General features: G+C 43.5%; 1 protein-coding gene across 1 annotated transcript; it reads left to right on the top strand.

Annotated features, from left to right (window-relative positions):
• Window positions 1-21371: 21371 nt before the first annotated feature.
• On the top strand, window positions 21372-49475 carry LOC137359217 (deleted in malignant brain tumors 1 protein-like). The gene is made up of 7 exons (XM_068025277.1): window positions 21372-21505; window positions 28947-28979; window positions 29831-30136; window positions 37812-38126; window positions 42517-42831; window positions 48527-48835; window positions 49435-49475. The coding sequence occupies exons 1-7, from the start codon at window positions 21460-21462 to the stop codon at window positions 49473-49475; spliced, it is 1365 nt and encodes a 454-aa protein (XP_067881378.1). The 5' UTR covers window positions 21372-21459.
• Window positions 49476-72089: the final 22614 nt, after the last annotated feature.

The following is a 72089-nucleotide window of genomic DNA, read 5'->3' as shown; positions in this document are numbered from 1 at the left end:
GGGATTTGAGTCTGAGGATGAGAAATCTACGCACGAGCCATCAGTGGACTGGAGCTGCAGGGCGACCGTTTTTGTGACAATAAGAGACGGGTAGAATAAAACTCAGAAACTAAATGTTGAGACACTGGCGAAGATGCAAGGAATGCCGTCCTTCTGCATTGCAAAGCTTTCTATCTTTATATTAATGATTAACAAGGATGATAGTGGAACTGAAAGGTTGTAACTATCAGGAGAGAATATCAGCAAAAAGATTTGGATTTTATCCACTGGAACAGTGTCTTCTTTCCCTGGGATGAGGAAAGATGCAACCGTCTGGTACAGTGTTTATCAAGACACAATAAACAGGAGGAGGCCATTCAGCCCCTCTGGACCTGGCACACCCACACATTTCTCCTATCCTCCATGCAAATGTTTCCTGCACACTCCCATAGAGTTAGGGCTGAAACGAGCTGTCCGTTTTCTAATGCAGGGACTAGTTTTTACATTTAGTGAGGGGGAAGGGTTGCAGGAGGTAACTGCAGGACGTCATGCCTAAGAACAGACAGTTAGAGTGGCAGTGAGAGATTAGAGATGCAGGCAGTGGAGAAAGGGGAAAAGAACGATTCATAATGATGCCACCAGAACTGAGATTGTAACTATCACGAATCAATGACAATAAGATGGGTTTTTATGCACTGACCTGTGTTTTCCTTTTCCACAGGGACCGCTATAGACCAGAGAATGAAGAGTGGCTTCGGGAAGGATTTAGTGTGAAACCTGAAAGAGCAGGAGATCATGCAGACCTCCAGCTTGATACACATCAACAGTACAAGGACACCCACTTCGTCAGAGAGAGAAAGAGATTGTGTGTGTGTGTGAGAGAGAGAGAGATCTAGAGAGGGAGAGGACAGTGAGAGGAAAAATGACAGACAGAGTTAAAGAGACTGAGACAGAGAGAGAGGACAGAGATACAGGCAAAGAAAGCGAGACAGGAAGAGACACGTAATGAGAGAGAGAGAGAGAGAGAGAGAGGGACACTGAGAGAGAGAAGGAGAGAAAGAGAGACTGAGATGAAGAGCCTGAGACAGATAGGGAGACAGAGCTAGAGAGAGACTGGGACAGAGAAAGAACTGAAGAGATAGCAAGAGTAAGAGAGAGGGAGAGTCAGAGAGAAGGAGAGAGTGGGAGATATAACCCTAAATACACGAGAAAGGGAGAGTCAGAGAGAGAAAGAGAGCGAAGATAGACTGAGATAGATAGAGAGAGAGAGAGAGTCAGAGAGAGGGGGAGAGTGGGAGACATAACCCTAGATACATGAGGAGAGCGACAGAGACAGAGAGAGAGCAAGAGAGTGGAAGGTAAACTGAGGAGAGAGAGGAGAGAGAGAGAGAGAGAGAGAGAGAGAGAGAGAGAGAGAGAGAGAGAGAGAGGAGAGATAGAGAGAGAGAGAGAGAGAGAGAGAGAGAGAGAGAGAGAGAGAGAGAGAGAGAGAGAGAGAGAGAGAGAGAGAGAGAGAGAGAGAGAGAGAGAGAGAGAGAAGAGAGAGAGAGAGAGAGAGGAGAGAGAGAGAGAGAGAGAGGAGAGAGAGAGAGAGAGAGAGAAGGAGATTGGCAACCAATTCAATTCTGATTTGTTGACCGGAGGAATGAGCGTCTCCAATATTGTACCACTTCCTAATGCTCTTCATGTTCCTCCCAATGATTTGTAGAGAGTGAAGTTGGACCCTCACAAGACTCTAAGCTCCTGCTCTCACTCCGATGTCTATTAAGAGAACAAGTTGAAGTGAACGATGTATCTGCTACTGGGTCTGATAATCCTGTTTCATTGTAAGTGAGTGTGACGTACAAAAATATTGCTAATAACTTTCCTTTCCCTCTCCAATCTTCCTTTCACTCCCACAAGTTCCCTGTCAGAAACACGAGAAAGAAAGAGAGAAAGAGAGGCATTGACAATCTTCTGCATTCTGATTTGTTGACGTGGAAAATGAACGTCACCATCTCTGCCTCACTTCCTAATGTTCTTCCTGTTCATCCCAATTACTTGTAAGGAGTGGGTTTGGTTATTGACAACACTCATCGTTCCTGCTCTCTCCCCTTTGCTGATTCAGAGGGCAACTGAAAGTAAAAGATGTATCTGTTACTGACTCTGATCACCCAGGTTCATCATAAGGGGTTTGTTTCAACAATAGCTCCACTTAATTCTTCACTTGTTCCCTCTTTCTCTCATTCTTTCTTTAACTCTCTCCACTGGACTGAATGTCCCTGTTTACCAATCTCCTCCTCTCACTGTCTCTTTCCCAGATGTGAACTCACAGACGATCCACCAGACTACCACCGCTGTCTCCAAATTTCCTGCGGAGCAGGTGAAGCGGAAATGCACCGTGGATGGCACCAGTATCCCTCAGATGTACTGGTACAGGCAATACCCGGGGATAGATAGATAGATGGATGGATGGAGAGTAGTTGCGGTGTGGTTTTATGTCACTGTGCAGTGAGACAGGGGCACTAGCAGGTTGAGATAGTGAGAGGGGGACAGTAACTTCAGTGAGACAGGGCCACCAGCAGATGGACATGGTGAGAGGGGTCAGTAACTGCAGTGAGACAGGGACACCAGAAATGGAGATGGTGAGAGGGGCCAGTAACTGCAGGGAGGACAGGGACACCAGCAGATGGAGATGGTGGGAGAGGACAGTAACTGTAAAGAGATAGGGACACCAGCAGATGGAGATGGTGAGAGGGGGTCAGTAACAGCAGTGAGACAGGGACGTCAGCAGATGGAAATGGTGGGAGAGGACAGTAACTGTAAAGAGATGGGACACCAGCAGATGGCGATAGTGATGAGGAGACAGCAACTGCAGTGAGACCGGGACGTCACATTGGGGGATGACAAAAGCACTTCTCCTCTTTGACAGATATTTTATATTTCCCTCCCACTGCCCTGTCTCAGCAGCCAGACCTGGAGCCCCACACTGAGAGATGGCTCTATCGTGCCAGTCACTGCACTGTCATCGTGCAGGCAGAATTGGAGACCACACCAAAAGCTGACCATGTGGTGCCTGGCATTGCATGGTGAAGCAGCGAGTAACATGAGAAGTCTGAGAACAAGTTATTAAATGTTGGATGTATTGAAATGCTACCCATACCCTTTCCTCCCACCCCTGCACCCAGTGATCCACGAACATCATTCTTCTCTTACATTTAGCTCTGATCTCCACTGTACCTGGACAGAGAAAATCCCTGCATGAGGCATTCACATGCCCACACTGTGAAGGAACTAAAGTTATTAACAAAACAATCCGCACAAATTGACACGGATATACGTTTAACTAATATTACGTTCACAAATTGCACTCAAATTAATATTCATTCCTGTGCCACCTAATAGTGTTTTCCTGAACGCTGTGTGTTTTCTAATTCTCGAGCCGCCCCTTTGACCTCAGCGTGGTGGACGCTGACTGCAGTGATAAAAATGGCACTGCAAATATTTACAACCAGAATTTTCGGCAGTGCGACTGAGAGTGGGACTGACTTCTGGTTGGTGCATCTCGACTAACTTGGTGGTGCCTGCATGGGCATCGAACGAGGGTCTGTCAAGGGCGCAGATGCACTTCCCTCTTGAAAGAGGACACCGCCTGCAGCTCCCATAGCACGAGTCTGCTCCCATGGGGCTGTATGTTATATCTCACTGATCTGCATGAGAGAAAACTAAAGGACAGCAGGGATCCGTACAAAGCTCCTTTCCATTCGAACCACTAAATCTGTCAATGCTGCCTCTCTACTTTTCGAGGCTGGTAGGGATTGTGGAAATCAGTGCCCCAACAGCAGCAGGTTGGGCTTTAATCAAAGCTGGCCTGTGTGAGTTGGTGTATGTTTGTGTGTGTGTGTGTGTGTGTGTGTGTGTGTGTGTGTGTGTGTGTGTGTGTGTGTGTGTGTGGTGTGTGTGTTTGTATATCTGCCTGGCTCGGTGCCTGGGTTCTGATTGGTGTGTGTGTGTGGCGTGTGTCTGTATTTGTCTTTGTAGATCTGTCTGGCTTGGTGCCTGGGTTCTGATCGGTGTGCGTGTGTGTGTGTGTGTGTGAGTCTGTCTCTTTCTGTTTGTGTCTATGTGTTTGTACATCTGTCTGATTCAGTGCCTGGGGTCGGATCGGTGTGTGTATGTGTGTGTGTGTCTTTGTATATCTGTCTGGCTCACAGCCTGGGTTCTGATTGGTGTGATTGTGTGTGTGTGTGTGTCTTTGTATATCTGTCTGGCTCACAGCCTGGGTTCTGATTGGTGTGATTGTGTGTGTGTGCGTGTTTATTTGTATGTCTGCTTAGCTCGGTGCCTGAGTTCTGATTGGTGTGTGTGTGGCGTGTGTCTGTGTTCGCATATCTGTCTGGCTTGCTGCCTGGGTTCTGATTGGTGTGCGTGTGTGTGTTTGTGTGTGAGTGAGTCTGTCGTTCTTGTTTGTGTCTATGTGTTTGTATATCTGTCTGATTCAGTGCCTGGAGTCTGATTGATGTGTGTGTGTGTATGTATATGTAAATGTGTGGGTGTGTGTGTGTGTTTTTGTCTATCTATCTGGCTCTCAGCCTGGGTTCTGACTGGTGTGATTGTTTGTGTGTGTGTCTCTCTGTTTGTCTGTCTGTGTGTATGTGGTTGTATATCTGTCTGGTTCAGTGCCTGGGCTCTGATAAGTGTGTGTGTGCGATTGCGTATATGTGCGCATGTGTTCATGTGTATGTGTTTCCATATCTGTCTGGCTCAGTGCCTGTGGTTTAATTGGTGTGTGTATGGTGAGTATTTGTCTGTCTGTCTATGTTTGTGTGTGGGTGTGTGTGTGCGTTTCTATATCGGTCTGGCTTAGTGCCAGTTGCCTGATCTGTGTGTTTGTTTGTGTGTGCCTGTGTCTGTGTGTTTGAATATCTGTCTGGCTCAGTGCCTGGGGTCTGATTGGTGTGCATTTGTGTGTGTGTAGTGTGTGTCTGTGTTTGTATGTGTTTCTATATCGGTGTGGCTCAGTGCTTGGGGTCTGATGAGTGTTTGTGTGTGTGTGTGTGTGTGTGTTTATGTGTGTGTGCCTGTCTGTCTCTCTTGGTGAGTGTGTGTTTGTACATCTGTCCGTTTAAGTGCCTGTGTTCTGATCGGTGTGTGTGCGTTTGCGTATGTCTCTGTTTGTGTCTAAATGTTTGTATAACTGTCTGCCTCAGTGCCCCCGGTCTGTTTGGTGAGTGTCTGTGGGTGTGTAGTGTCTGTCTCTGTTTGTGTGCATTTGTATATCGCTCCAGCCCAGTGCCTGGGGTCTGATCAGTGCTTGTGTGTTTGTGTGTTTGCTTGCATACCTGCCTGGCTCAGTGCTTGTGGTCTGATCGGTGTGTGCCTGTGTGTGTGTGTGTTTGTTAATGTATGCGTGTGTGCTGTGTGTTTGTGCCTGTCTGTCTCTTTGTGAGTGTGGGTATGTATATCGCTCTAGCTCAGTGCCTGCAGTCTGATCAGTGCATGTGTGTGTGTGTATATCTGTCTGGCTCAGTGCGTGTGGTATGATCAGTGCATGTGTGTGTGTGTATATCTGTCTGGCTCTGTGCGTGTGGTATGATCGGTGTATGTATGTGTGCAGGAGCAGGAGTAGGCCATTCGGCCCTTCGAGCCAGCTCCGCCACTCATTATGATCATGGCTGATAACCCAACTCAGTAACCTGTTCCCGCTTTCGCCCCATATCCTCTGATCCCCTTAAACCCAAGAGCTATATCTAATGACTTCTTGAAAACATACAATGTTTTGGCCTCAACTGCTTTCTGTGGTAGCCAATTCCACAGGCTCACCACTCTCTGGGTGAAGAAATTTCTCCTCATCTCAGTCCTGAACGGTTAACCCCGTATCCTTAGACGATGACCCCTGGTTCTGGACTCCCCCACCATCGTTAACATCATTCCTACATCTACCCTGTCAAGCCCTGTTAGAATTTTATAGGTTTCTATGAGATCCCCCCTCACTCTTCTGAACTCCAGCGAATATAATCTTAACCCACTCAATCTCCCCTCATACATCAGTCCCGCCATCCCAGGAATCAGTCTGGTAAACCTTCGCTGCACGCCCTCTATGGCAAGAACATCCTTCCACAGATAAGGAGACCAAAACTGCCCCCAATATTCCAGGTGGGGCCTCACCAAGGCCCTGTATAATTGCAGCAAGACATCCCTGCTCCTGTACTCAAATCGTCTCGCTATGAAGGCCAACATACCATTTGCAGTTTTTACCACCTGTTGGACCTGCATGCTTACCTTCAGCGACTGATGTATGAGAACACACAGCACTCATTTCATATTCCCCTCTCTCAGTTCGTAGCCGTTCGGATAATAATCTGTCTTCCTTCGTTTGCTGCCAAATTGGATAACCTCACATGTATCCACATTATACTGCATCTGCCATGCATTTGCCCACTCACTCAACTTGTCTAAATCACCCTGAAGCCTTTCTGCATCCTCCTCACAACTCATCCTCCCACCCAGTTTTGCGTGATCTGAAAATTTGGAGATACGACATTTAGTTCCCTCATCTAAATCATAAATATATATTGTGAATTGCTGGGGTCTAAGCACTGGTCCCTGTTGTACCTCACTAGTCACTGCCTGCCATTCAGAATAAGACCCATTTATCCCTACTCCTTTTTTCCTGTATGCCAACCAATTTTCTATCCATCGCAATCCCATGAATTTTAATTTTAAATGCTAATCTCTTATGTGGGACTTTTTCAAATGCCTTCTGAAAGTCCAAGTAAACCACATCCTCTGGCTACCTCCCCCAACCCACCCCCCCCCCCCCACCCCCATCATCTCTGCTAGTTACATCCTCGAAGGATTCCAGTTGATTTGCGAAGCATGATTTCCCTTTCATAAATCCATGCTGATTCTGGCCGATTCTACCACTGTTCTCCAAGTGCTCTGCTATAAAATCTTTGATAATGGACTCTAGGAATTTCCCAACAACCGACGTCAGGCTGACTGGTCTATAATACCCTGCTTTCTATCTACCTCCCTTTTTAAATAGTGGGGCTACATTAGCTACCCTCCAATCTGTAGGAACTGTTCCAGCGCCTATCAAATCTTGGAAGATGACCACCAATGCATCCACCATTTCTAGGGCACTTCTTTAAGTACTCTGGGATTCAGACCATCAGGCCCTGGGAATTTATCAGCCTTCAATCCCACCAATTTCCCATCACCATTTCTCTTATGATACTGATTTCCTTCAGTTCCCATCTCTCACTAAGCCCTGTGTTCCCCAACGTTGCTTGTATGATATTTGTGTCCTCCTTTGTGAAGACAGAACCAAAGTATACAATTAGTTGGTCAGCCATCTCTGTGTTCCCCATAATAAATTCCCTGTTTCTGACTGTAAGGGACTTACATTTGTCTTCACTAATCTTTTTATCTTCACATATCTATATAAACCTTTACAGTCAGTTTTTATGTTCCCCACAAGCTTGCTCTCATTCTCTATGTTCCCCTTCTTAATCAATCCCTTGGTCCTCCTTTGCTGAATTCGAAACTGCTCCCAATCCGAAGGTTTGTTGTTTTTTTCCTAGCGAATTTATATGCATCTCCCTTGGATCGAATGCTTTCTCTAATTTCCCTTGCAAGTCATGAATTGGCTACCTTTCCCGCTTTACTTTTGCGCCAGACAGAAATAAACAATTGTTTCAGTCCATCCATGCACACTTTGAATGTTTGCCATTGCTTTTCCACCGTCGTCCCTTTAAGTAACGTTTCCCAGTCTCTCATAGACAATTCGCGCCTTATACCTTCATAGTTTCCTTTACTAAGATTCAGGGCCCTCGTCTCAGAATCAACTACGTCACTCCCCATCTTGATGAAGAATTCTATCATATTATGGTCGTTCTTCCCCATGGGGTCTCGCACAACCAGAGTGTCAATTATTCCTCTGTCATTACACAATACCCAGTCTAGGATGGCCTCTTGCCTAGTTGGTTCCTCAACGTATTGGTCCAGAAAACCATCCCGTTTATACTCCAAAAATCCTCCTCTATAGTATTGTGACTAATTTGATTTGCCCACTCTATAGTTTGATTAAAGATACCCGAAAATACAAATGTTCCCGTAATACATGCTTCTCCAATTTACTGTTTAATGCCATTCCGAACATCACTACTGCAGTTCGGGGATCTATATAGAACCCCCACTAACCATTTCTGCCCATTAGAGTTTCTCAGCGCTACCCATACATATTCCACATCGTCAGAGCTAATATCCTTCCTGATTATTGCATTAAAAAGCTCTTTAACCAGCAATGCAACTCCAACACCTTTTGCTTTTTGTCTGTCCTTCCAAAATACTGAATAGCCCTGGATGTTCATTTCCCATCCCTGATCACCTTGCAGCCATGTCTCCATAATCCCGTCTGCATTATACTCGTTTATATCTATTTGCACGATTAATTCATCCACTTTATTGTGAATGCCCCACGTGTTAAGGAACACAGCTTGTTTTTAAAACATTAGTTGGCCCCTTCCCACTATTTTTCACTGTGGCCATGTTTGATTCTGGCGCTTGATTTCTCTGCCTTTCACTTTTCCTATTCCTCTTACTGTCTTTTGTCCTTGTCTTTGATCGTCCCTCCTCTGACTCTTTGCAAAGGTTCCCATCCCACCGTGTGTTTGTGTGTGTGTGTGTGTTTGTGTGTATCTCTCTGTCTGTGTGTTTGTATATCTGTCTGGCTCAGAACTTGGGGTCTGGTCGGTGTGTGTGTGTTGCTCCCTTTGTCAGTCTGTGTATGTGGTTATATATCTGTCTCGCTCAGTGCCTGGGGTCTGATCGGTGTGTGTGTGCCTGTGTGTGTGTTTTATCAACCTCTTTGCTGGTAGATTTGCTAGTGCTGTTGGGGTTGGGGGGGGGGGGAGTTGCTGTTGGGGGTTAAACTAATTTGGCAGCGCAATGATATAAGGCTGGAGGTACAGTCGGGATGTTGCAGTCAAATAAAGAAGAAAATCTAAGTGAGTTTGGAAGGCAGAGCAAATACAGACCTGTTAAGGCACGAGCGAATAATGCAAGGATGGATTGCATCTATTTTTTTAATGCGAGGAGTCTTACTAGCAAGGCAAATGATTTGATGGCATTAATTAACACATGGGATTTTGATATTAATGCTATCACAGAAACATATTTGTGGGAATGGCAGGACTGGCAGCTCAGTATTCAAGGGTATGGAATCTTCAGGCGAGACAGACGAGGGGGTAAAAGAGGAGGTGGCATTGCACTGTTGATCAAGGAGTCAATTACTGCAGTAAGGAGGGATGATATCTTAGAGGGATCCTCAAATGAGGGCATATGGGTAGAACTTCAAAACAAAAAAAGGGGCAAACACTTGGCTGGGAGTGTACGACGGGCCTCCAAACAGTCAGGGAGAGGTAGAGGAGCAGATACGTAGGCAAATCTCAGGCAGGTATAACACTGATAGGGCTATAGTAGGGGAGTTCATGTTCCAGCAATATTAACTGGGATATTCTTTGTGGAAATGGCTGAATGGGGGCGGAGTTCTTAAAATTCATAGAGGAGAGTTTTTTGAGCCAGTACGCAGAACGTCCGACAAGACAAAGGGCAGTACTGGACCTAATCCTGGGGAATGAAGCTGGACAAGTAATAGAAGTACCAGTGGGGGAGCATTTCGGGCTTAGTGGTCATAAATCTGTAAGATTCAAGGTAGCTATGGAAAAGGACCAGGAGGGACCGGAAATAAAAGTACTGAATTGGGAGAAGGCCAATATCAATATGAAAAACAGGATCTGGCTAAAGTGGACTGGGAGCACCTAATAGAAGGAATGTCTACATCAGGCCATTGGGAGTCATTTAAGGAGGAAATAGTGAGAGTTCAGAGCCAGCACGTACCCGTAAAGATGAAGGGTAGGTCTAACAAGCCCAGGGAACTCTGCATGTCAAAGGATCTCGAGGATTGGATCAGCAAAGAAGGGGGCTTGTGGCATATTTCGAGCGCTAAAAACAGTGGAGGCCATAGAGGAGAATAGAAACATAGAAAATAGGAGCAGGAGCAGGCTATTCTGCCCCTCAAGCTCGGTAGAATGTGTAGGGAAAGGAAAGGCCCAAGGCGTTTTATAAGTATATTAAGGGCGAGAGGATAATTAGGGAAAGAGTCGGGCCCATTAGGGTCCAAAGTGTCAATCTGTGTGGAGAGCCGGAGGATATAGGTACGGTTTTAAGTGATTAGTTTTCATCTGCTTTGACGATGGAGGAGGAGGATGTAGGCATAGATATCAGGCAGGGGGATTGTGATATACTTGTACAAATTAGCATTGAAACGGAGGAAGTATTAGCTGTTTTAGTGGGATTTAACGTGGATAAATCCCCAGGCCCAGACGAGATGCATCCCAGGCTGTTATATAAGGCAAGAGAGGAGATAGCAGGGGCCCTGACACAAATTTTAAAATCCTCTCTGGAAACAGGAGAGTTTCCAGAGGACTAGAGGCCACTGAATGTGGGAAGGGGAGCAGGGATCTTAAAGATAATTACATCAGTGGTTTGGAAACTATTGGGAAAAACATTCTGAGGGTCAGGATTAATCTTCACTTGGAGAGGCAGTGATTAATCAGCGGTAATCGGCATTGCTTTGTCAGGGGAAGATCCTGTCTAACAAACTTGATTGCAATTTTTCGAGGAGGTGAATAGATGTGTCGATGAGGGTAAAGTGGATTCTGTAGTCTACATGAACTTCAGTAAGGCTTTTGCTAAGGCCACGCATGGGAGATTGGTTAAGAAGGCAAGAGCCCATGGGATCCAGGGTAATTTGGCAAATTGGATCCAAATTTGGCTGAGTGGCAGGAGGTAGAGGCTGATGGCTGAGGGTTGTTTTTGGGAGTGCAGACGTGTGACCAGTGTTGTACCGCAGGGATCAGTGCTGGGACCCTTGCTGTTTGTAGTGTACATTAAAGATTCAGATGTGAATATAGGAAGTATGATTAGTAAGCTTGCAAATGGCACTAAAATTGATGGTATTGTAAATAGAGAAGAAGGAAAGCCTTAGATTACAGGACGATATAGATGTGCTGGTGAGATGGGCGGAGCAGTGGCAAATGGAGTTTAATCCTGAAAAGGTGATGCATAGGAGGGCTAACAAGGCAAGTAAATATAAAATGGATGGTAGGACCCTAGGAAATAAAGGGTCAGAGGGACCTTGGTGTACTTGTCCATAGATCATTGAAGGCAGCAGCAAAGGTAGATAAGGTGGTTGGGAAGGCGCATGGGATACTTGCCTTTTTTAGCCAACGCATAGAATATAAGAGCAGGGAGGTTATGACGGAGCTGTATAAAATATAAGTTAGGCCACAGTTAGGGTGCTGTGTACAGTTCTAGCCTTCACCTTATATGAAGGATGTAATAGTACTGGAGCGATTGCAGAGGGGATTCACCAGGATGTTGCCTGTGCTGGAATATTTCAGATATGAAGAGAGACTGAAAAGGCTCGGGTTGTTTTCCATAGAGCAGAGAAGGCTGAGGGGGGACGTGATTGAGGTATACAATATTCTGCGGGCATTTATAGGTTAGATAGGAAGAAACGTATTCCTTCAGCTGAGGGATCAATAACCAGGGGGCATAGATTTAAAGTAAGGGGCAGGGAGTTTAGAGGGGATTTGAGGAAAAGAATTTTAACCCAGAGGGTCGTTGGTGTCTGGAACGAACTGCCTGAAGATGTGGTAGAGGCAGGAACCCTCACGACATTTAAGAATTATGTAGATGAGCATTTGAAACGCCATAGCATACAATGGTCCGGGCCAAGTACTGGAAAGTGGGATTAGAATAGTTAGGTGCTTGATGGTCAGCACAGACACGTTGGGCCAAAGGGCCTGTTTCTGTGCTGTATTACTCTATGGCTCTCTGATTGACCACCGCACAGTCCCTCTGGAGCCAAGGTCCTGTCTTTACATTGAGGTATACTCACCATTGTAGTGCGTGGCACTGCCACCTTGCTATATGGCAGAGATTGCAAACAGATCTAGCAACTCTAAGCTGGGTATCCACGAGACGCTTTGTGCCATAGGCAACAGAAGCAACAGCAGAATTATATTCAGCCACAATGTGTAACTTCATGGCACGGCATATCCCCCACTCTACCATGACCATCAAGTCGTGGGATCAACCCTGGTACAATAAGAATGTAGGAGGGCTTCCGAGGAGCAGCACTAAGCATACCTAAAAATGAGGTGTCAGCCTTGTGATGCTACAACACAGAACTACTTGCATGCCCAGCAGAGGAAGCAACATGTGATAGACAGAGTTAAACAATTCCACAACACACAGATCAGCTCCCAACCCGATGCCTTCCCCACCCGTATTGCCAACCATCCTGACTCCCAGGCCATCTCCAAAAGGATTGAAAAATCCAGCCTGTTGAATCAGGCAAGGCGTCCAGCCACAGAACACACCAGATAAATTAACTTGTAGAGAAAACAGGTAAGTCCTTTGGTCGATGAACTCCATTTTTCCCACAGTTCATATAAAACTCCTCACCACCCGCCACCCCCACCCCCCCCCCACCCCGCCCTCCCACAAGCTTTGTGGACGCTCTTCAACCTACAAGCTAACAGTTAAAAAATCATTCTTGATACTGTCCCCACTCACTTGCCTGGAGGAGTGCAGGTCCAATAACACTGAAACAGATCTGCAGTCCTGCCGCATCCAGTCACGAATGGTGGTGGACAGATGATCAACTAACAGGAGGAAGAGGTTCCACAAATATCCACATCCTCACTAATAGTGGAGCCCAGCACTTCAGTGCAAAAGACAAGGCTGCAATATTTACATCCATCTTCAGCCAGAAGTGCAGAGTGGATGATCCATCTCTGCCTCATGCTGAGGTCGCCAGCATCACAGATGTCAGTCTTCAGCCAATCTTATTTACTCCACCTGATATCAAGAAATAGCCGAAGGCACCGGATACTGCAAATGTTCTGGGCCCTGACAATATTCTGGCAATAGTACTGATAACTTGTGTTCCAGAGCTGGCCATACGCCGAACCAGGCTGTTGCATTACGGTTACAACATTGACATCTACCTGGCGATGTGGAAAGTTGCCCTGGTATGTCCTGTCCACAAAAAGCAGGACAAATCCAACCTGGCCAATTGCCGCCTTATCGGTCTACTCTTGATCATCAGCAAAGAGATGGGAGGGGTGATCAATCGTGCTTTCAAGCAGCACTTGCTCAGCAACAATATGCTCACTGACGCTCAGTTTAGTTTCCGCCAGGGCCACTCAGCTCCTAATCTCATTACAGCCTTGGTCCAAACATGGGCAAAAGAGCTGAATGCTAGATGTGAGGGGAGCGTGACTGCTCTTGACATCACGGCAACATTTGACTGAGCATGGCATTAAGAAGCCAAAGCAAAACTGGAACCAAAGGACATCAGAGGGAACGCTCTCCACTGGTTAGAGTAGTATCTAGCACAAAGGAAGTTGGTTGTGGTTGTTGGACGACAATTATCTCAGCACCAGGACATCAGTGCAGGAGTTCCTCAGGGCAGTGTGCTCGGCTCAACCATCTTCAGCTGCTTCATCAATGACCTTCCCTCCATTATCAGGCCAGAAGTGGGGATATTTTCTGATGATTGTCCAATGTTCAACCCCATTTGTGACTCATAATATACTAAAGCAGCCTGTGTTCATATGCAGCAAGACATGGACAACTTCAAGCCTTGTGCTAATGAGTTGCAAGTGACATTCGCACCAGACAAGTGCTAGTCAGTGACTTTCTCAAACAAGAGGTAATCTAACCATTTCCCCTTGATGTTCACTGGTATTAGAATTGTTGAATCCCCCACTATAAATACCCAGTGGATAACCGTTGACCAGAAACTGAACTGGACCAGCCAGGTAAACACTGTGGCTACAGACACAAGTCAGATGTTAGGAATTCTGCCGCAAGTAACTCATGTCCTGTCTCCCCAGTGCCTGTCCACCATCTACAAGGCACATGTCAGGAGTATGATGGAATACTCTACACTTGCCTGAATGGGTGCTGTTCAAACAACACACAAGAATCTCGACACCATCCAGGAAAGCAGTCCGCTTGATTGTCACCCTATTCACAACCTCCAGCATTCATTCCCTCCACCACAGACACACAGTGGAAGCAGCGTGTATCAAGAACAATGTACACTGTGGCAACACACCAAGCACCTACCAAAGCCGCTACCCATATTACCTAGAAGAACAAGGGCAGCAGATGCATATGAACACTACCACCTTAATATTCCCCTCCAAGCCATTCACCATCCTGACTAAGAACAAGACCGTCGTTCCTTCACTGTCGCTGGATTAAAGTTCCGGCACTCCCTTCCTTACAGCACTGTAGGTGTACCTACACCCCAAGGACTGCAGCAATTAAAGAAGGCAACTCACACCATCGCAAAGGCAATCAAGGATGGTCAATAAATGCTGGTCTCGCCAAGGATGCCCACTCCCCATGAATGAATAATAACAACAAGAACAAAAAATCTCTCCTGCTCTCCGTCCGATCACACATCTTAATTTTATTTCTGCTTGCCGCCTCCTTTTCACTTTGGAAAAAAAACTATTACATGTCTAACCTTTTCCAGTTCTGATGAAAGGTCACAGACCTGAAATGCTAATTCTGTCTCCACAGATGCTGTCAGATCTGCTGAGTATTTCCATCACTTTCTAATTTAACGTCAGTGTTTATTAGGTTGCCTGAGTGTCACATTATTAACAGGGATCCCAGAAAATGACAGTGTTGGCAGAGAGGTCCTCAGATCTCTACTTTCATACTGCATTCTCTTAAGTATTTGAAAAAGTCTGAGGAGATCTTGCATGTGGAACATAATTTATCCAGGTTCATTGCTGAGTATCAGTGCTTACTGCAATTTCCTTGGTTAGTGCTACCATTTCTCAGTATGTTCATGTATAAGTGCCACTGTTTTCAGGATCGATTAGCTCCTCACAGATACAAGAGATTGACCCAAATATCTTCAATCACCACCATTCTGTGCGTGTGTTTCAAGTTTCTCTGACAACCAGTTGCTGTCAACACCCTTGGTTCATGCTGAAATTGTCAGTCTGTGATATCTGCAAAACACACCTCAGGGGGACAAGTCTATCATATTGGGAAAGGACCGGACATATCCTCAGAAACCAAAGAGTGGGTGGCAGTATTGTGGGGGCTTTACCTTGTTTCAAATCATTTTTGTCTGGATTGACAATGCAGTATGTGGAATTATTTTATTAAATGTCCATTTCTGGGGAGTTTTTGTTTCATTCTATGTGAGATCCAGAGGAATTAATCATTTGAACATTTTCTATCTGTGTTAACTTTACAGTGGCTGCTCAGCTGTGTTCATTTATTGATCTGTTTTAGTTCTTCAGACTCTTTTCATTACCCAGATTTACTTTCATTCCCAGAGAAATCAGGCTGACATTAAATGTTATTTATTGAGGTACAGTGGACAATTTATTGAAGCAACTGTCTACCTTCAGATCCCCTCTTTGAATTGAATCACAGCAAGTTAACTACTGACATTGACACAGGCTGCATTTCCAGTGATCGGATCGCAGCGAGTTAACACTTTACATTAACACAGGCTCAATCCTCCTGATTGTATTTGATTGTTAACAGTATTCCTGCTTCATTCACCTATGCAGGAAACAGCCTCAACATCTCATGGGTTCTTCTATTTTAAATTAAAACCACAGCGAGAATTGATGCATTGGTGTATCTGACTTTGCTGATTGATTTGGACTCAGAGTGATTTATCATGGCCTGTTGATATTGTGTGTTATACATTTGGAAATTGTACACAGATTACAGATATTCTGTGCTGTGATTCAGTTTTTGTGATAAGAGGTACGTTTACTTGCAGACACTAAGCTGTCAAATATTTCCAATGAATTAATGATATTGCCCAGAAATTCTTCCCCCGATACTTTGTCCTTTTGGATTTTAAACAACGTAATTTCAGATTCCGAGTTTTAATATGCTGCTGCAGTATCTTGACATTGCAGAGCAGCAGGCAAGAAAAACGGAAGCAGAGAAATCACCACAACGCCAGGTGCTTCCTCTCATTTCAACAGAACAGAAAAACACACAGTGGCTGTTCTGAGGCTCTGCAGACTGTGAGCTGCTTTTCACATATTTCGGCAATGGAAAGCCGTTCCTGACTCCAAGTGATCACCATCCAGAAAACAGATTCCTTTGTTTTAGAGGAAACACATCACATCCCTCCCTGTCTAGTTCAACGATGGTGAAAATTCACAACTTATGATGACCACTCAGTGTCTCAGTGTGTTCTGCGTCTCTCGACAGTCTCAATTAGAGATCACATTTCCTCAAATATTTGGCAGTTTTCCCAAGAAAGCTACACAGTCCTTATGTGGAGTGCAGCAGTTTTGAGAGGAATGTCTCAGATACACTCTGCTGTTCCACAGTGGGCAAATACAGCAAAACTGAGCAGAAAAACAGTGATTGCTGTATTGCTGGTAATGGTGGTCATGGCAATCGAGGTGACTACCCTGGGCAACAAGTCAACATTTGACCAAGTGTGTGCCGAAGAAGATTACTTTCCTGATCCCATCATATTCCCATGTGCCACTCTCTCCGAAGTATTTATCTATTGTGTGTATGTATTTATATTCAATTGCAACCTAACCACATTTTTCTATGACATCAACTTCTTTAAAAAGTCAAAATACTGCAGATGCTGGAAATCTAAATCATGAACTGAAAATGTTGGAACTACTTAGTAGGCGAGGCAGCATTTTGAGAAAGAGAATTTTCTTCAGAACAGGAAAGGTTTGTGCTGTAACAGTGTTTCAGTAAGGACAGAGGCTGGGAAAATGGGAACAGAGGAAGGAGATAAAGAGAGAAACTGTGATGGGGTGGAAGGCAGTCGTGATTAAATGAAGAACAGAATCATTACCAGAACCTGCTGTCAAAAACAAATGGGGGCAGTAGTTCCCACGTGTTTATTTTTGAAGTTGATGCTGAGTCAGAAAAATTGAAACAATGTCGGCGGCTGAACACAGAGGGGTCAGCTCTGAGTGGGACAGGGAATTGTAATGGCAAGTGAATGGAAGCTACTGGACATAATGGAAGAACTCAGCAAAGCAATTGCAGAATGTATGCTTCATCTCCATGGTGTTGAGGACAATTGTTAAGAATTAATGCATTGATTAAACAAAAACAAAAATACAAATAAATCACTGTTTGTGGTCCTGACAGTTGAAGGAGAGAAGGTGAAAGGGCAGGTCATGCATCACCAACACTTGCCTGGGGAGGTGACATTGGAAGAGTAGTGGGTGTTTTGAGTGAAGGAAGAGTGGGTCAAGCTGTACCTTCAGAATGCTGAAAATAGAGCAGAGGATGTCTGGTGGGAGCATTGCAGTGAAGTTGGCAGAAGTGATGGAGGATATTTCATTGAATGTAGAGTCTGGTGGAGTGAAAGGTGAGGGTAAGGGCAAATTCATTATGTGAAGGAAGGATGGAAGGAATGATAGTGGAACTGGAATGGAGAGGTTCAAAGGCCCTTTCAGCCACGGTGGCAAAGAGCTAAATGCACTTCGTTCCAAAGCACACTTCTAACTGGAGAAGAGTAAAGGAGAAGGTGGAAAACAAGGTCAACAGTTTCTTATTTATGAGGTGCCCTTACATAGTTAAACTATCCAAGTCATATTATCAAACACAATTTGATAGCGAGCAGCGTTAACAGATATTCTGGCAGATGACCAAATGCTTCGTCAAGGTGGTAAGTTTTAAGCAGCATCTTAAAGGAGGAAAAATATGTGGAGAGGCAGAGGTTTATGGAGAGAATTCCAGAATTTCGGATCTTGGCAGATGAAAATAAGACCACCAGCGGTGGAGCGATTAAATTTGTGAATGCTCAGGTATCCGGAATTGAAGGAGGACAAATATCTGATAGGGCTGAAATAGATTACAGAGATAGGGAGAGAAGAGCTCATGGGGAGATGATAAAATAAACGTGGGAATTTCAATATTGTTGAGGTGCATGACCAGAAGCTATTGCGAGTGCAGAGGTGATGGATGAACGTCTCCTTGCGAGAGTTGTATATAGGCAGCAGAGGTTTGGATGTCCTCAGGATGACTGAGGATGCAAACAGGGAGGTTGGCCAGGAATGCATTGGAATACTCAAGTCTAGAGGTGAAGATGGGGAATTAAATGCTGCACTCTCTGGATGAAAAATGAATTGTCAGTTAAAGGAAAAGAGAAAGGAGAGATTCATTACAAATTCCAATTCAAGAATATAATCTCAAACCAAATAGAAAGCAGAGTGCACAGGGAGAATTGGAAAAGAATACAAGAAGGACAAAGGGAAAGCATGGAAAAGATTAGCAGCTAAGAGTAAAGGGGATCAGAAATCTTGTCAAACATATACAAGTAAAAATAAAGGAACGGTGCAGCCGATTATGGAGAAGCAAATAAATATTCCTGTCGAGGCAGAGGGCGTGACTGAGGTACAGAATGAGTAATTTGCAACTGCCTTCAAAAAAGAAGAGGCTGAAATTAATGTCCCAATCGAGGAGAGGGATGCAGATATCCTGCATAGGATAAAATAGATGGGAACGCGTTGCGAAACAGTTTGTCACTAAATGTCGGCAACATCCCTGGTCCAGATGGGAAGCATTCTGGGAGATAAAGGAAGCTGGGTTGGAGATAAGATCAGGTCTGACCACAATATTTCAATACTCCTTTTATATCGCACTGGGGCCAAAGGACTGGAATTTGGCAAACGTTAGACTCCTTTTCAAAACGAGAGGAGAGGGTAAACCATGTGACTACACGCTAATCTGTCTAACCACAGTGAAAGTTGAGAGATCTACTAGAGGCCTTCATCAAGGACAAAATTAATTCTCACTTGCAGAAGCATGAGGTAAGATGAGAAAAACATCTCGGATTTATAAAAGGCCAATCGCGTGTAACTTAACTGATTGAGTTCTTTAATCAAGTCAGAGGCTGAAGTAGGCCTTGTGTATTTGGGCATCCAATGCTGACGAAGTACCTCATAACAGACTTATTCAGAAAATGGGAATGCATATTATTAAAGGGACGATGTCAGCTCGGGTAGTCGATTGGGTAAGAGATAGGAGGTCGAGAATAGTGGTGAATGGATGTTCTCCTGACAGGCGAGAGTGGCTGTTGCCCGGGGGTTGGTCTTAAGACTACTGTTTTTACTTTCTACATGCAAGTTACATAGACTTGGGTTTAGAATGTATAATTTTTACATTTGTGGATGGTGAAAAACATGGCTCTGCATTAAATCGTGAATATTATAATCGCAGACTTCAGGGTAGACAGTCTGCTGAAATGGGCAGATCAACGGTAGATGCAATTTATTGTGGTCAAGTCAGAAGTGATGTTCATTGTGACAGCATCATGTCAATATAACATAAATAGTACCATTTGCAGGAGGTGCAAGAACAGAGGGACAGGGGAATGCATGTTCATAAATCTTTAAGGATTGCAGGGCAAGTAGAGAAGCTGATTGAGAAAGTGTACGAGATATTTGATTTGAAAATGGGGTTATTGAATTCAAACATAAAGGGCATCAAGCTGCTACTTAATAGATCAATTGTTATGACTCAGCTGTCGTCCTGTGTGCAATTCCGGGCACGAATACCTTGGAAGAATTTCAAGGCCCTGCAAAACGTACAAAGGAGGATTATCAAGAAGGCACCACGGGTGAGGGAATTCATTTACAGGGAGAGAATTCAGGAGCTTGGATTTTTCGAATTGGAGCAGGGAAAGTTCAGTGGGATAGAAAAATAGAAAATAGGAGCAGGAGTAGGCCATTCGGCCCTTCGAACCTGCTCCGCCATTCATTATGATCATGGATGATCATCCAACTCAGTAACCTGTTCCCGCTTTCGCCCCATACCCTTTGAACCCTTTAGACCCAAGAGCTGTATCTCACTCCTTCCTGAAAACATATAATGTTTTGGCCTCAACTGCTTTCAGTGGTAGCGAATTCCACAGGCTCACCACTCTGTGGGTGAAGCAATTTCTCCTTAACTCTGTCCTGAAAGGTTTACCTGCATCCTTAGACTGTGACCCCTGGTTCTGGACTCCCCCAACATCGGGAACATCCTTCCTGCATCTACCCTGTCAAGTCCTGTTAGAATTTTGTAGGCTTCAATGAGATTCCCCCTCACTCTTCTGAACTCCAACAAATATAATTCTAACCGACTCAATCTCTCCTCATACGCCAGTCCCGCCATCCCAGATCTAACAGAGTTCAAAATAATGAGGGGTTATGGTAGAGTAAGAATGCGGAACTTATTTCCTCTCATGAATACGTTTGTCATCAGAGATCATGGCCAGGATTTTACTGGCCCCCAGAGGCGTGATTGGAAGCCGGGAGGGGTGGGGAGGGGGCACGGAGAAAAGCGGTGTGTGACAAGGGACTTGGCAGGATGGGGATCCCAGCGCCTCCCCATCGTCCAGTGATCCTGGAGGCAGGATAGGCCGACAACAGCCTTCTCGCCCAATGGCAGATTGAGGATGTTCAGTGGCCAATTAAGGGACAATTATGGGATCATTCCACCGCCGCTGGGATCTTACCAGTAGCGATGTCCTCCACCATATGGAGAGGACACCTTGTAAAACGAAGCATTCTCCCTGTGGCCTTGTGGGTGCGGTGGGGCGTTGCCTCCTTCATGGCCAATTTGTGACGCACAGAGCACCCCCACCAGGAACCAGTTCATTCCCCGGGACCTCCCTCCACCTGCAGCACAAGAAAACCGCCCAGGCCCTCTCGCCGGGGCCTTGCGTACTGGCTCTGGTGACACCGCCTCACCTACCTCTTCTCTGCGGTTCCAGAGATGGGCCTGGGTCCGAGACCTTCTGTCGAACCGGAAGAATAACTAGAAAGGTAGTGAAGAGACATTTCTTCACACTAAGGCTTGTTTAGATCTGGAAAGCACGACCCGAAAGAGTGATGAAATCAGATTCCAGAGGAATTTATAAAGACAATTAAACAAGTGCTTGCAATGGAATAATTTCCAGGTTACGTGAAAAAGCTACATATGTGACAATAAATTAGACAGCTCTTTCAAAGGGACGACTCTGACTAAAGTAGCCGAATGGCCTTTCCTGTGCATCTATGAATCTATGATCTGGACGCCAGATCAGTGATTCATTTACTTTTCAAACTGTCACACGTCATTATCCTCGCAGGATAGGCTGGTAGTTGGAACCTGGGTTCATTTTATCCATTTATGGTCACATTTCGTCTCATTGGTGTATTTTACCAGCTTGTAATTCACGGTTCACACAAGTCAAAATCTATTGGTTATTTGGAAGAAAACATTTTTTCTGCAGAAACTTCTGTCAAAGAATTAATTTCCACAACAGCCAGAGTTTCAGAAGCTGCTGCAAGGAGCTCTTAGTGTCTGAGAACTGCGTTCGGGTAATGTTCTGTTCTCATCGCTGTACCCAGCGCCAGAACCATGATGCAAACCTTCCTGACCCTGTCTCTACTGCAGCTTTTGAACTGTAAGTTACAGATTTTTGAATGCATTATGTTATTTACTGATACACTGATTATTATTACAAGATGTATATTATTAATCTAATTATCATCTTTAATACAGAACCCATTCAGGAGATGTAGAAAGTAAATAATGCTTTATACATTTTAATTTTCTTGTGTAGAGTTTAATGAAATATTGGCACTTGTTTATTGCCTTCTACCAGCCGCTCGTACAGAGCAGACTGGCGTTGAAAATCTCATGGGTCGATTTAAGCAGGGTCTGTTAGAAAAAGAGACACTTCGCTGTTAGAATAGAATATGTCAGTGTCTGAGATCAATTTACGTAAAACGGATCTATTTTATTTTCAGTTGTCATTCATTGGGATGGTATGAAATGGATACTGTGTAATATAATTTGTAGTAGTTTCATTTACTACAAATTTTGGATTGAATGTTTCAATTTTAAGTTCTTTCAACTACAAATAGGAATAAAGCCCCATTTATATAAAAATGCCTTGCGCTTACATAGCGCATTTTACGCCGTCAGGACGTCCCAAAGGGCTTTGCTGTCAATTCGATATTGTTTTGTAGTGTTGTCCATACTGTAATATAGGAAACGTGGCTGCTAATTTACACACAGCAAGCGCCGACAAACAGCAATGTGATAATGACCAGAATACTTTTTTTGTGTGTGACATGTTGATTGAGGGATCAACATTCGCCAGAGCACTGGGGATAATACCCCTACCCTTCCTCCAAATAGTGTACCTGAAAGGGCCGACGGAGCTTCGCTTTAACGTCTCCTCCGATGGAAAGAATTTGGGCAGTGCAGCACACCCTCAGCACTGCATTGGAGTGGCAGCCTAGATTCTGTGCTCAAGTCTCTGGAATTAGACTTGAACCCACCATCTCCTGACTCAGAGGCGAGAGTGCTAGCAATTGAGCTATTGCTGACAGTAATATTGTTTTGGTTACAGTAAACGAGTTTGGAATATTCTACATCTAATTAACAGGTATTTTAAATTCCCAGTTGAATTTGTATCGAACACAAAGACTGCGGGAGTTTGTTTTATATTTCCCCCTGTGTTTCTTATACTGACACAGCCAGCTGGAATTGAAATTCTAATCTGAGTATTTAAAGCGAGTCTGATAGAAGTAGAGCGCCGTCTTTGTTTGAATAGAGTGTATCAGAGTCAGGTGTAAGTTATCTCACTGAGTGCAGATCACCAGTCAAAACTACATCTACTGCCACCATGAACCGCCACACACATTTCTGAAACAGATGTTTCTCAACACAAGTGTTGTCTGCTCTCCTAGTGATACAGTTCATGAAACTAAATATTTTAAAATAATTTGTTCAATGTTGAAGTGTTACCTTCAATCTATAATAACCACTCAACTGGAGGTGGAACCAATATTTTTCAATTCGTTTTCATGATTAGTATAATTATCAAGAGCACTCTGCAAAAAATGATGTCACTGTAAGTTCCTAAATCATTGGGGAATTTGCTCTGTATTATTGATCAGTTAGTGATGATCTTCAAAATTAGTATCTTTTATATTAAATTAATTATTCTATTGCCTCCATTTTTTTGTACAGTGCCTGAAGATAGTTAAGTTTTCCCAATCACATATTTTCACACAGTGACATGTTGTGTGTAAAGAGTTAGCGATATTGTTCTTTATGATTGTTCCAACGGCTCGATATTTGTTGTTTTATTCCATTGATGATTCCATTCTGTTTCTCACTATTTCCCGTGTGTGTTTGGTTACATTTATCAATCTCTGTCTGTTACAAACTTTATTGGTTTACTGACAGGCCAGCTTAGTCCCAGTGTTATCAGATACTTGATGTGTTTAACGAATTGTATTTCCGTGAATATTAACTAATTGGATTGTAAAAGCCTGTTCTGTGGATTATTTAAAGAAAATTGTATTCAAGCCACAGAAAAGATAAACAATGAATTGCACATGACTCCCTGTATCCGTTTCTCCAATCGCTAGTTGCTCAGAATCATTTTTAAAAAGCAGGCATGCTTTATGACAAAAAACACTGTGATTCATTGCGATCATATGAAGCGAATATTGAAATAGTTTATCTCATTTGTAGAATTCACGTTGAATACGAATCTTGGGCTGTTGGTTTGATTTTACATTCCATCAATATTAAATAGGGAACAATTATCCATTCTTTTGCGATCAAAAAACATTGTTTTTATAATATCTTGCATCTTATTAACACGTCTTCTAAATTCCCAAGTGGGACATGTGCAGAATTTTGATTTAAATGCAAAATTGAAAACAAATATCGTGGCAATTTGTGTTATTTGGTCCTCTGCGGCACTCGTACCGACACAACTGACTGAAGTTGAAATTCTAAGCAGATTATTTAACAACAGCAATCTAGCAGTAGAAAGTGATCACAGTGAGAATAGAAGGTCTCGGGGTGTGGGGTCGATGGTAATGCAGGGATTATAGAACAGCAGTCAAAGCTAAATCTACTGCTGACCGAAGCCACGCGGGCATTTCTGTCCCAGTTATTTCACAGTAGAAGTGCTGTCTGACCCTGTGTGATATACTGAGTGGAACTGAAATGATTTAAATAGTTTGTTCCACGTTCGAGTGTTGTACATGATCTATAAATATTGTATAATGTATTAACTGTAGCAGAACCAATATTATTTCAATTAGCATTAGTTATTACTGTCATTGTGAAGTGCCGTTCCCAAAGATAATGTTAATGAATATTCCAAAATCTCCGGACGATTTTCCATTTGTTATTGTTTACTTAATGATGACCTTGAACTTTAGAACTTTGTATTATAAATTCTCAACTTATTTCACATATTCATATGAACAGCGTCAAGTAATAATTAATATGACAGTTTCTCACTGTTTCCAGTGCGGGTTTGGTGACATTTGTTAATGCCTATCGACAGCAAATGCAGGTTCACGACAGGGAAACGCTCCCTTAATGTTATTACAGACTTCCATGATTAATTTTCTTTTGGTTTTGTGAAAGGGATTGCATTCTAAAATTCTGATTTTTAAGGTAATTTAAGAATATTTTCTGCAAGCCATAGGACAGAGAGAAAGTATGAAATCTATCTGACTCCCTGAAACTTTTTTTTAGCTATTAGCCCCAGATCAAAATCAATTTATGGGGCATGTGCATATTTATTTTGATTTGTCATTTATTGAAATCGTACAAGTGAATATTGAAACAGTTTCCTTAATTTATAAATTTGTCATTGAACACATTCTGTCCTGTTTGATTTTAAGTTCATCAAATTCAAATAAGGAACTGTTATTCATTTTTGTCGCAAAAAGCAAAAACGGATCTAATATTTGTCATCTGATGAATATTTAATTGCATTTCCAGAGATAATTTGAGTTAAATTTTGTTTTATTACCAAAATCAAACAGAAGTGCGGCAAGAGTTGGTTTTATATTGTTTCCTATGGCTCTCGTACGGACGCAGCAGACTGGAGTTAAAATTCTAATCAGACGTTTAAAACGGAGACTCCTGGAAGTAGAAAGTAGTCAGTGTTACAATCGAGTGTATGGGAGTCAGAACTGTAGAATACCGGGATCTGCATCCAGTTGACTCATCGCACATTGAGATTTCTGTCCCCGGAATGTCTCAGTGAAGTGCCATGTGCTGGAGAGAATTAGATTAAATAGTTTGTACAGCATTTGGAATATTCAGAAAGGACAATAAATATTGTACAATATATTAGCTGGAGGTGGAATGCATATTGCTTCATTTTTACTGATTATCGATTATACCCTCCAGAAAGTATGCTGCTGTTTTCAGGCGATTTGGCGGATGAACAATTTTATTTCGTCACTGACAATCTTCAAAACTATGTCTTTTGACATTAAATCATGATTTCTATTTCATACATTTATATGCACGGTGTTGTGTAATAATTAGTGTTTCTCAGTCTCTTTCTACATGATTCATACATTTGATGTAGTATTTAATATCCAGACGTATTTTGGAATCTCTTTCCACATATCCCAAACTTTATATATGGTGCGATGCAGTGTTTAATGAAAGATCCAGAGTTGTTTCCCAATCTCTGGGAAAAGGTGGAAAGTTGATCTGGGGCAATAGATCAGCCATGATCTTACTGAATGGCGGAGTAGTCTGGGTAGGCAGTATGGCCTAATCCTACTCCTATTAAATTCTTTTATCTCCTTCTACATGTGCCATACTCTGGTCACCTTGTGGAACAAATCCTGAATTTGTTTGCATATAGAAATTCAACAGACAGTGCACAGAACATTTTTTCTCGGTACTGTAAAGGTTCGATGCGTGTTTGGTTATTTCGAACCGTGGTAACGTTTCTTCAGACACTCGTTGATGTGTTATGGAGATAGATGCTAAACGTTACTGATAATAGTATTGACACACAGAATCCGGATTGTTTGATATGACTTCCTTCTGTCCAGTGCTTTGCTTGTGAGTGTAAGCTACAATAACTGTAATTCTATCAATTAATTTGCTTCTGAAATCCAAAATACCTCATTTATTTGTGGAAGTAGCTCAAATTTCAAGTAAAATAGTTTGATATAATATAATTATTTTGATTATTGACCCATCTAATAATCTGCCATTCGAAGCATGTACTCATAAACTCTCTGCATTGACTGTATTTTGTATCCCCTAAACCACCGCTGTCCCTGGTTTTGTAACACATTCAAGAGTTTAAATTTTGGGATTTGAATATCCAACGTTTGTCCCATTTCTGTTCACCTCCTTTGAGTTTATTGTTATTAATAATTAATATTTCTATATTACTGTTTGCAGTAATACGGTACCATAGTAATTTAACATATGTATAAAATGTTAAAATAACCTAACAGTTTTGCACTAAACCCATTAGTCTAAACATCAGGAAGGTAACGGTGTGAACACTGAAATCTAAGGCGTTGGGATCCGGGAGTCAGTGACAGCGGGACTGTCCATGCCAGGATAACAGCAGCAGAGTTTTAGATCAGCTGAAGTTTACCTAGGGTAGGAGGCCGACCAGAAGAGTGTTGGAATAGTGAGTATATCCTCTGCATATATCGGAGATTTGAAAAACGGTACACAGAAATGCATTCAAACTTTTTCAAGAACAATAATGAGAGCAGTTAGAAACTGCGAGGAAGGATCTGAGAGCAAAATGGAGGAATCAGCAGAAATGAGGAGTAGTGCAGATAAATGGAAAAATAGTATTGATTGAGAAAGGGGATTGACTGAACATTTCTCTGAGACAGCAAGAGATAAACAGGCCGAATAGACAAGTATGGGTATCTCGGTTATAATTGTTTAAAATCATTTTCGGGATATGAGTTCGCTGGCCAGGCAGAATTTACTGAACAACCCTAGTTATCCAGACAGGATGACGGGGTGTTTTCTTGAACCACTGTCGTCATGTTGGCGACGTTGTCCTCCACCCATGTATTGTCTATCCCTAGTTTCCCTAAGAGGGTGTTCGTGGGCTTTCTCCTTGAACCACTGGATTATTTGGAGAAAAAATCCCACGTGACATGGATGGTTACAGGCTGAAATGATAAATGCATGAAGAGTAGGGGAAATGAATGAGTGGATTGAAGACGATTCACGGACTCTACAGAAACACTGAGACTGGAACCGTTTTTCAGTAAATACTGAAAGATTATTCCCCCCCTCCCCCACGTCTGTCATTGGGTGACTGGAAAAGGGGAATTTGTGGGAACTGACTATTATCAGGGAAAGTTAGTAGGAATGCTCAGGCTCCAGGACTGGGAGGAAATCACACACTCTTTACATTCCAGAATTAGGATCATTAAGAGACCAGTGAGATATAGTTGGGAAACAGTAACACATTCAAAATTACTCGGGAAGCACAGCTGAGGACAGGAATCGGTGTCCCGTTGTCTATAATATATCACCAGAGTATACAAAGAGACAATAATACATGGGAGATATAATTTCACCAGGGAGTTGGGGAACAGGTCAACACACCGCCTGTAGTATATAATTTTAGTTTAGTTTAGAGATACAGCACTGAAACAGGCCCTTCGGCCCACCGAGTCTGTGCCGACCATCAACCACCCATTTATACGAATCCGACTCTAATCCCATATTCCTACCACATCCTCACCTATCCCTACATTCCCCTACCACCTACCTATACTAGGGGCAATTTATAATGCTCAATTTACCTACCAACCTGCAAGTCTTCTGGCAGGAAACCGGAGCACCCGGAGAAAACTCACACAGACACAGGGAGAAATTGCAAACGCCACACAGGCAGTACCCAGAATTGAACCCGGGTTGCTGGAGCTGTGAGGCTGCGGTGCAAACCACTGCATCACTGTGCCACCCCATGTTGCGAATAGAAAAACACCTGGAGATCTGTGAGACACATTGTGATCAGTGGGATTGGGATCAGGTCAACACACCGTCTGTAGTATATAATGTTGAGAATAGAAAAACACCTGGAGATCTGTGAGACACATTGTGATCAGGGGGATTGGGTTCAGGTCAACCGAGTAACTGAATTTTTGAAAAGCAGAAACGCTTAACCAGTAAACGGGGGGACCATTGATCGAACATTATTAATGGGTAAAAGAACAGGGCACGTCGGTGATGGCAGGTTACAAGAGAATCAGAACTGCAGGAGCTTACTGAGAAACAGTCAGCACGGAGTTAGGAGGCTGACAGACCGTTAATCTTGTTTTGTTTCGTTTGAGGAAGCTATGTAATTTATTGAACGACAGAATAGCCCAATTACACGTTTACAGATACTTTGAAAGTTACAGGTGGAAGAATTTGCAGTAAATTGAAAGGCATTGAAATCTACCGCAGGATCGGAAAATCTTTAACTTGTGTTGCCATCCCTTCTCGAACTTTAGATCGGAAAGCTGAATTCACTGACAGTGCCATCAGTGTGGGTTTAAAAGGGTATCCATCACTACCCTCTTCTCAGGGTATCTACATACGGGTCATCAATGATCAGAGCACCATCAGCACAAATTTACAGGGCGATTGGGAATGGGAGTGGCACTAATTAGACTGCTCTGACGAAGAGACAGCATAGGCACCATGGGCCGAATGGCGTCCCTCTGTGCTGTTTCATTGTAAGATTCTATAAGGGAGAGGACCATCACCATCGCCTTCTCAGGCACCTTCACACTGGTAATACATGAAGCCCACCCACCGTCAGCACAAGGAGAGAGTGTATCCGGATGTCAGTGTGTGTATATGTGAAAACAATTCTGGATATATTTTATCCCATTACCAATATTAATGTTGTGCAGAAACTGTATTTTCTGTTTTTAGGAATGAAATCACAGATCCCGATATAATTTCTTCTGCAAGGCACGGGAATAATGACCCTGCAGTTAGTTGTATTTGTGTTTTTTCTTTCTGACAGTTTCATTCATTTCTTGCCCCAGTGAACTCTAATTGTTAACTTCTCATTTCAGGCAGACCTGGGAACAGTAAGGCTGACCCGTCAGGTAATCGCCCTTTATTTTCACACTATCTGCTATCTCTCTGCTCTAATCCATCCCATTAAATATGAAGCTTGGGCGAAAATCTCAGCATTTTCTTTGATCACGGATTAACCCGCTGCCCAGTTGAGAGTCAGAAAGGGAGGGTGTCCCTCATACTGTGACTGAAGATCTTTAATTTTAGCTGAGAGATGAGTGCTGCCTTCATGCAGAAGGACAATAACTGAGGGTCTCTGAAAAGCAAAGTGTGAAGGATCAGCTCCACTCACACTGTTACCTAGCTGAGAGATGACTGCTGTCTTCATGCAGAGGGACAATAACTGAGGGTCTCTGAAGAGCAGAGTGTGAAGGATCAGCTCCACTGACACCGCTGCCGGCCCAACGGTCCAGCTAACCAATCTGCGCTGACATCAAGATCACATCACCATCCAGCCCTGTCTTCATTGGCTGTACTGGGTGTGGGTGCAATTTCCTCTGCTCTTTCCTGGTGCTGGGGTCTCACTGTGTTCGTCCAATGAGTTCTGAGTACGTAAACATGTGATCATTACAGCCACGCCCATCTCCCCACTTCTGCAGGTTAAAACTATTCTGAGCCTGTCCCCATCCAGTTCTCCTTCGAGCCGCTGTGCTGGTGGGAATATTCGGCTGTCTCCGGGTTCCCTGCTCGTTTGCACCGTGTATTAATATTTCCCTTTCCTTTTTTCATGTGTAATATATACTCCGGGTTTTATTAGGGTTCTGAGTGCAGACTGATATTCCTGTCAATTCATACCTGGTGAATGGGGAGGGTCTGTGCACTGGGAACCTGTGGGTTTAACACACAAGAACCGCTTGATGATATTTCTGATATTTTACAGAGACGGTGAAGCTGAGACTGGTGAATGGGGGCACTGGGAGAGTGGAGATTCACTACCGGGGGCAGTGGGGGACTGTGTATGGCAATGATTGGGACCTGCAGGACGCCGCTGTTGTGTGTCGGGAGCTGGACTGCGGGACCGCAGTCTCTGCACCGGGCCGGGCTCACTTTGGGGAAGGGTCCGGACCCGTTGTGACGGTGAATGTAAAGTGCGGCGGGACCGAAGCCTCTCTGCGGGACTGTAAGTCAGCTCAATGGGGTCACTATACCTGGTCACACTTCTATGATGCCGGCGTCATCTGCTCAGGTAAAAATCTTTCTCAGTCTCTCATCTCCCACCGCGGCTGTTAGATTCTGTGAAGAAGTGAAAGTAAAACAATCCGCGATGGTCCGTACCCAGAAAGTCAGATGATAATAATTCCAGTTATCTCTGGTTAGAATTATTGTTAATATTAGGATCACTGTTTAAAATTATATTATTAGTATTATATTTAAGAAACATTTTCCACCGGGAGCAGCCAATACCTGATACTCAGCACATTTACAATGCAGACAGAGCAGTTTCTATTGAGATTTTCCCCAGATCCGCAGTGAATGATCTGAACCGCTGGAAATGTCACAATCTCAATCCAAATCTCCATTCATCAACCCAACAGCCGCTGCCGGGCATGTACTGTCCGCCCGGCTGCCAACCTGCAATGATCGCTTGGCTTCAGATCTGATATATCACACAGATTGTGAAGCTGAGACTGGGGAGCAGGGAAGGGAGGGAGGGAGGGAGGGAGTTTCCTCAGCCTCGGGGAGCTGAAGTAATGGGTCCACAGTTATTGTGGGAATCACAAAGATAACTGCTCTGTAAGATCCCGCAGTTGCCTGCGCATGGCCTTTTTAAGTAGCGGTATAGTGTAAAAAAGTAAGGAAGTTATTATGAACTTTTGTGGAATACTGGCTTCACCTCAACTGGCGTATTGTGTACAATTCTGGGCACGGCACATTAGAAGAATGTGAATGCTATAGAATGGGTGCAGAAAGGATTGACAAGGAAGGTTCAAGGGATGAAAGACTTCAGTTACAATGATCGTTTGGAGAAACTGTGGTCGCTCTCCTGAGAACAGAGAAGGCTGCGAGGAAATTTGATGGAGGTGTTCAAAATCATGAGGGGAATAGACAGAGTAGAGAGAGAGAAAGTGTTCCTCTTGGCAGAAAGGTCAATAACCAGAGAACACTGTTATAAGGTGGATGGGAAAAGAACCAACCGTGACATGAGGAATAAGTTATTTACACAGCGAGTGGTTAGGATCTGGAATGTTCTACCTACGAGTCTGATGGAGACAGGTTCAATTGTGGCTTTCAATGTGGAATTGGACAAGCACCTGAAGAGAAAATCTTTGCATGGCTATGGGGAAAGGGCAGAAGCATAGGACCAGCTGAGGATCTCTTGCCGATAACCAGCATGGACACAACGGGCTGAATGTCCTCCTTCTGTGTTGTAAACATTCTATGATTATATGCTGACTGTTGCATCTTGCTGGTCAGAAGCTGTCTGTCCAGTTTTTAAACCTAAAACTGTGAATGTGGTTTCAAGGTAATTAATTGCATAATGTGAAGGGTGATCATGACAGACTGTAGAAAACTGGCTGCAAAACAGTCAACAAAGTGTGGGTTAAAGGTAGTTATTCAGACTGGCAAAAGTTGAGAAGTAGTGCGTGACAATCCATGCCAATGAGCTACTGCTGTGCAAATGCTTTCTATTTTTCGGTCCATTCTAAAATTGACAGTGCACAACATTAAGAAGCGGCTGAGCACACTGCACATAACAAAGACTAGGGGCCCGATAACACTCCAGCTGCAGTGCTGAAGATCAGTGCTCTAAAACTAGCAACAACTGGAGCCTAGCTGATCCAGTACAGTTACAGCACTAGGATCCAACTGATCCGGTGGAAAATTGCCCAGTTGCATACTGCCTAGAAAAGCAGGGAAACACTGACCAGTTCGCACCCAATCAACCGACTCCAATCAACAGCAAATCTTTCCTTGTGCTGGGTATGACTCCCCTTTCAACGTATCTCTCTGAAAATAATCCTCAATGTTTTTGTATTTTCTGCAGCTTTGTTAACCCGTATTGCTGTTGTATTCATTTTTCTATCTGCACCCCTGAATCCCATTGCTCCTCGACACAATTTAGATTATCATTGTCCAAGGAAAATGTGTTCTCATTCTTCCTACCCTAATCTGTAAGTGTACATTTATCTGCATTAGAATTAATTTACAATTTCGTTAACGTCATGTATTTTATCACAATCTGCCTTAGTATTAACCATTGTCCCAAGTACATGTCATTAATGAATATTGTAATTGTATGTCCCTCCCTGAGTCGAAATCATTTATGCAAAATATGATCAATAGTACTCCTAGCATCAGTTCTTGTCGCACAATACTTCTTGCACAGTTCTAACTGCCCAAAATACTTTTTGTTTGCACACAGCCGAACACTACTGTAGATGTGACCTGACCAGGATTTTTTTTTAGCTGTAGCATCATTTCCAGCCCCTTGTATTCCGTTCCTCTAGATATAAAGCCCAGCATTCCATTTGCTGTTTTTTTTCCTGTCCTTGCCCATGACCCTGAAGTCTATTTTCCGTTTTTTCACCATTTCGAAAATACTGGAACATTTTAAATTCCAAATTGGACACCTCACACTTGCCAATATTGTAATAGTTTTACACAGTCACTTAATCTTTTTTTTTGTTGTTGCAAATTTATGCTTAAAATATGCATGATTACAATATCGTTGATATTTTTCAATGGCAATATTGAGTATGTCAATTATATACGGCTTTCTGTCCAGCCATCTAAATCATTAATAAATAGTAGAGGTTCCTGTGGGACGGCGCTATCACATCCTGCCAGTTATATGATCTGCCCATTATCCCTGCTGTCTGTCTCCTGCCACTTAGCTCACGTCCTAAGTAGTCAATAATTTGCCCTAAATCCGATGAGCTGCAACTTTAGCCAACAATCAGTTATGAGGGATTTTGTTGTTTGCTTTCTGGAAGTCCATCTGATTAACATCCATTGAGCTTCCCCTGCCCTCTACTTTAGTTACCTCCACAAAACAATTGATCAGGTTAATCAGGCATGATCTACCTTTTACAAATCCATGCTGGCTCTCTCTCTGATTGGTTGTAACTTTTCAAGGTGATCAGACACTCCATCTTTAAATGTACACTCTAGTAATTTCCTGACAACAGCTGTTAGGCGAACCAATCTATAATTCCCTCGATTCCCTCGATAACATTCTTTAAATAGCCGTGTAACAATTGCAATTTTCTAATTACTGACCCAGCAGTTTGCTCTCAATCATTAACAAAGTGATGGAAGGTGTTGTTTGCAGCGCTATCAAGCAGTACTTACCAATAAACTACTCACTGATGCTCAGTTTGGGTTTGTCGGACAACTCAGCTTCAGGCCTCATTAAACCGTTTGTCCAAAAATGGAAAAAAGAGCTGAATTTCAGATGTGGGATGAAAGTGACTGTCCTCGACGTCAAGGCGGCTTTTGGTCAACTGTGGCAACAAGGAACCTTAAGAAAAGTGACGTCCATGTCCATACTAATGCAAAGTAATTATGTATAATTCCCGCCATTTCCTTATTTTCATTTATAATATCACCATTGTCATTTTAATGAGGCTACATTGCTCTTACTTACAACCTATTTTAGAAGTGATTGTAAAAGTTGTGTAGCTTTTGCGATCTATTTTGTCACCCTTTGCTATTCTTTCTACATCTGCCATTCACGAGAATCTGGGCTCTTTTCCCCATTTTTCCATGTTTTTGTTTTCTTTTATGCTGATCATGTTACTGTGTCTTGCACGGCAGTCCATAATAGATGAGGTGAGTTTGGAATTGGACCATTTAATGCTGTGGTCATTGAGTTGAGCTTACTTGACGGTGGCAGACATGTCTCATTCATTGCATCAGGGAAGCTATGGAGATCTAAAAACACCATACTGTCCCCCTAACAGTGGCCTGTTCCTCAGTGGATATCTGGTTGTCTATCCTCAAGAGACACACCATCACCTGATCTGCAGCCAACATAACACGACCAGAACAATAGTATGGAATGACTTGCCACGATACAGAGTAGCTGACAAAAAGCAGCAAGGACAATTGCATATACCGACCTATCATAGAAAATAATTAACAGACCAATAGCAGCCAGAACAAGAACATGTAATAACCTATCACTAGTAAGATCCTGTCCATATTCCCTTTCTCCACTACATATAAACCGATAACTTCCACTAGTTCCAGTTGTTTCTCCAGACAATGGGCACAGTACACTGCTCAAAATGTCGAGGTCTGCCAATATTTCTAACAACTCCTTTTTCAAGAAAGAACTGCTGTTTTAAGAGCAAATTCACGTGGTGAAAACCCGTAAAATTGCCTTACGCAAATGTAGCATCTTTCTGTTTTTCCTCTCCCGGTGGTGCCTATTTATTTTACATTTCCAACTGTGCTCTACCCCCTCACCCCGCCCCCCCACCAGCCTCCCTTCACCCACTAACTAGTTTATCATTCCTGTAACAACCTTATTTATCCTTCATTCTAGGACCCTGATCCCAACCCGGTTCTGGTGAAGCGCATTCCAACAGAACAATTATTTAATATCCCAGTACAAGTGGTGGGTGCCATGAAAAGTAACACCTCTTTCCAACATCAACACCTTCAACCACGTGTTGACCACCCTAATCCACCCCCACCCACACCCCATACAAATGTGCAAGCGGCTTGTATAATAATCCAGAGATTATAATCCTTGAGATCTTCTTTTTTAGTTCAGCTCCTGGTGCTCTCTGAAAAGAACCTCTTTCCTCATCTTTCCTATGCTGTTGGTCCTTACATGGTTCACAACGACAGGATATTTCCCCTGCATTCTCCCAATCTGATTTGGGATATCCCTCACTTCGCACAAGTTGGGGAAATACTGTTTGGGACTCCTAAAACCCTAACTATTGAACTACTTAAAAGTATCACATTATGATCCACTCCTCCACCTTTTCCACAGCTTCCTGTTCCAACGTATCACGGTCAACATTCTGGCTGTCCTTCTGACAGTCTTCATCCTTATCCTCACAAATAGCCAGTACATTGTTCCTGTTGGATAGATTCACTTTCTGCATATCCTCGTTCACCAACAAATCTGGATTTCCATTACTGTGCACTATAAGCTGCAACAACCTCATTCTGATCCCGCACCTTCAACAAGTGGTGGTACCCACCACTTGTACTAGGATATTAAATAATTGTTCTGTTGTGACTGAAATCTGCAGCAAACTGTCCAATATTCCTCTTGCTGCTGTATGTGTTGGGGTATCTCCAATTCCCCCTCCAGCTTTATGACCCAGAGCCAGAGAGTTTGCAGGTGGATACATCTGCTATGGACATGTTCCCTCGGGATAATTGCGTCATCCACAAAATCCTATATCCAGAAAAAAATAACTGATCTGCCATAACTTAGTCTGTCTTTATTTTAGAGTTAAAATTATTTGTCGATGCATTTTAGCTTTAAAGCTATTTTACTGGTTAGCTAATGCCGAAACACTGAGCACTCACCAATTAACGTAATACTTATTTGAAACTTATCCACATCCCCTCATACTCTGACTTGACAATTGCTTCCCCTCTATTTGTCTGGTGCCTGCCTCTCCCAATAGGCTCTGCTGCTGCTGGATGTGGTGCTGTCTTAAATCGGTGACTCCACACACTTACTCAAGCTGAACAGACAAAACAAAGCACCTCCTTGTAAACCCAAGCCCTCGGCCACTTGGAAGGACAAGCACAGCAGATGGATGGTAACAGCGCCATATGCAAGTTCCCATCAAAGACGCACACCATCCTGATTTGGAACAATATCAATGTTTCTTCACCGTCGCTGGGTCAAATCCTGGAACTCCCTTCCTAACAGCACTGTGGGTGTACTGAGAGTGCATGCACTGCAGCAGTACAAGAAGGCGGCTCACCACCATCGTTGCAAGGGCAATTCGGGTTGGGTAATAAATGCTGGCCTTGCCAAAAACCTCCACTCCCTGTGAAAGAATTAAAAAAAAACATCCTTTTCCCCCTCTGCACCGAATTCTTACTCTGAGCAAACTCTAACTTCCCATTGTGTTCATTATTTATTCAGTTAACATTGCAATCTGTGGTTACACTCTGCCTTACTAGAAGTCTAAAAATAGAAACATGGAAAATAGGAGTAGGAGTAGGCCAGTCGGCCCTTCGGGCCTGCCAAGCAATAAAAAATAATCATGTCTGATCATCTAATTCAGTACCTTGATCCGTTTCGTCCCCATACCCCTTGATCCCTTTGGCATTAAGAAAGATATCCATCTCCTTCTTGAAAATATGTAATGGTTTGGCCTCCCCTGCCTTCTGCAGTAGAGAATTCCGCAGGTTCACCACCTAATGAGTGAAGACATTTCTCCTCATCTCGGTTCTAAATAGCATACCCCATATCCTGAGACTGTGACTCCCCAGCCATCGGGAACATCCTCCCTGCATCGAGCCGGCCTCGTCCTGTTCGAATTTTATAGGGTTCTATGAGATCCTATCTCGTTCTTCTAAACTCTGGTGAAGGTAGGCCTAGTAGACCCAATCTCTCCTCATACGTAAATCCTGCCAGCCTGGAAACCAGCCCAGTAAATCTTCTTTGCACTCTGTCCATGGCAAGGTCATCCTTTCTCAGATAAGGAGACCAAAACTGCACACATTACTCCAGATGTGGTCTCACCAAGGCCCTGAAGTAAGACATCCCTGTTCCTGCACTCAAACCCACTTGCAATTAAGTCTAATGTTCTTTGCCTTTGCAGGCACATTCAAGTTGCAACAGTTTAGACCGTTTCCAGCAGACAGTAATTACCCCAGATCGGACTATCACAGCTGATTGACTGCTTACTGCTAACTTGACTTGCACGATTAACTGCTAACATGAACTGCCTTGCAGCTTTTTTATATTGCAAGTTAAATTCTAAATGTTAAGGCTAGATTTCAGTCTTTCACACTAATTACCAAATTCTACACTTCCCACTCTGTTTGTAACATATGCAGCTAAAGGTACACACTATGCTTAAAACCTTTGACTGAACTCTACCTAGCTCAGAACTTGCAGAAGAACATTGCCCAGGCAATCAAATTAAGTTCAAGAAGAAGGTCCTGACAACGGTTTCAATGGCAAATAAATTTGAGCAATAACTGCCAGAGATGTCCACATCCCTCATGAAGAAAAGCAGCTCCTAAATGGCCTTGTTTTGTATTTATTCTTTTGATCTTCTCTAGCGCATCTATCAAACCCCTTAAACATTTTAAACACGTCAACTCGATAATGTCTAATCCTTCTAAACGCAATCTACTGCAAACAAGGTTTATGCAACTTGTCTTCAATAATGTAACGCTTTAAGCATAGTTGTCATTCTAGTGACTCTGTCCAGCACCTACTCCAAAGCCGATGGTTTTGTGAAGTGCCGTGCCCAAAAGCGACAACAGATACAATAGAAACATCACATCCTTCTGAGTTTTATATTCCAAGTACCAAGAGATAAAGTCCAACTGTCGATTAACGTTTGAAAGAAGAACTGTTAACTTTTGAGTATTCAGCCAACTTCTTAAAGAGGTCCTGTAATAATTATTGTGAGGAAAGTACACAGACCTGAAACATAACTCTCTTGTTCTCTCCACAGATGCTGCTCGCCCTGCTCAGTATTTCCAGCATTTTCTGTTTCATTTCAGATCACCAACAGCCGCAGTATTTTACTTTTGTGTTGCTGTAGTAATTCTAATTGTTTTTTGATAGATAATTTGTGTAAAGTATGGTTGGATAATCGTGTTGATAAAATTCTCCTTTTTTTTACCCATTTTCTATTTTGCTGTTTCTATGCAGAGGATGATTTAGAAATCATTTGGATTTGTATTTGTTTTCAATACAGGAAAACCTGAACTTCGATTGGTTGGTGGGATGGACAGATGCTCCGGTCGGGTGGAGGTGCTGCATGGCCACCAGTGGGGGACGCTGTGTGACCTTTACTTTGATATGGAAGACGCCAAAGTGGTCTGTGAGCACTTACAGTGTGGGGCAGTAAACTCAATCCCGGGAGGAGCCCGCTTTGGAAAGGGTACTGGTGCAGTGTGGAAGGAAAATTACAGGTGTATGGGGAACGAGACGCGATTGTGGGATTGTCCTGTTTCATCCTGGGAACAGTTTAGCTTCTCCCATGAAAACGATGCAGGTGTCATCTGTACGGGTGAGTCATCTCAGTCAATTGAACTGAAATACAGCAACCGCTCTGCTGTCAAGCATCATTGACTATTTCCACAGGTCTCTGATTCACTCGTTTTGCTGATCCCATGCTTCCTTTGTCACTAAGATTCTGAGATGTGTTTGTGGGCTTATTGGTCTGAATTAAATTACAAATGAATCAAAGCTTCACTCCAGTAAACATTTATACATACAATGACTCGTTGGTCGTACTTCTCGTCATATAATATCTATTTCCGGGTAAATCTGGAGCATTTTTCAAGGGCTATAGAATCAGCAAGATGCTCCCAGGACCACTGCCATGGAATGGATATGTTGCTCGAGCATTGAAACTGTTATCAATGTAGGCAGTTCAAATATGAATGATCATGGAATTCTCTGCAAAGATCAGCTGTTTAATAGAAAACACTGTGAACTTGTTGTAAGATACATAGTGTGAGATATATTTTAAGTTCCACCACACCGGTTGCAATAAAATGATAGTGAATGGCATAATTCGTTATTTCACCAATGTGCTATGTCTTTGAAAATTTCACAAACATGATGTAAATTTAAATTCTCCCAATTTGCAGGATTATACTTATCTCTCAGCCAGCACCCTCATATAACAGATTATCTGCTCAGTTATCTGATCACTGTATGTGGGACATTGCTCAATGCAAAAGTGCTCCCACGTTTCACAATTTACAATATAGGTAATAAAAACAGGAAGTGCTGGAAATACTCAGCAGTTCTGGCAGCATCTGTGGTGACAGAAAGAGTATCAACCTTTCAGATTGTGGATCTTTCATCAGAACTTAGAGATTTAACAGTTTTTTTTAAAGAAAGGGGGAAACAAGGAAAGAATGAAAGGAACGCTCCGTGATGTGGTGAAAGACAGGAGAGATGAAATGGTAAAACGAACAATGCAGAGCAAAAGTATGTTAGAAAGAGCCAAGTAAAAAGCACATTTCTGGAGGAGGTGCAAATTGGAAGTCAAATATCGTCCAAAAAAGAAAAAAAGGGGGAGGGAATCTGATCTGAAATTGCTGAACTCAGTGTTCATTCTAAAATGCTGTAAAGAGTCTAGTGGAAAGAGGAAGTGATGTTTCTCAAACTTATGTTATCCTGCATTGGAACTGTCCAGGAGAAAGAGGAGGGAGAGGTCAGAGTGGTAGTGCAGTAGACAATGAAAATGACAGGCAACTGGAAGCGAAAGGTAAAGCTTGCAGACTTGAAAAAGGTGTTCTGCAAAGTAATACCTCCACTGTGTTTGGTCTGCCAATGTAAAGGAGACGCATCATGATCAGTCAATGCAGTAAATACATTATACTAAAGATTAAGCAGTACAAGTAATTCGTTGTTTCACTTGGAAGCAGTGTTTTGGGGCTTGGATGGTGAGAAAGGTGGAGGTAACAGGGCACTGGTTGGAACTCCTGCGCTTTCATGGGAAGTTCCTGTGGGAAGGGGTGTTGAGAATGATTAAAAGGGAGTATCAGGGTACATTTTCTATATTTAATAAAGAAATAGGAGGCTTATTGAAGCAGGAATATTCTGAAGAGATCATCCATTTGGAGTATTTGTTTGATGGTTAGCATTGCTGTAACCCTCTCAAGTCGTTTTTGTTGCGAATGCAGTGCATTACATTGAAAGAAGTACAATTAAATCGCAGTGGGGGTGGGGGGGGGAATCCTCGGTTGAGGAAAAAGGAAGACATATCAGAAACGCTGTCATGGAAGGTAGCATCATCAGAGCAGATGCGTCGGAGACGGAGAAACTGGGAGAATGGAATGGAGTCCTTATAGGAGGTCCTTACAACCACAGTGGCTTACAGGGCCCTCAACCGTGCCTGGCACATTTCCTGCACCTCTACCCTCTCCCCTTCCCCTCCCTCCCAAAACCGTGACAGGGTTCCCCTTGTCCTCACTTTCCACCCCATCAGCCACCATATCCAAAGGATCATCCTCCGCCATTTCCGCCACCTCCAGCGTGATGCCACTACCAAATGCATCTTCCCCTCCCTACCCCTGTCAGCATTCTGAAGGGATCGTTCCCTCCGTGACACCCTGGTCCACTCCTCCGCTACCCCACCACCTCATCCCCTTCCCACAGAACCTTCACCTGCAATCGCAGGAGGTGTAATACCTGCCCATTTATCTCCTCTCCCCTCACTATTCCAGACCCCAAACACCCCTTGCAGATGAAACAGCGATTTACTTGTATTTCTTTTAATGTAGTACATTGTATTCGCTGCTCACAATGTGGTTTCCTCAACATTGGGGAGACCAAACGCAGACTGCATGACTGATTTGTGAACACCTCCAACAGTCCTCAAGCAGGACCCTGAGCTTCTGGTTGCTTGCCATTTTATCACTCCCCCTGCTCTCATGCTCACATCTCTGTCCTGGGATTGCTGCAATGTTCCAGTGAACATCAACGCAAGCTCGAGGAACAGCATCTCATTTTCCGATCAGGAACCCCACAGCCTGCCGGACTGAACTTTGAGTTCAATAATTTCAGAGCATGATGGGCCCTCCATTTTACTTTTATTTTGAGTTATTTTTTCTTTTCCAATTTTAATTTTTTTTTTGTTTTTATATTGTTTCATCTGAGTTTGGTCAGTTGGGTTACCCACTGTTTTATTATGTTTGTACTTGTGGCTGTTCAATTTTCAGTCTGTTAACACCCTTTCTGTTCTAACGTTTTGTCTTTCAACACACCACTAACACATCTTTGCTCCAAGTCATTCTGGTCAGCTATTCTGTAACCTCATCCTATGTACACCTTCTCCTTTGTTATCTCTTGCCCCACACCCACTTAACTTGCTTATAACCTGTTAGGTTTCTAATATTTGTCAGTTGTGAAGGCGGGTCACTGATCTGAAACGTTCACTCTGCTTCTCTCTCCACAGATGCTGCCAGACCTGCTGAGTATTTCCAGCATTTCTTGTTTTTATTTCAGATTTCCAGCACGCGCTGAATTTTGCTTTTAATTTGCTATTTCTCAAACTTATGTTAACCTTCATTGGAACTGTGTATGAGAAAGAGGAGGGAGAGGTCAGAGTGGGAGTGGAGTATACAATGAATACCAGGAAGATAAAGGTGAAGTTTGCAGACTAAACAAAGGTGTTCTGCAAATTAATCACTCGACTGTGTTTGCTGTGCCAATGTAAAGGAGACGCATCATAATCAGTCAATACAGCAAATACAGTATACTGAAGAGAAAGCAGTACGAGCAAATCGTTGTTTTACTTGGAAGCAGTATTTGCCGGCTTGGACGGTGAGAAAGGTGGAGGTAAAAGGGCAGTGGTTGCATCTTCTGCGCTTGCCTGGGAAGTTCCTGTGGGAAGGGTTGCTGAGAATGATTGAAGAGTGCATCAGGGTGTCACAGAGGGAATGGTCCCTTTAGAATGTTAAAAGTGGAGGGAAGGGGAAGATGTGCTTGGTAGTGGTATCACATTAAAGGTGGTGGAAATAGTGGAAGATCATCTGTTGAATATGGAAGCTGATGGAGCGGAAGATGAGGAGAAGCAGAATCCTATCATGGTTCTGCGAGGGGGGAAAGGGTGAAAGCAGAGGTATGGGAAATGGAATGGGCGTGATGGGGCCCTGTCAACCATGGTGGGTGGATGAGGAGGTGAGGAGAGTCCTCGGTTGTGGAAAAAGGAAGACATATCTGGAAGCACTGGTATGATCGGTTGCATCACCAGATACAATGCAGATGGAGAAAGTGGAAGAATGTGATAGAGTCATTCTAGTATTCGTGGTGTGAGGAATCATAGACAAGATAACTGTGAGAGTCCCCAGAATCAGAGACACAGATGTTGTGGAAGGGAATGGAAGAGTTGAAGATGGACTATGTGAAAATGAGGGGGAGAAATTGGAAGAAACGTTGATGCTGCTTCAAGTACAGGGCGAGAGCAGGAAATATCAGTACATGTGGACAGGAGGACAACCTTCAGTCCCTCGGGTCTGTCACCTATTGCATTAGTGACCACGAATCAAAAGTGCTTCATTGCCTGTGAGGCGACTTGAGATGTCATCGGAAGCATTGTGGCAACGTAAACTGGTCTGTTTCTCTCCATATGGGATGAAAGGAACTGTCATCTGTCAGGAGCCATTTAAAGCCCCTGCCCCACCCTTCGGTCTCATCACTTATCAATTGCCGGTATGTGCCGCGCTCACCTCCAGTTCATTTTACCCTTGGCCCCCAGTTTAAACAGTGGAAGCGACTCGGTATGTCTCCAAAATGTATTTACTGAGAAAAGATGATGGTGAGCAACATCTGCCGACACGCCTTCTGAACAATGATGACAGAAATAGTAACCATCAAAATTAATAACTTTTCTGGTGGCAGTGAATTATGCTTCAATTTCACCATTGTGTTTCATATTGTAGATGAAAATTGGTCACTAAGGCTGACTAACGGGGGAAGCTGGTGTGATGGGCGAGTGGAGATTTACTACACCGGCAGCTGGAGGAGATTGCAGGACAGACTCTGGACCCTGAATGATGCCAACGTGGTCTGTACACAGCTGGGCTGCGGTGAAGCGACAGCCGCTTATAACTATTCAAAGGACGGAAAGAGTGAAGGACCCATCTGGGTGAATGATGTCCAATGTGGAGGAAATGAATTGCAGCTCCAGAACTGCAGTTTGTTCACATTGAATTCGTCTCTCACTGACAGTATGGATGTTGGGGTCCTGTGTTCAGGTAAACAAATTCTTCACTGCTTTTACAATAACAAAGAAGTGAAATGTCTAATCTGCTGAGAAAAGTGATAATACAGGTTGTTCCTGGGTGTCTCAAATCAGTAATTTCATTTGGGGGTAGGGGATGAGCAGGGTGGGCGGTGGGGGAGCTGGGGATGGATGGGGTGGTGTTCAGGGAGAGAGAACACGGACACAATTAAACAACAAGAACTTTTTTCTCACAGAACTTTCAATAAACACATACATCACAAAGAGTTTATCAGGAATGTAATCGACAGAAAACTGACACAGAGCCAGTCAAAGAGATGTTCGAGTGGGTGACTAAACTTTTAGTCAGATGGTTGGATTTGAAGAGGCGGAGACACGGAGATGTTTGGGGTGGAAATTCTCATCTGGGTGGTTAGATGGTTAAAGGCTAGACTGAAAGTTGTGGGGGATGGAAGTGGGAGATGTACAAGAAGCTGGATTCAGATAAATGCAGAGCTCTCGAAATGATTCAGGCTGGAGGAGGTTATACTGATGGCAGGGGGAGAGCATGAAGGTGTCTGAACATGAAGATCATAATTGAAAACTCGATGCATTGGCAGCAGGGATACCAGTGAGTGCAGTGGCGTTCCTGAGAGGGGCTTAATGGAGGGCAGGCGACAAAGCTTTGGATGAGCTGATGTTTCTGGAGGATGCAGGATGGGTTATCACCCGGGAGAACATTGAAATATGCTGTTCCACAGACAGCAAAGCATGGGTGAGCATTTCAGCAGCAGATGGGCTGCGGCAGGAAGGGAGGTGAATGATGATAGACGTGAAAGATCTCTATTTTGTGATAAATAGAATACAGAATTGGACTCTCAGCTGTGGTATCAAATCCGGCGTCGAGCTTGCAATCAGTTCCATTGTACAGTATATAAGAGCAGGTAGCTGTGTGGGAGTTGTTCTGGTGTAAGTTTCATTAGGCTGTGTATAAAAGTAGACAGATGTTTTGGACCAGATGCTTGAAAGTTCCATTGTGCAGCATGTCAATGCAGGCATATGTTCTGGGGAAGTTGTATTGTGCAGAATGAAAGCCTCGACCGATGTTTGTTTTTTAGAATTAGAATCAGAATATTTCAGCGCAGTACAGGCCCTTCGGCCCTCGATGTTGCGCCGACCTGTGAAACCATCTGACCTACACTATTCCATTTTCATCCATATGTCTATCCAATGACCACTTAAATGCCCTTAAAGTTGGCGAGTCTACCACTGCTGCAGGCAGAGCGTTCCACGCCCATACTACTCTCTGAGTAAAGAAACTACCTCTGGCATCTGTCCTATATCTATCACCCCTCAACTTAAAGCTATGTCCCCTCGTGTTTGCCATCACCATCTGAGGAAAAAGACTCTCACTATCCACCCTATCTAACCCTCTGATTATCTTATATGTCTCTATTAAGTCACCTCTCCTCCTCCTTCTCTCCAACCAAAACAACCTCAAGTCCCTCAGCCTTTCCTCGTAAGACCTTCCCTCCATACCAGGCAACATCCTAGTAAATCTCCTCTGCACACTTTCCAAAGCTTCGACATCCTTCCCATAATGCGGTGACCAGAACTGCACGCAATACTCCAGGTGCGGTCTCACCAGAGTTTTGTACAGCTGCAGCATGACCTCGTGGCTCCGAAACTCGATCCCCCTACTAATAAAAGCTAACACACCATATGCCTTCTTAACAGCCCTATTAACCTGGGTAGCAACCTTCAGGGATTTATGTACCTGGACACCAAGATCTCTCTGTTCATCTACACTACCAAGAATCTTCCCATTAGCCCAGTACTCTGCATTCCTGTTACTCCTTCCAAAGTGAATCACCTCACACTTTTCCGCATTAAACTCCATTTGCCATCTCTCAGCCCAGCTCTGCAGCCTATCTATGTCCCTCTGTACCCGACAACATCCTTCGGCACTATCCACAACTCCACCGACCTTCGTGTCATCCGGAAATTTACTAACCCACCCTTCTGCACCCTCTTCCAGGTCATTTATAAAAATGACAAACAACAGTGGCACCAAAACAGATCCTTGCGGTACACCACTAGTAACTAAACTCCAGGATGAACATTTGCCATCAACCACCACACTCTGTCTTCTTTCAGCTAGCCAATTTCTGATCGAAAGCTCTAAATCACCTTCAACCCCATACTTCCGTATTTTCTGCAATAGCCTACCGTGGGGAACCTTATCAAACGCCTTACTGAAATCCATATACACCACATCCACTGCTTTACCCTCATCCACCTGTTTGGTCACCTTCTAGAAAAACTCAATAAGGTTTGTGAGGTACGACCTACCCTTCATAAAACCGTGCTGATATTTCGCTAATGATAGTTTGGGGTTGTTCCAACGAACATTTATTTAAATATGACAGAGTGGAACTTACAACATATGAGATAGTTAATGATTCAGATTTAATACCGATTGGTTACAGTAAGTATTTTTTCGGACACAGCGGCATTCAATACATTCCATCGTTTCACGTCAGAAGTTTACAGTGCCGAATGGTTCTTACACACTCAGTCACTGGACAGAGTAGAGTATGTCATCTTGTTCTTTAGTTAGGTAGATGTTCAGCTCCACCCAACATTTATGTCCGCCTACAGAAGCCATGTGTCTTCTCCTTGTCTTCTACTTCTCTATCTGATGGGTCACATCCTGATTCTTATTCCCCAAAGTGCCTGACGCAATTAGTCCAATCATTTTTGTCTCGTCCAGATTAAATACTGGTTTCCTGCTCAGCCAGGAGGTCTACACATCTGGAGTTCAATTGTCCAATGACACTTCCTGATCCTGTCCAACATTTTGCAGAGAGATCCTGTTTTCTGCCCTCTTTGTTCACTCCAACAGTCATATATTGATATAATTGGTAGTTTAGATCATTGATATTTTACAGACAATAGCAATTGATAATATGCCTCACAAGTTTCGTCTGCTCATTGAACATAATAGCAGCAGCCTGTCTGGACAGAGAGGTCTGCATATTCTCTGTTCAGACGTATGGTTTATCTCTAAAATTACTCAAATGTCTTCATTGTCAAATACAGAGTCCCATCCTTACAAAAGTAAGTGATTCTGTTATGCAATTAATATTACATCTATTTATGATAATGTTATAATCAACACGACCCTGGAACATAGTTCTACACGAAGATACTGTATATTGCAAGACTGATGTTCAAGGGTAGAACTTGTGGACGTTACATTCTCCAGTATGAATTGGAAGTAATATATAGGGTGGATAAAAGAAATTCTGGCCTTGCCAGTAACACCCACACCCCATGAAAGAATTTTAAAAAAACAGAAAGGCTGGGTGACATCTGGCCAACAATCTGGTAATATAATCCTGAATGGATCAATCACATAAAGCATCATCGGTTCCTGCTCTTCTTTGCTAAAACCACCCGTTAGACAATGATCATCCAGGAAGGCAAAGGAAACGCGCAGCATATCTTCTCCATCATAAATCTTCCCCCTGAACCACTCCCCTGCCTCGTCCACCCTGAACTCCAAAAATAAATGAGAGGACTCCTAGACTTTTTGTCACAAAGTTCAAAAATATCTGTTCAGTCGCCTCCACAACTTACCTTTCTTCCCCAATCCACCGGGCCTAACTTCCTATCAGTTGTTCAACCCCACCCCGCACCATCACCCTGAATTCGCTTTTCTTGTTTCTCTCCTAGAGTCCTTCACGCTCTCTCTGAACCTATGCTGTTGATGAAATCCACGTCTTGCTGTGTGCGCCTTATTTCTACTAAGATACTGAACAGAGACATTCCCTTCCTGGGTCCCATGACAGCTGACAATATTAACGATTCTCTCTTTCTCTCTTCATGTTCAGCCCACTCTCCTTCAAATCGGCAGTCATCATGCCTCTCCTCAGAAAGAAACCATTGACCACCTGTCCATGCAAATTATTGCCCCAGCTCCAACTGTTCGTTGCTCGCCAACGTCCTTGAATGTGTTGTCGCCTCCCAAATCCATGCTCATCTTTTATGGACTGCATGTTCCAATTCCTCAAATCCGATTTCTATCCACACCACAAGACCAGAATAACTTTTATCAAAGTCACAAATGTCATCCTAAGTGATTGTAACAAATCTAAACGTTTCCTCCTCCTATTTCTTGACTTGTCTACAAATGTTGATATGATTGATCATGAAATTCCTCTCCAACCCCTCTCCATTATCCCCTGGCTGGGTGGGACTGCACTCAGCTGGTTCTAGTCTTATCTGTGCAGTCATAGTCAGAAAGTTACCGGCAATGTCTTCTCTTCCCGCTCCTGCAAAGTCACCTACAGTGTCACCAAAGGATCTATCCATTGATACCTCATTTCTCATTTACATGCTGCCTTTCAGTGATATCCACAAACTGAGCCTCAGTTTCCACATGTATCTCACTGTATCCAACTCTACCTCACATTCAGCTCTCTTGAGCCCTCCACAGCCTGTACACTGTCAGAATTCCAGTCTGACATTCAGTACTGCATCAGCAGAAAATTCCTCCAACTCAGTATTGAAAAGATAGAAACCATCAGTCCCCATCGCATGTTTCCTTGCTGCCAACTCCATTTCTCGCCACACCAACTGTCTGTGACTCAGGCAGACTGCTTGTAATCTTGGTGTTACATTTGATCCCGGGGTGAGCCTCCTACCAAATCTCCATATCTTCATTAACACTGTCTATTTTCACCTCCATGACATCACCCGAATTTGCCGTGATCTATTCTTGTCGATTGCCCTTTTCCCTCCAGACTCGATAATTCTAATGTACTCCTGGCTGGCTTCCTTAGTTCCAACCTCTGCAAATTCTGCTGTCTCGACCAATTGCCACTCAGGCATCTGCCCTCTGCTCACTGACCTACTTTTCCCAGCAATGCGCGGTTTTAAATTTCTCATCCTTGTTTTCAAATCCCTTCTTGGCCTCGCAGCTCCTCTCTTTGCAATCGGCTCCAGTTTGACAGCTCCCAGTTCTGGCTTCTTGAGCATTCCTGATTTCAATTGCGCACCATGGCGGCCGTGCCTTAAGCTGCAAAGGTCACACGCTCCAGAATTGCTTCCTTAAATCTCTCTGCCTGTCAACCTCTCTTCCCTGCTTCAAGATACTCCATAACAAGCAAACTCTTTGACTTCGCTTTTGGTCATGTGACCTAATATATTCTTTGGTGCTCTGTGTTAAATTTTCTTTGATATCACTCCTGCACTGCGCCTTGGGATGTTGCATTACGTTAATGGCGCTAGATAAATGCAAGTCACTTGCAATTCAAGATAAAGGCAATAGGAGATGACAGTAAATGTCTGACCAAGATAACAGATAAGGGTAACATACATGGACAACGAACATATACAGTAATAAAACATGGGTATAAATTAATTGTTATTCGTGTGAGTGATCGCCTGTACAACAACGTACACAGCGTTCAAAACATAAAATGGGAACTGGAGAACATAACATGTCAAAGCCAGATGTAGTAGGATATCTGAAACATTTCTGTTCATTACATTCTGTGTAAGAAGCATGTGTAAACAGATATTCTGTTTTATAGCTTTATTTACCTGTCGCAGGCGCATTTAACATGTCTTGTTTTAAAGCTGGTGATGGTGCAATGAGTTGCATTGAGTGATGAGGTGAATGTCTATTGAAAGTATAATCCTCCTGTACTGTTGTCCAACAGACCACGTGCAGGTAAGGCTGTCTGACGGTGGAAGCCCATGTACTGGCCGAGTGGAGATTTATTACAATGGGATATGGGGTTCAGTCTGTGATGATTCCTGGGATCTGGCGGACGCTGACGTGGTTTGCAAACAGCTGGGTTGTGGAAAGGCCTTGGACCTGGCACTTCCGGCATCTTGTGAACGAGGCTCAGGGCCAGTTTGGTTGGATGAACTGAAGTGTTTCGGTAACGAATCATTTCTCTGGGAATGTCCCTCAGCATCGTGGGGTAACCACGACTGTTCTCATAAAGAAGATGTGAGGATCTTGTGTTCAGGTAAGGGTGCTTCCATGTGCCCATTTTCCGTAGTGTTGTGCACATGGCTTCACAGGGAAGATATGACATCGAATTACATACAATGGACAGCACAGAATCTGGCCATTCGGCCTTACTGGTCAATGTGGTGTTTATGCTGCCCACGAGTATCGCCCCATATCACTGCATCTAACCCTCTTTGCATATCCGCCTACTTCTTTCTTCTTCATGTACCTATACAGCTTTACCTTGAAGGCATCGACGCTCATCACTTCAACAATTGCATGTGTTCGGAATTCAAAATTCAAACCACTCCGAGCTAAAAAAAATAATTCTCCTGAATATCTTATTAGATTTGTTCATGATCATCCTATATTTATGATCACTAGCTTCGGTTTCTGTCACTTTATAAGTGATTAGTGCCCCTATATCCCGAGGTCTCTTTGCTGTTATACATCATTTTAATCCTTATTTTACAAGAAGTACGTTGCCTCTTTATTCTTCCTATCAACACTGACCACCTTAGACTTATCTGTATTCAACTCATTTGGCAATTGTTTGCCCATTCGGCTCTTTTACTAACGTCTTCCGTATTTCGTATTTGTTGTTCTTAGTGTTAACTATATCCCCAAATTGCTGTCATCTGAAATTTTGAAATCATGTCTCCCTTGTCTAAGTCAAAATCGTTTTTGTAAATATTGAGCAGCAGTGACCCCAGACCTGTGGAACACGACTTCCCACCTTCCGCCATTCTGGGTTACCACATTTAAACCCGACAGTGTGCTTTGTAGCTCGTCTTATACTATTCTTCCACTGATCTCTTGACTTCACATGCTCTGACCCCAGTCATGATCTCACTATGTGGTTCCTTGTCGGAGGCCTTCTGAAAAAAACATGCATGTTGCGTCGACTGCATTATCCCCGTTATATTTCTGTAACGTCTGAAAACAATTCAGTAACGTTGTTTGTCTTTCTGTTGTTCAATCCGTGTTGATTATTCTTTAATACATTATGGGCTGCCGGTGTTTTTCTATCGCTTTTCTTGAATACTTACCGGAAATCAGTGAACACAACTGGTGCAGCATGTGTTGAGCTGTGCAGTATGAACATACAACGAGTTATCAATCTAACTATCTGGATATTTCTTGTGTCATTGACAGAGCACAAAGAGCTGCGGCTGGTGAATGGGAAGCATCGCTGTGAGGGGAGAGTGGAAGTGTTCTACAATGGCACCTGGGGAACAGTGTGCTCGGATACACTTGATGGACCTGATGCAGAAGTGATCTGTAAACAGTTACAGTGCGGTCCCCTCAGTTCTATCGATTATTACACTCTGTCATTCGGAGAAGGATCTGGACCCATTTGGCTCGATGGGATGGAGTGTATTTCACACGAATCGTTCCTTTGGCAGTGTCAAACAGAACCGTGGGGGAAACACAACTGTGAACACAGGGAGGATGCTGGTGTTATTTGTTCAGGTAACACAACAAACGTCTCAATCTGTGAGTGTCATTTCAAACATTGGTGGCTGATACAGTCAGCATGTTTCTCTTCTCAACAGAAGCAAAAGTAACTGAGGAGCAGCTCCATCGATCAGAGGACTGCATTCGAGAATATGATTGTAAACATGTACTTTCACCAGGTGCTACTTCCTCTTTATTATACCAACTATCTGACTTGTACTCCTGTCTTATACTACATCAATAATAATAATTGATTCTCTTTGCCAGATTCTGGACATTGGTTGCGCCTGTTTGGAGGTAACACCAACTGCTCTGGGAGAGTGGAGATATTGTGCAATAACAGCTGGGGCACGGTTTGTGATGACTCCTGGGATTTGTCCGATGCCAATGTTGTCTGCAGACAGCTGGGTTGTGGTCACGCTCTATTGGCCCCTGGAGGAGCTACTTTTTCTCAGGGTGACGGTGTTATCTGGCTGGATGAGGTGAAGTGCACTGGAAGCGAATCTTCTCTGGCCGACTGTCCTTCCTCATCGCCGGCTCAATCTGACTGTGATCACAAGGAAGATGCCAGTGTGATTTGTTCCGGTGAGGGTGGCAGGGTTTGGAGAGTGGGGTTAGGGTACCTTGTTTTGTTAAATTGACTCATTAGTTCGGGAAATTAAGAACAGTATTTATCGTTTAAATGGAAAGTGCTGAAATTTCATCCTCCTGAACTTTTTGTACAATATATTCCATAGGGTTCGATGTGCCTCCAATTGCTTTCCCATCCACATCTGCAGGTACTTACCATTATTAATAGTCCAGCTAGCATTAGAGTTTGTATTAGTTGAATTGGTATTGTTGTCATTTTCTGAAGATGCTATGTGCACGTTCTCATTGACTGGAACATTTTGTTGCCTCACCGCATATTTCAAATGGTCCAGTTTAAATTCCGCTAATCCCAGTTTCTGGCTGTACCTGAACTGTCCTGCACTGATCAGAAACATGGGGGCACTGTCTCTGTAATTTAGATTGTTTCACACTTTCCTCTGGTGCAATGTGCACCACATAATGGGGAATGTTCAGCCCAACTCATTGCCTGGAAGCAGTGGATATAATTATTAAATACTTCTTGCAAATATTTTATCACACAAGATGGACTGTGTCTGTGCTAAACCTTTCTTTATTTTTGTCATTAAGAACAGGGATATAAAACTACTTCCATCCTAGTTGCAGTCTGCTTCGGAGTCCTGCTAATCTGTGTGTTGGTCTCACTGATGGTGGTTATACAGAAAAAGTCAATCAGAAGAGGTGAGGCTCATATCTTACCGTGGAACAAACAGAAAATCGCAGATTTCATGTCATATACTTGCAAGACTTTCGGTCAATGCAGCTTTCTATGGACTGTCAGGTGACCTTGTTAGAAATACATTGCAGTCGTTTTTGCTGGTTTTCTCCATTCAAGGTGCTCCAGAATGAATAAAATGTGACATTCAAAACGGATAGTGATTTGAAGTGTTCACATTCACTGTGAGAGTTCATCACATAATACATGAAACTCTGGAAGAATTTACTTATTGTAACAATGGATCAGGAAGATAATTTGATTTTTTGGGCTGTGCATTCAGCTATTTATTTCACTGTTCATCTTTCTTCATCCATTGGGTATCAATTCCTGCCCTTCAGATTCGGGCTCTGGGCATCCAATCGCGAGTTGTCTAACCGGGCCTGTCGGTTATTTTGACAAGTGATACTTGTATAGGACCTCCTGTATTCACCAGCGGTGATTCGACATTCCAAAACAACGCTTGCACTCATATTTCACCCATCTAACCCACTCCTGATTTATTATAAGAAATGGACCTCTTAATAAAAAGCACTTTTCATAATAATATAGAGTTCTTATAGAAAAATCTCTCTTTCTCTCTCTGAATAAGAAAAAGTCCATAGCTAGGACAGCATAGACCTGTTATCTCTGCCAAGGACCCGGCCAGAACAGCCTCTGTAACAAGACAATCATAAAGCTGAAAAGATCGAGCCTTGTAACTTGACTAGACTGGAAGTAGTTTGCAAACGATCACAAGCACGAGATCAGGTCATGGAGTCATAGAGTTATGCAGCAGAGAAACACTCCCTTCGGCCCAACGTGTCTGTGCCAGCCATCAAGCACCTATCTATTCTAATCCCGTTACCCAGCACTTGGCCCTTAGCTTTGCATGCTATACCATTTCAAATGCTCATCTAAATACCTTAAATTTTGTGAGGGGTACTGCCTCTACCACCCCTTCTGGCAGTGTGTTCCAGTCTCCAATCATCCTCTTTGTGAATAGTTTCTTCCTCAATACCCCTCTGAAACACCTGCCCCTTACATGAAATCTATCCCCCCTGGTTACTGACCCCGCCGCTAAGGGAGCATGTTTCTTCCTATCTATCATATCAATGCCCTTCACAATTTTGTATACCTCAATCAGGTCCCACCTCAGCCTTCTCTGCTCTAAAGAAAACAACTCTAGCCAATCCAGTCACTCTTCATTGCTGAAATGCTCCAGCCCAGGCAACATCCTGGTGAATCGCCTCTGCACTCTCTCCAGTGCAATCACATCCTTCCTTTGGAGTGGTGACCAGAACTGTACACAGTACTCCAGCTGTGGCTTAACTATAATTTTATACAGCTCCATCATAACCTCCCCGCTCTTATATTATATGACTCGGCTAATACATACAAGTATCCCATATGCCTTCCTAACCAACTTATCTCCCTGTGCTGCTGCCTTAAGTGATCTATGGACAAGTACGCCAAGGTCCCTCTGACCCTTTGTACTTCCTAGGGTCCTACCATCCATTGTATACTCCCTTGCCTTGTTAGTCCTCCCAAAGTGTATCACCTCACACTTCTTTGGATTAAAGTCCATTTGCTACTCCCTCGCCCATCTTACCAGCCCATCTATATCGTCCTGCAATCTAAGGCTTTCCTCCTCACTGTTTATGACACCAGTAGTGTTCGTGTCATCTGCGGTCTTACTGACATACCTCCTATATCCACGTCTAAATCATTAATGTACATTACAAACAGTAATGGCCCCAGCACCGATCCCTGCAGTACACCACTGGTCCCTGGCTTCCAATCGCAAAAATAACCCTTGACCGTCACCCTCTGCCTCCGGCACTAAGCCAACTTTGGATCCAATTTTCCAAATTGCCCTGGATCCCATGGGCTCTTACCTTCAAAAAGGAAATAGGAGAGATCAGGGCCAACATATTCCCGTAAAGTTGAAGGGTAGGAGCAACAAGTCCAAGGGAACCCTGGATGTCAAGGGTTATGGGGGATTAGATAAGGAATAAAAAGGAGGTTTATGACAGATTCAGAGCGCTGAAAATAGCGCAAGCCCTAAAAAAGTATAGAAAGCACAGGCCGTACTTAAAAAATGACTTTGGAGAGCGAAGAGGGGGCATGCAAAAACACTTGTGAGCAAGATAAAGGACAATACCAAGGAGTTTTTAAAGTATATTCATGGAAAGAGGATAACCAGGGAAAGAGTAGGGCCGATTAGGGACCAAAGTAGCCATCTGTGTGGAGCCGGATGACATAGATTAGGTTTTAAATTATTACTTTTCATCTGTGTTCACCATGGAGATGGATGATGCTGGTGTAGAGATCAGGGAAGGGAATTGTGATATACTTGAATAAATTAACATTGAAAGGTAGGAAGTATTAGATGTTTTAGTGGGCTTAAAATGGATAAATCCTCAGGCCCAGATGAGATAGCTTAGTTTAGAAATACAGCACTGAAACAGGCCCTTCGGCCCACCAAGTCTGTGCCGACCATCAACCACCCATTTATACTAATCCTACACTAATTTCATATTCCTACCACATACCCACCTGTCCCTATATTTCCCAGCCACCTACCTAAACTAGGAGCAATTTACAATGGCCAATTTACCTGTCAACCTGAAATTCTTTGGCATGTGGGAGGAAACCGGAGCACCCAGAGGAATCACACGCTGACACAGGGAGCACTTGCAAACTCCACGCAGGCAGTACGCAGAATTGAAGCCGGGTTGCTGCGGTGCTAACCACTGCGCCACAGTACTGCCCTGGGAGGATGTGCCACATACTGTTACGTGAGACAAGGGAAGAGATAGCAGGGGCTTTGACACAGATTTTCAAATCCTGTCTGATCACAGGAGATGTACCAGAGGACTGAGGACAGTGAATGTGGTACCATTATTCAAGAGGGGTAGCAGGGATAAACCAGATAATTACTGGTTGGTGAATCTAACATCAGTGGTACGGAAACTATTGGAAAAAGTCCTGAGGAACAAGATTAATCTCCACTTGGACAGGCAGGCATTAATCGGGGAACTCAGCATGGCTTTGTCAGGGGGAGATCGTTTCTAACAAACTTGATTGAATTTGTCCCCAGTCTGCTGCAGGTAAATATATGAGAATGCAAAAAAAATAGATACATAGACTTATCCGAAAATATGCACAACAAAACTACTCTGCATTCACAATACCTGGCTTTGTCTCTTTACTATCGGCATCTCTGTGATTTGGATGTGTTCGCAGATAATTTACTGTTAAACGCTCGTGGTTTGCAACTAAACTTTAATCTCCCTACTCTTCATCTGACAGGTTCTGTCACTGGTGGCAAGGGTTCACCGGCTGGTTTATACCAAGCAATTTATGAAGAGATTGAGAATATTCCACCTGGCAAGGATTCCTATCAGATCCGGCGTTCAGGTCTGTGTTTTATATTTCATACCGAATTTTGTCTAGACAAATGTCACTTCCACTTAAATACCCCATTTTAATGGTCAGTTTACTGACTGAACACTGTCAGAAATCCGTTCACTATCACCCTGTGAAGGTGGCCTATCACAGTGCGAGTGTGTCTATATCAGTGTGTATAGTAAGATGAGCAATGGGTTTGGGAAGATTCCCACCCATCGCGAATGGTTAAAGAACGTTATTTCAGTTTGTTTGTAACTTTCATGTAATTTTATTCCATTTAAACAAGACCATAAATAATCACTGCTCTCAGGAGGAGACAGTCACATTGACTCAGATTTTATTTCTCGAGGTGACTGGATTTCTGGATCAGAAACACGTTCCCATCAGGAACTCCTTACCTGAAATCAATGGTTTCTACAAAAAAACTTATTCTGACACTTTGTATTCTGATGCTTAACATAATATCTACAAATTCCACTTCATGATACTGGGGCAACAACACTAGAAAATCGATGAAAGCTTTGTCCTGTGATATATTTAGGGAGCGATTTAACCATTGAGATAAATTTCTGAGGTTACAACAAAACACACAAAGACGATTTCCCTGGTAGATAAATGAGAATCCTAAACGATTCAATAAGTATATTAAGAGTAAATGGGTAGCTAGGGAGAGAGTAGGTCCCCTTAAGGATCAGTGTGGTAATCGATGTGTGGAGCCACGGGAAATGGGGTAGGTCGTAAATGAATACTTTTCGTCTGTATTTACCGTGCAGAACGTCACGGAAGCTAATGCGTTCAAGGGAGGGACCAGCGATATCCTGGAGCATATCAACATTACAAGGGAGGAGGTGTTGGAGGTTTTGAAGCACATTCAGTTGGATAAATCTCCGGGGCCTGACCAGGTGTATCCTAGGAGGCTATGGGAAGAGATTGCTGGGACCTGGCAGAGAGTTTTGTATCATCATTAGCAATGGGTGAGGTACCGGAAGACTGGAGGAGAGCTAATGTTGTGCCTTTATTTAAGAAGGGTAGCAGGAATAAGCCAGGGAACTACAGGCCGGTGAGCATTACATCAGTGGTGAGAAATTTATTGGAAGGGATTCTGAGAGACAGAATTTATATGCATTTGGAAAGGCAAGGTCTGATTAGGGATAGTCAGCATGGCTTTCTGCGTGGGAAAACATATCTTACGAATTTGATTGAGTTTTTTGAGGAGGTGACCAAGAGGATTGACGAGGGCAGGGCGGTGGACGTTGTCTACATGGACCTTAGCAAGGCTTTTGACAAGGTCCTGCATGGTAGGTTGTTCCGGAAGGTTCGAACACATGGGATCCAGGGTGTGGTAGCACATTGGATACAAAATTGGCTTAGTGATAGGAGGCAGAGGGTGGTAGTGGATTGTTGTTCTTCAGATTGGAGGCCTGTGACCAGTGGTGCGCCGCAGGGATCGGTGCTGGGCCTTCTGTTGTCTGTCATACATATTGGTGACTTGGATGAGAATGCAGGGGGCATGATTAGTAAGTTTGCAGATGATACCAAAATTGGTGGTATAGTGGACAGTGAAGAAGGTTATCTAAAGCTACAACAGGATATAGATCAACTGGAAAAGTGAGCAAGGGATTGGCAAATGGTATATTTAACGCAGGCAAGTGCGAAATGATGGATTTTGGAAAGTTGAACCAGGGAAGGAGATAAACAGTGAATGGCAGGGCCCTGGGAGTGTTGTTGAGCAGAGAGACCTTGGGGTGCATGTACATAGTTCTCTGAAAGTAGCAATACAGTTAGACAGGGTGGTGAAGAAGGCGAATGGCATGCTTGCCTTCATCGGCCGAGGCATTGAGTACAAAAGTTGGGACGTCATGTTACAGTTGCACATAACGTTGGTTAGGCTGCACTAGGAGTACTGTGTGCAGTTCTGGTCGCTGCACTACAGGGAAGATGTGATTAAGCTAGAGAGGGTTCAGAAAAGATTCACAAAGCTGTTGCCTGGCTTGGAGCGCTTGATTAATAAAGAGAGATTGGATAGGCTGGGTCTGTTTTCCCTGGACCGAAGGACACTGAGAGGGGACATGATAGAGGTATATAAAATGATGAGAGGCATAGATAGGTTAACTGGCCAGAGTCTGCTTCCCATGTTAAGGGTGACTAAAACTATAGGGCATTGATTTAAGGTGAGAGGGAGGAGGTTTAAAGGGGATAAAATTTTTCACACAAGGAATAGTGTTTATCTGGAATGAGCTGCCAGAGGAGGTGGTGGAGAGTGTAACAGTAGTAACATTTAAGAGGCATCTGGACAGGTACTTGAATGAGCAAGGCATAGAGGGATGTGGAATTAATGCAGGCAGGGGGAATAGTATAGATAGGCATTATGGTGGGCATGGACGCTGTGGGCCGAAGGGCCTGTTTCTATGCTGTGCGACTCTATGACTCGAATTTCAAATCCGTTATTGCCCTCCTTGCACACTTTTCTACCCCATTATCCGGGGTGGGGCTCGGTTTTGGAGCCCCACCACCTGCCGTTTGAGACTCTGAAAGGGAAAGAGACAGGGTGGAGGGATTTTGGATTAAGAAACTGTGCTCACTGACTATGTTTTACACTATTGTCTCTGCTCTGATGTCTGAAATCTGACCGACCGGCTGTACTGCGTATTGTTTTAACGGCTCGCTGTATGAGCCAACATTTAAGGTCCAACCCTAGTTGCTCTTGAACCACTGCAGTCCCTGTGATGAATTTTCCACATTCACGTCAGATACAAAGTCCCAGGACGTTGTCACCAGATGATGACGGTATTATGTTATTTATTCGAACGTGCCAATCAATCTCTCCAATAACCATCCATGTTTGTGTTTAACAGTTACTGATTCCATTGAGTCCCTCAATCAGATTGAATATTACACCAGTTACAGTTTGGGTGACACGGATCCTGGATCAGAATATCCTGAAGGGAACATCTCTAGAATTCGGGGTGGGTACATTTTTACTTGTTACCATCACGTTTTTTAATCCATCACTCTGTCTGATATCTAAAATCAACAATTAAATCAATCAGAACTCACTCGCCCGAAAATGATGCTGCTGAAGACATGGAGATTTGCTGAGTGAGTTTAGTTTTAAAAAATTGAGAAATAATTTGGATTTCTACAAAATCATCCCGATTGTATCCAGTAGTATAATGGAATGAAACTTTCAGTTCATGATGTTTTCTGACACTGTTGTCTTGGCGGTGCAATGTGAAATTTGCGTGTATGTTGGATGGGTGATTCAATGGGATACACGTGACTTTTAAATGGAGGGCAGAATTTTGTTGCACAGTGACCACAGTCTGGGAGTGAAAATGCCGCTGGATAGCGGTGCAAAGGAAACCTGACGTCCTTACACGGTTAGGTGATATTCCCCGAGTCGACCGATCTCGTGGGTGGAGGCTCCACTTTAAGACACTGGGCAGATAACGGAGCAAAGAAAACAGGAAATTCATGGCAATTTTCCAAACTATTCACAATTTAGTGAAAGGCGGGCGAGACTAACAGTTTCAGAGACTCGCCATCGATAACCAAGGGGAAGTTCAGAGGAAGGTCAGTTTTGGCTGTGAAAAGCATTGTGGCACTGGAGGGAGGGGGAGAGATATTGAATCACGGTATTGGTAATCTGGAGGCTGACCGATCTTGGCGATCACAACAGAGGTATTCAGAATGAGCATCCTCTCTGACTTATAAGATAGGTATAAAAAATGAAAACAATGAAGGGTTTGAGAAGTGAGTGCAGCAATTTACAATAGGTGTCATCCACTCCTGTTTTGAGATCTCCCATTGTGGAGGAGCATCAGAGATGGAGAGAACAGCAGTCCCCAGGGTTGGTCTGCTGCACCCAGCGAGGGACAGGAATCGTGAGGCTGGAACAGAGTGTGGATTAGCAGGGCAGCACAGTAGCACGCAAGCAGCTTCTTGAGTGCAGATGATGCTACCCACGAGTGGGTTTACCATCAGAGGCTCTGCTTCCTGCAAATGTCAGAGCAGCAGTGTCACTGAAGATTGTGCCATATCAGGGAGGTGGTCACTGAGCTGGAGGAGGATCTGATGGAGGAGGATCTGAACCAATGAGTGGGGGCACCCTTCCTCCAATTTCATTTTCATATTGTGTGACATTTAAGGCTGTCAGCTTAATGTAAGGCACTGCACTCACCTTGCCATACTACATCAGGGCATTGATCCTGTTCCTGCACTGAAGCCTCTTACATGGGACTACCTCACGTCTGCTCAACTCCTCCTCAATCTCCTGCCAGGCCCTGCCTGCCAGCCTAGCCGGCCTCCTCCACCCGTTCCGATGGGAAAAGCGCTTCCCTCCTGCCATTGCCGCTTGGAGGAACACGTACAGGGAGACATGAGAAAACATGGGCTCCACCCTTGCTCTGACTGCTGCCATCTTACAAACAGATCAGTTGTCAGTCCTCCCACCCAATGTCCCACAGTGCTCCTGTCTTTCAATCGATTGCTGGCTGCCGTTTAAAATATATGACGGGCCTATGATGACTCAACTGCCGCGGCACGACATGGTCCTACCATTCGTCAGCCTCAAATCTCATTCCAGCTGAAGATCACAGTCAAACCTGGCAAGCCTGAGTAGATTGGCGTCTAACAATATCATTCTAAATATTCAGTGTTACCATGTGATTTTTGTGAAAATCATTATTTCCTCTCAGGTCTGGTCCCCGGTGATTATGATGATGTTCAGACTGGAGCCATTGACACTCAGGATGGTCACTTGTTGCTGGACAGTGTTCCTGATGATCTCTTCACACTGACAAGTGCCGGCGGTGATCTCTCCACTATCAGTGAGTTAAACTCCCACAGTCACCATCTCTCTGTTTCTACTTTGAATTTCATTCCAATCGGCGATCTCACAGACTGCTGATTGATTTAAATTCATGTTGTGATTAAAGCAAATTAGTCTCCTCAATGGGGCGGCACAGTGGCGCAGTGGTTAGCACCGCAGCCACAGCTCCAACAACCCGGGTTCAATTCTGGGTACTGTCTGTGTGGCGTTTGCAAGTTTTCCTTGTGTCTGCGTGGGTTTTCTCCGGGTGCTCCGGTTTCCTCCCACAGCCAAAAGACTTGCAGGCTGGTCGGTAAATTGGCCATTATAAATTGCTCCGAGTATGGGTAGGTGGTAGGGAAATATAGGGACAAGTGGGGATGTGGTAGAAATATGGGATTAGTGTAGGATTACTCGAAAATGGGTGGTTGATGGTGGGCCAAAGGGCTTGTTTCAGTGCTGTATCTCTGAACAAAAGTAAATGCTGGACTTATTTTAGAAAATACATCCTGACGTTATCTCTGTTATGAACACATTCACTGGAAATCCTTCAGGTGCTCAATCTAAACACCCTGATTCGGGCTCAGCAGATCCACTTCATCTGCTATCACCCAGCGGGAAAATAACAACACGGTGAATGGAGCTGGAAACCATTCAAATTCCAGTCCCCATCACCTCATTGACACTTATACAGATGACCCGCACTGAACTCACTTTTAGTTCAATAATTAATCCATCATCTTTCTCTCCATAGTATGCAACTCCCAGACCCGCACTGAAACAGCTTTGCTGGTTCCCTCCAATCCTGAAAACAATGAGGATGTTCACTGTGACACGTTCACAGCAGCAGACATTCCACCAATGACGGGCAGTGACTGTGCGGTTCAACATCTTACATCTGCATAAACCCGGTAAGACCAATGCTGTATTATTTGTTCCATTTATTTGTGCTGACAGTGTACAGTCCCGGCTGGTTCTTATATTAATATGATAATGAATGGTGTTTTCAGCAGTCAGTGATTCTAAAGTATCGCAGAGAACATTCTGTGTACTTACTATTGAAATAGGAGGATTATTGAAACAGAAATATTCTGAGTAGAGAACATATACTGTATTTGATGTGTTTATTTGATGGTTGGCATTGCTGTAACCCTCTCAAGTCGTTTCTGTTATCCTTTCAGCTGAAAAGTCAGCCTCAAATCCAGCAAATGATGTCTAAAGGTGTATCACAGACTGGTGGAAAATATTCTGTGTTAAATCTGAAACAATGGCATGAACATTTCCAACAGTGTGAACATGCTGAATGTGCTTTACTTCACGATATAAGCATCACTTTGCGTTCATCAGTCACCAGATTACTTGGTGTTGGAATAACAGGATTTGGCTTTTCTCCATATTTTCTCTGAAAGTGTGTGTAATCTGTTTAATTAAAATACCAAACAGAATTGATTTCGGATCATTTCTCTGTCTGTACAAATACTGAGATACATTCCTCCACATGTAATTACCAACACTGACACAGAGATTAAATCCATTGCTTATCAATAAAGAGTTGGTATGAAATTCGTTCTGTAACCGTTTCACATGTTCATATCCTATTAAAGAATGTTTAGAATACGTCTGTCGAAGAATAAATGGTCTGTCTCTTTTATCTGCATTTATTGTATCGGCTTCCTCCACCGCCATCTACTCGATGTGGACAAATTACTGCAGTTTATAATGTAAGTGTTGATGTACAATGGAAATAATGCAAAATTAATAAAAACATTGATTCCATGTTTTAGCTGTAATGTGTGTCTTTGTCAATATTAATTCCAATATTATGATTCAAGTTCTAAATATACACCAATTCCTAGATACAATACAATGTTGTTTTACTGTGCTGCACTATCCCGGAGTATGGCGGTAGAGCAGGAGAATCTGATCAGAAATTAATGTGTTTTTGCAATTTAATTCTAAGTATTTTAGTTCGTCATCAGTGGTGTGCAATTGTTACTCAGTCGGGAGAACGACTACATCGTGCTGACTCTCCAGCTGATGGTGATTTTTGTTTTTGGTCGGCTGACTGAAACACCTGTAACCACCAGCAGAAGGCGAGCATTATCAGACTTGAAATCAGATAATGCTGGAAACACTGAGCAGGTCTGGTATCATCTGTGGAGAGAGAAAGAGCACCAGCTTTGCACGTTAATGCGATTTCTTCAGAACCATGTAATGCTTGAGATTATTACTTTTAGCAAAGACAGAACCAGGGAAAAGCGGCATAGTGGCGCAGTGGTGAGCACCGCAGCCTCACAGCTCCAGGGACCCGGGTTCGATTACGGGTACTGCCTGAGCGGAGTTTGCAAGTTCTCCCTGTGTCTGCGTGGGTTTCCTCCGGGTGCTCCGGTTTCCTCCCACAAGCCAAAAGACTTGCAGGTTGATAGGTAAATTGGCCATTATAAATTGTCACTAGGACAGGTAGTGGTAGGGAAATGTCGGGACAGGTGGGGATGGTTGGTAGGAATATGCGATTAGTATAAATAGGTCGTTGATGTTCGACACAGACTCGGTGGGCCGAAGGGCCTGTTTCAGTGCTGCGTCTCTAATCTAAATCTAATCTAAGGAGGCATGGAGGGAATAAAATAGTTAAGGTTTATGTTAATATGGAGGCAGGTATGATTAAATGAATCCCGTCGCCTTTACTCTCTCTGATCGATGTCCCTGTGATCTGCAACACTTCATTCTCTCAACCATGACATTGTCATTAAACCTGCTGACAATGGAATCTCTGTTGTTGTTTTCTGAAAAGAACCTTGGGGCGCCTAAGCTCTAACTCTCTGGCGTATCTTCCCAATTTCCCTGGACCATGATCACACCAGCGAACATCAAGTCATCCTTTCGTATGCTATCACTGCACATGGAGAGTGGACCTGCATGAGAAGGGCAGCGGCGGCATGAGATAAAAAGCTGTGGCAGAGAATCCCTTCTATCTCTCTCCACCTGTCAGAGCTGAGGTGTGTCATCTCAGAAAAACAGGTAGGTGATTGGTGGGTATCTCATCCGTGCCTGTTTTGATTAGCCAAGTGGTTTAAATGATGAGACGTGATTACAGATGATGAGTACAGATAAGAAATTCATATTTAAAGTATTTAACATCCAAATTAATTAATTAGAATAGAGATAGCTGGGGAGGCGATGTGTTGTAGCTGTATTATGTGGGAGCTGGTGGACACTAGTGCGATCCACGGTGACCACATCTGTAACAAGTGTTGGCTGCTCGAGGACATTCGGCTCAGAGTTGATGAGCTGGAGTCCGAGTTGCGGACAATGTGACACAGCAGGGAGGGTTAGAGTTACCTGGACACTGTGCTTCCGGAGACAGTCGCGCCCCTTATATTAATTACATCAACTTTGGACTGCAGTTAGGGACAGGAGGGTGTGATTGCGAGTGAGGCAAGTATGGGGATCTAGAATTTAGCTTTGGAGGAGACATATCCAATAGTTATGAGGCTCCTGCTCCCAGTGTGGACGAAGGCACAGGCTGAAGGGAGGATGAGCGAACTGACCACAGCACCATGGTTCAGAGCGCCATTCAAGTGGGTAAGAAAAGACAAATGTACAAATAGGGGTTAGGATAGTTAGGGGAATAGGTACTGTTCTCTGCAGCAAAGATAGAGAGTCCTGAAGGCTGCGTTGCCTACCTGGTGCCAAGGTTGAGGAGACCTCTTCTTGGCTTCAGACGAACTTGGAATGGAAGGGGAAGGATCCAGTTATTGTAGCCCATGTAGGTACCAACGACAGAGGAAGGATTCGGAAAGAGGTTCCGCTGAGGGACTATGAGCAGCTCGTGCTAAATTAAAAAGCAGAACCACAAAGTCAATAATCTCCGCAATACTACCTGAGCAACGTGGAAAATAGCGCAGGGTAAATAGGATTACAGAGGTAAATGCATGGCTCAAAGATTGGTGTGGAAGAAATGGGTTCCGATTCATGGTGCTCTGGTACCAGTTCTAGGGAAGGAGAGAGTTGTTCCGTTGGGACGGGGTTCATTTGAACAATGCTGGGACCAGTGTCCTGCCCATATGCCCATACGTATAACTAGGGTTGTAGATTCGATTTCAAACTAATTAGTGCGGGGGACGGGGGTGGGGGGGTTTCAATTCAAGGGAAGTTTTAAAAACAATCAAAAGGAAATGAGAGATCAGAGATGCAGGGTAGTGAAGAGGTGAACAGTAATCAAAGTGTGACAGGAAGGAGCAGAAAATATAAGCAAAATATTGCAGCAGAAATTAGAAACAAAATGAGTAGTAATGGGAAAAAAGTCTAAGCTTAAGGCTCTTTATCTGAATGGACGCAGCATCTACAACAAGATAGATGATTTGCCAGCACAAATAGAAATAAATGAATGTGATTTGAGAGAAATCACAGAGAGATGGTTGCAGACTGACCAAGACTTGGAATTCAAAATTCAAGGATATCTGACATTCGGGGAAAAAAGGCAAAATTGGAACTTTGTTAATAAAGGAAGGTATCAGTGCGATATCCTGGGCTTGTTGATGCTTATTCACACTGAACCAGCTCGGCATGGTGATCAGTATTCTGGGCTGGTTGACCCATTTCCACACTGTACCAGCTCAGCATGGTGATCAGTATTCTGGGATGGTTGACCAATATTCACACTGTACCAGCTCGGCATAGCGATCAGAATGCTGGGCTGTTTGACCCATATCCACACTGCACTAGCTCGACATGGTGCTCAATATCCTGGGATGGCTGACCCATATTCATATTGTACCAGTTCGGCATGTGATCAGTATCCTGGGCTGGTTGACCCATATTCACACTGTACCAGCTCGGCATAGTGATCAGTATCCTGGGCTGGTTGACCCATATTCACACTGTACCAGCTCGGCATAGTGATCAGTATCCTGGGTATGGTTGACCCATATTCACATTGTACCAGCTCTGCATGTGATCAGTATCCTGGGCTGGTTGACCCATGTTAACACTGTACCAGCTCAGCATGGTGATCAGGATCCAATACTGGTTGACCCATATACACACTGTACTAGCGCAGCATGGTGATCAGTATCCTGGGCTGGTTGACCCATATACACACTGTACCAGCTCAGCATGGTGATCAGTATGCTGGGATGGTTGAGCCATATTCACACTGCACCAGCTTGACATGGTGATCAGTATCCTGGGCTGGGTGACCCATATAAACACTGTACCAGCTCAGCATGGTGTTCAGTATGCTGGGATGGTTCACCAATATTCACACTGTACCAGGTCGGCATAGTGATCAGTATGCTGGGCTGGTTGACCCATATTCACACTGCACCAGCTCGACATGGTGATCAGTATCCTGGGCTGGTTGACCCATATGCACACTGTACCAGCTCAGCATGGTGATCAGTATGCTGGGATGGTTGACCAATATTCACACTGTACCAGCTCGGCATAGTGATCAATATCCTGGGCTGGTTGACCCATATTCACACTGCACCAGCTCGACATGGTGAACAGTATCCTGGCTTGGTTGACCCATATTCACACTGCCCCAGCTTGACTGGGCGATCAGCATCCTGAGCTCGTTCAAGCATATTCACATTGTACCAGCTCGGCATGGTGATCATCTCCAGTCAGTCCATAAGAATGACCCCGAGCTTCCGGTTGCTGGTCATTTCAGTACATCACCCCTGCCCTCATGCTCACATCTCTGTCCTGGGATTGCTGCAGTGTTCCAGCGAACATCAACACAAGAACATCGTGGAACAACATCTCATTTACCTATTCGGCACACTACAGCCTGACGGCTTGAACACGGAGTTAAATCATTTCAGAGCATGACGCCCCCCTTTGTATTTTTGGTTATATTTTCTTTTGTTTTCTTTTTCCTTTTTTATTTGTTTACTTTATTTTAGGTTTTTCAGTTTGTTTCTACTATGCTTACCTACTGTTTTTTTAATGTGAGTGACTGGAGTGCGTTCTGCTCAACAGTCAATTCTCACCCTCTTTGTCCTCACGCTTTGTATGTCAGCACACCATTAGCACATTATTTGCCTTTGTTCCATGACAATATGGTCAATTAGTCTCTGACCCTGTCCTATCAACATCTTCTCCTTTGTTATCTCTTGCCCACCCCGTTTTAGTTGCTTAAAACCTTTTACATTTCTAATATCTGTCAGTTCTGAAAATCGGTCACTGACCTGAAACAATAACGCTGCTTCTCACTGCTGCCAGGCCCACTGAGTATTTCCAGAATTTCTTGCTTTTATTTCAGATTTCCAGCATCTGATGCATTTTGCTTTTATCTTAGTGTTTAATTCACTGCCACTTCTCTTCCAGTAATTACATTGAAGAAGTTCTGCTCTTCTCTCCGACGGGATTTTCGTTTGCCTCTTTTACCTTGTTCACTTTCATTGCTTTCTATTTCCGTCGTGCTGCTTGCTGAAGTGTCTACCAAAACATGTTTTCACATTAACATTTCCTTCCTCAGTGACTGTCTCCAACTCCGACTTATTCCACGTGGATTCCAACTGAATTTGCATCCTTTTTTTTAATCCAGCAGGATTACAGGCATCTCTACGAAATACAACGTTCGTCGGACAGCTGTTCTTGCCGCATCCTGAGATCTACTCTGGATTTCTGCATGTGCCCTCCGCATGTACACACTGGACCTCTCTCTCCACCAAGAAGCACCACCTCACGTTATCTCAAAGCTGTTCTATTCCTCAGTTTCATTTCATCCTTCGTCTTATCCTACGCATTAATATTAGTCTTTTTTCTTCCTTTCATGTGCTATGGAACGCAAGTTCCAACAGCTGATGGGAACTAATGCCCCTGCAGATCCTCCTTCCGTTTCTCTTCCCTCTGACCCAACCCCTTCTGATCTGACCCCTTTCCATGTATTCACTATACCCTCTGACCTTCCCCTCTCTGGTGCTGAACTTTTGGTACTCAGCAAAGGATTCAGTTTAATCACCTTACACCCCCACATCAATGAATTCCGTGCTTGGCACGACATTAACTTCTTCTTCCATTGCCTTGACGTCCATGCTCACTTCTTTGCACAGGAGTCCTTCCCCGGCCAGAAGACCCATTCACCCGCCTCCAGCATGCACCCTCTACCTGGACCCTTCCCTCTGGCCTCTTAACAGCTCTTTATCTTTTCATTAAAAACTGTCAGCGCGTCATCATAATTTCTCTGCCTCCCACACTCACTCTAAACTATCCCTGCTCTGAACATGCCGGTCTCAGTTCTAACCCCGACATTGTCATCAAACCTGCAGATAAGGGTGGTGCTGTTATTGTCCGGTGTACCGACCTCCACCTTGCAGACGCTCAGTGCCAACACTCAGACACTTCTTCCGATTCCCCCGGGACTGTCACTGACCTCATCTCCTCTGGAGATCTTCCGTCTGCAGCTTCCAACAGAGACTTGATTAATATAGAGTATAAAACATGCCAGCAAATTGTTAAACAACATGAACTCACCATTACACAGCTTATAGTCTGGTTAATTCTCAAATGGGAAAGACAACTAATATAGAGCATAAATCGTTCCAGTTAATTGTTAGATTAAATGCCATCACTAATACACAGGCTATAATATTCTGATTAAGTGTTAAATTATGCATGATATCTAATTTAGAGAGTACAACGTCGCAGCTAATTGTTAAATTAGATGTCATCCCTAATACAGAGGGTGAATATCCTAGTTAGTTGTAAAAGGAGGAATGTTAACTAATATAGGACATGAATTGTTCCTGTTAATTGTTAGATAGGACACCATCCCTAATACACAGGGTAGAATATTCCTGTTAACTGTTAAATTAGGCATCATAACAAATATAAAGTGTAAAATGTTCCAGCTAATTGTCAAATTTGATATCATCCCTAATTCACAAGTTGTAATATTCTGGTTAATGGTTAAATTACACAGGATAACTAGTGTAGAGTGCTTAAAATTCTAATATATTGTCAAATTTAATGTCATCCCTAAGACACAGGTGATGATATTCTTGTTCCTTGTTAAATTAGACATTACAACTAATAGAGTGTGTAAAATGTTCCAGTTAATTGTTAAATTTGATGTCATGTCTAATACACAGTGTAAAATATTCTGATTAATTGTTAACTTCGACAAGCTAACTAATACAGAGTGTAAAACTTTCCAGTTAATTTTTAAATTAGATATCATCTCTAATACACAGGGGATAATCTGGTTAATTGTTACATTAGTTTAGTTTAGTTTCGAGATGCCGACCATCAACCACCCATTTATACTAATCCTACACTAATCCCATATTCCTACCACATCTCCACCTGTCCCTATATTTCCCTACCACCTACCTATACTAGGGGCAATTTATAATGGCCAATTTACCTACCATCCTTCAAGTCTTTTGGCTTGTGGGAGGAAACCGGAGCACCCGGAGAAAACCCACACAGACACAGGGGGAACTTGCAAACTCCACACAGTGGCGCAGTGGTTAGCACTGCAGCCTCACAGCTCCAGCGACCCGGGTTCAATTTTGGGTACTGCCTGTGTGGAGTTTGTAAGTTCTCCCTGTGTCTGCGTGGGTTTCCTCCGGGTGCTCCGGTTTCCTCCCACAGCCAAAAGTCTTGCAGGTTGATAGGTAAAGTGGCCATTATAAATTGCCTCTAGTATAGGTAGGTGGTAGGGGAATATCGGGACAGGTGAGGATGTGGTAGGAATATGGGATTAGTGTATGATTAGTATAAATGGGTGGTTAATGGTCTGCACAGACTCGGTGGGCCGAATGATCTGTTTCAATGCTGTATCTCTAAATCAAATCAAAATAACCGATAGAGAGTGCAAATGTTCCAATTAATAGCTAAATTAAATGTCATCCATAATACACAGGGGATAATATTCTGGTTAATTATTAAAATGGACATGATAACTAATATAGAGCGTAAAACGTTCCAGGCATTTGTTATATTCGATGCCATCCATAACACACAGGGGATAATATTAAGGTTAATTGTTTGAATGGACATACAAAATAATATAGAGACGAAAACGTTCCGGGCATTGTTCAATCAGATGTCATTCATATTAAGTAGTGGATAATATTTTGGTTAATTGTTAAATTAGACATCATATCTAATACAGAGTGCAAAATGTTCCCATTAGGTGTTGAATTAGATGTCATCCCGAATACAAAGGGTATAAAATTCTGGTTAATTGCGAAATGGGGCATGATGATTAATACGGAGTATAGAACGTCCAGGCATTTGTTACATTAGTTGTCATCGCGAATACACAGGGTGTAATATTCTGGTTAATTGTTAAATTGGGCATGATGATAAATGTAGAGTGTAAAATGTTTCAGTGAATTGTTAAATTAGCTGTCATCCTGAATACACAGGGTATAATATTCTGGTTAATTGTTAAATGGGTCATGGTAATTAATAAGAGTGTATAAAATTCCAATATATTGTCAAGTCAGAAGCCATCCCTAATACAAAAGGAATGATATTCTGGTTAATTGTTAAATGGGTCATGGTAATTAATAAGAGTGTATAAAATTCCAATATATTGTCAAGTCAGATGCCATCCCTAATACAAAAGGAATGATATTCTGGTTAATTGTTAAATGGGTCATGGTAATTAATAAGAGTGTATAAAATTTCAATATATTGTCAAATTAGATGCCATCCCAAATACAAAAGGAATGATCTTCTGGTTAATGGTTAAATTAGACAGTATAACTAATAAAGAGCGTAAATCGTTCCACTTGTTAAATCAGATGTCATCACGAAAACACAGGGGATAATAGTCTTGCTAATTGTTAAATTAGACAAACTAACTAATATAGTTTGTAAAATGTTCCAGTTAATTGTTAAATTAGATGTCATCCCTAACACACAAGTTATAATATTCTAGTTAATTGTTAAATTATACATGATAACTAGTATAGCGTGCTTCAAATTCTAATAAATTATCAAGTTAAATGTCATCTCTAATGCACAGGGAATAATATACTGGTTAATTGCTTTTTTAGACATGGTATCTAATACGGAGTGTAAAACGCTCCAGTTGGTTGTTAAATTAGATGTCACCAATAATACACAAGGCATAATATTCCGGTTAGTTGTTAAATTAGGCATGATATCTAATACATAACATGAATTGTTCCAGTTAATTGTGAAATAAGATCTCATCCCGAATGCACAGGGTATAAAATTCTTGGTAATTGTAAAATTAGACTTGATAACTAAAGTAGAGTGTAAAACGTTTCAGTTAATTGCTAACTTAGATGTTATCCCGAATACACAGGGTTTATTGTTCTGGTTAATTGTTAAATTACGCTTGATAACTAATATAGAGCGCTGTAGCACCTGTTTCCTGACAGCCGTCCGAGAAATACTTACATGACTGTTGCGGAGTGGGGCTGCTGTCAATCTGGCAGCAAAGCAGAAAGTACTGCATAAATCCAGCAGGTCAGGCAGCATCTGTGGAGACAGAAGCAGAGTTAACTTGTCCAAATTCACAGACCTGAAAGTTAACTCTGCTTCTCTCTCTGCAGATGCTGCCTGACCTGCTCAGTTACCCTAACACATTCCGCGTTGCTGTCACATACTTACCCTGCTGCGTCCCAATGTCCTGTGAAGTCGTGATTCTCTTCACCCACTTAAGTGTAACATTCCCTCTTGTAGGCATGCTGCACTTGGGTGAATAATCTTAATTTTGCACATTCGTTTTCTCTGTGGGAGTGATATGTGCCAGCATGTAGCGGCAACGTCACATCCCTTTGCACCTTTGGCACTTCAGGAGAGCCAACGTATGCAATAACATCATTACCATGCCATGACTACTCATGAGCGTCTCCAGGGACTCAGTGACATGGACATTGCATCAGTGTGGCTTGCAGAGCTCATGGTGGTTCCTATGGAGCAGACAGCCTTTGTCTGATATTACACCTCTGTACGTCCCTCGCTCACTGCTAGCCCTGTGTGCAGAGCCTGGGTGTCATCTGCCCTCCAATGTATCTTTCATGTTGTCGGTCCTCAGCGTCCTCATATTCCGAGGAGGAATCTGTTGACGTCTCTCCTCATCATACCAGGCCTGGCCCCGATTGGGTGCATACTTGTGCAGACCAGCAAAGAAAAGAGTTGGCCTTTTCGGCCTGTAGTACAGGGCATTACCCTATCCATACAGCCATTGAAGGCGTTCTTTCAGCATGCCGATCAGCTGCTCAATGGTGGCTCTTGTAGCTCAGTGGCTGGCGTTGTACTTCTCCTCTGCAGCAGTGGTGGAGTCTCTCACTGGTGTTGGGAGCCATGTCTGCAATGGATAGCCCTTATCTCCAAGAAGCCACCCCTCCCTCTGGCCAGTTTAGTGAATAGTGGTGGTGGCCGGGACGAGTGCAAGACCCAGGTGTCATGACAGTTTCCTGAGAGGTGGTCACACATTCACTGCAAGCAACTGTGGTGTTCACATACCAGCTTCACCTGGATTAAGTGGGCTCCTTTAATATTGCGTCTGCAGGTGGTAGCGTGGCAGTGGACCTGATGACCACTTGTGTGCAGTCTATGAACATTACAACGTATGCTTCTCCGGCAATGATGCCAGAACCAATAGCCCTCTGGGTCTGACTGTGAGTCTCCGGCCTGAAGTGAACATCCTCGCTGGCCATCCGGTGCGGGCATTGGTGACCTCCCTGATGCAGCGGTGCACTTCTAACTGCATGACCCAACAAAGGTCTCTGGTGGGCCCCGAAAAGTCTTCAAAGGGATTAGGCTCGCGAACCGCTGTAACGATGAGAAACAAAGGCATGGGATGTCCACAGGAGCCCATGGGCTGCAGGTCATCCTTGAGCAGGGCACAGAGACATGCCACCACCATCTCTATATGCACAATCTCCTCTGACACTGGTGATCTGACATCTGTTGGTATATCATGTGGGAGCTGGTAGATGCACGGCAAACGTAATGGCCAGGTCCCCTTGATGTCTGCTGCTCACGACCAGGGGCCTCTACACGGATCGCAACTGCCTGTTGGTATTGCTTCCAGCACATACGGATCCTCAGGTGCAGTGGATCACACAATGGCGGACGAGCCAAATCTGTTGCCATGTGATAAATAAAGTTGCTCCCTTCATATATTCGAAGGCTGCTAATAGGGCAAGGATTGGCGTTGGTAGGCACATCAGATGCTTTCCTGGATCAACTATGTGGGGTGCCATGGCATTTCCCAACTTGGCCAACACTTAGAGTGGCACAGCATGACAACATCAAGATCCTACCAGCTGAATCGATTGC

Source organism: Heterodontus francisci, unplaced genomic scaffold (genome assembly GCF_036365525.1).
Source record: "Heterodontus francisci isolate sHetFra1 unplaced genomic scaffold, sHetFra1.hap1 HAP1_SCAFFOLD_124, whole genome shotgun sequence".
In the NCBI taxonomy this organism is placed as follows: domain Eukaryota; kingdom Metazoa; phylum Chordata; class Chondrichthyes; order Heterodontiformes; family Heterodontidae; genus Heterodontus; species Heterodontus francisci.
This window is presented reverse-complemented; position numbering and strand designations above follow the sequence as displayed.

What these genes read in the sequence shown, in the direction of transcription:
- LOC137359217 (XM_068025277.1), top strand. Translation starts at nt 21,460, where the DNA reads ATGATGCAAACCTTCCTGACCCTGTCTCTACTGCAGCTTTTGAACT. An exon ending in CAGTAAGGCTGACCCGTCAG is followed by an intron (nt 28,980 to 29,830) that starts GTAATCGCCCTT and finishes GATATTTTACAG; the next exon opens with AGACGGTGAAGCTGAGACTG. An exon ending in TGTTGGGGTCCTGTGTTCAG is followed by an intron (nt 42,832 to 48,526) that starts GTAAACAAATTC and finishes GTTGTCCAACAG; the next exon opens with ACCACGTGCAGGTAAGGCTG.